General features: G+C 44.0%; 5 protein-coding genes, 1 long non-coding RNA gene and 1 other non-coding gene across 7 annotated transcripts; 6 read left to right on the top strand and 1 right to left on the bottom strand.

Moving 5' to 3' along the window:
* Positions 1 to 7423: 7423 nt before the first annotated feature.
* Positions 7424 to 8674, top strand: LOC123057161 (uncharacterized). The gene is made up of 2 exons (XM_044480273.1): positions 7424 to 7533; positions 7609 to 8674. Exons 1-2 carry the CDS (start codon positions 7424 to 7426, stop codon positions 8672 to 8674), a joined length of 1176 nt encoding a protein of 391 aa, XP_044336208.1.
* A 3600-nt stretch (positions 8675 to 12274) lies between these two features.
* On the bottom strand, positions 12275 to 12347 carry TRNAF-GAA (transfer RNA phenylalanine (anticodon GAA)). The gene has a single exon. It is a non-coding gene; the product is annotated as a tRNA-Phe (tRNA).
* A 1566-nt stretch (positions 12348 to 13913) lies between these two features.
* Positions 13914 to 15268, top strand: LOC123059161 (F-box protein At5g07610-like). The gene has a single exon (XM_044481797.1). The coding sequence runs from the start codon at positions 13964 to 13966 to the stop codon at positions 14696 to 14698; it is 735 nt and encodes a 244-aa protein (XP_044337732.1). The 5' UTR covers positions 13914 to 13963; the 3' UTR covers positions 14699 to 15268.
* A 1897-nt stretch (positions 15269 to 17165) lies between these two features.
* Positions 17166 to 18395, top strand: LOC123059160 (F-box protein At5g07610-like). The gene has a single exon (XM_044481796.1). It carries the CDS (start codon positions 17231 to 17233, stop codon positions 18383 to 18385), a length of 1155 nt encoding a protein of 384 aa, XP_044337731.1. The 5' UTR covers positions 17166 to 17230; the 3' UTR covers positions 18386 to 18395.
* A 16219-nt stretch (positions 18396 to 34614) lies between these two features.
* On the top strand, positions 34615 to 36407 carry LOC123057160 (putative disease resistance protein RGA3; the record flags this gene model as incomplete). The annotated part of the gene is made up of 2 exons (XM_044480272.1): positions 34615 to 34693; positions 34774 to 36407. Coding segments are annotated over exons 1-2 (1713 nt in total), but the record flags the coding sequence as incomplete, so codon positions are not given.
* A 3-nt stretch (positions 36408 to 36410) lies between these two features.
* LOC123059159 (uncharacterized) lies at positions 36411 to 38627 on the top strand. Its single transcript, XR_006427375.1, has 2 exons — positions 36411 to 36813; positions 36923 to 38627. It is a non-coding gene; the product is annotated as an uncharacterized lncRNA (long non-coding RNA).
* Positions 38628 to 50808: 12181 nt separating this feature from the next.
* On the top strand, positions 50809 to 51714 carry LOC123059158 (uncharacterized). Its single transcript, XM_044481795.1, has 3 exons — positions 50809 to 50962; positions 51061 to 51174; positions 51281 to 51714. The coding sequence occupies exons 1-3, from the start codon at positions 50827 to 50829 to the stop codon at positions 51394 to 51396; spliced, it is 366 nt and encodes a 121-aa protein (XP_044337730.1). The 5' UTR covers positions 50809 to 50826; the 3' UTR covers positions 51397 to 51714.
* Positions 51715 to 71707: the final 19993 nt, after the last annotated feature.

The following is a 71707-nucleotide window of genomic DNA, read 5'->3' as shown; positions in this document are numbered from 1 at the left end:
GAAAGATTAAGTTGAAAGATATTGTAAGCAACGATGCGGACTAGGTCCGTAGTCCGAGGAGTATCCTCACTGCTACATAGAAGGCTTACGTCTTTGATGCACCGCTCGATGTGCAAACCCCTACAACGTCGTCTGTGGATGTTGTGAACACCTGACAGACACATCCTGATGACTACTTGATAGTTTAGTGCACCATACTTTACGGCTTAGAATCGGGATTCCAATGACGTTTTGAACGCCAGAGAACATATGAGATGTTCCAAGAGCTGAAATTGGGATTTCAGGCTCATGCCCGTGTTGGGAGGTGTGAGACCTCTGACAAGTTCTTTTGCCAACAAGATGGAGGAGAATAGCTCAGCTAATGAGCATGTGCTCAGAATGTCTGGGTGCTACAATCACTTAAATCAAGTGGGAGTTAAACTTCTAGATAAGATAGTGATTGATAGAGTTCTCTAGCCACTATCACTAAGCTACTAGATCTTCGTGATGAACTATGACATGCAAGGGATGGAGTTGATCCCGGAACTGTTCGCGGTGCTTAAGACCGCAAAAGGTAGAAATCAAGAAGGAGCATCAAGTGTTGATGGTTTAACAAGACCACTGGTTTCAAGAAGGGCAAGGGCTAGAAGGGAAACTTCATGGATGGCAAACCAGTTGCCGCTCCAGTGAAGGAACCCAAGGTTGAACCCAAACTCGAGACTAAGTCCTTCTATTGTAAGGGGAACGGTCACTGGTAGCGGGATTACCCCAAATGCATGGTAGATAAGAAGGCTGGTAACTTCAACAAAATTTATACGTGTCATTAATGTGTACCTCGCTAGTACTCCCAGTGGCACCTGGGTATTGGATAACGGTTCAGTTACTATTATTGGTGACTTGAAGCAAAAGCTACGGACTAAACGGAGACTGGCTGAGGGCGAGGTGACGATGTGTGTTGGAAGTATTTCCAAAGTTGATGAGATCACCATCGCACGCTCCATATGCCTTCGGGATTAGTATTGAACCTAGATAAGTGTTATCAGGTGTCTATGTTGAGCATGAATATGATTAGATCATGTTCATTGCAATACGGTCATTCATTTAAGTTAGAGAATAATGGTTATTCTGTTTACATGAATGATACCTTTCATGGTCATGCACCCTATGTGAATGGTTCATTGAATCTCGGTCGTGGTGATACACATGTTCACGCCAAAAGATGTAGAGTTAATAATGATAGTACCACTTTCTTGTGGCACTGCCGCTTAGGTCATATTGGCGTAAGATGCATGAAGAAACTCCATATCGATGGATGTTTGGAGTCACTTGATTTTTAATCGCTTGACACATGCGAGCCATGCCTCATGGGCAGGATGACTAAGACCCCGTTTTCAAGTACAATGAAACGGGCAAGTGACTTGTTGGAAATCATACATGCTGATGCATGTGATCCAATGAGAATTGAAGCGTGCGGTGGATATCGCTATTTTCTCATCTTCACTGACGATTTGAGTAGATATAGGTATATTCACTTAATGAAGCACAAGTCTGAAACGTTTGAAAAGTTCAAGCGATTTCAGAGTGAAGTTAAGAATCATCATAACAATAAGATCATGTTCCTACGATCTGATCAAAAGGGGATTTTCTGAGTTATGAGTTTGGCAATCACTTAAGACATTGTGGAATTGTTTCACAGTTGAAGCCACCTGGAACACCACAAGGTAATGGTGTGTCCGGACGTCATAATCGAACCCTATGAGATATGGTGCGATCTATGATGTCTCTTATCAATCTACTGTTTTCATTTTGAGGTTATGCGTTAGAGACAGCTGCATTCACTTTAGATAGAACACCATCTAAGTCCGTTGAGACGGCGTCGTATGAACATTGGTTTGGCAAGAAACCAAAGTTGTCGTTTCTTAATGTTTGGGGCTGCGATGCTTAAGGCTTTAGCCGGAGAAGCTCGAACCCAAAGCGGACAAACACATCTTCATAGGATACCCAAAGGTGACAGTAGGGTATACCTTCTATCTCAGATCCAAGGGCAAATTGTTTGTCGCTAAGAACGGGTCCTTTCTCGAGAAGGAATTTCTCTCGAAAGAATTGAGTGGGAGGAAGATAGAACTTGATGAGGTTGTCGAACCTATACTTCAACCAGAGAGTGATGCAACACAGAAAGATGTTTTCTGTGGTGCCTACGTCTATTGAAGAGGAAGTTAATGATAGTAATCATGAAGCTTCGGATCAAGTTGCTATCGAACCTCATAGGTCGACAAGGATATGTACTACTCCTGAGTGGCACGGTAATCCTGTCTTGGTTATCATGTTGTTAGACAACAATGAACCTACGAGCTATGGAGAAGCGATGGTGGGCCCGTATTCCGACAAATGGTTAGAAGCCATGAAATCCGAGATAGGATCCATATATCAGAACAAGGTATGGACTTTGGTGGACTTGCCCGTTGATCGGCAAGCCATTGAGATAAATGGATCTTTAAGAAGAAGACGAATGTGGGCGGTAATGTTACCGTCTATGAAGCTCGACTTGTGGGAAGGAGTCTTTTCACAAGTTCAAGGAGTTAACTACGATGAGAATTTCTCACCCGTAGCGATGCTTAAGTCCGTCGGAATCATGTTAGCATTAGCTGTATTTTTCGATTATGAAATCTAACAGATGGATGTCAAAGCAAGTTTTCTTACCAGTTCTCGTAAGAAAAAGTTGTATGTGATGCAATAAAAGGTTTTGTCGATCCTAAGGATGCTAAAAGGTATGCTGGCTCCAGCGATCCTTCTATGGACTAGAGCAAGCATCTCGGAATCGGAATATATGCTTTGATGGAGTGATCAAAGCTTTTAGGTTTATACAATGTTTGCTAGAAACTTGTATTTACAAGAAAGTGAGTGGGAGCACTACAACATTTCTGATAAGTATATGTGGATGACATATTGTTGATCCGAAATAATGTAGAATTTCTGGAAAGCATAAATGGTTGTTTGAAGAGTATTTTTCAAAGGAAGACCTGGATAAAGCTGCTTACATACTGGGCATCAAGATCTATAGAGATAGATCAAGATGCCTGATGATACTTTCAAAGAACGCACACCTTGACATGTTTTTGAAGGAGTTCAAAATAGATCAGTCAAAGAAGGGGTTCTTACCTGAGTTGTAAGGTGTGAAGTTGAGTAAGACTCAAAGCTTGACCACGGCAGAAGAAAGAGGAAGGACGAAGGTCGTCCCCTATGCTCTTGTCATAGTCTCTATACGGTATGTCATGCTGAGTACCGCACCTGATGTGTGCCTTGCCACATGTCTGGCAAGAAGGTACAAAGGTGATCTAGGACTAGACCACCAGATAGCGGTCAAAATTATCCTTAGAGAAATAAGGAAATGTTTCTCGGTTATGGAGGTGATAAAGAGTTCGACGTAAAGAGTTATGTGAATGCAAGCTTAACACCTATCCGGATAGCTCTGAGTAGAGATACCGGATACATATAATGGAGCAATAATTTGGAATAGCTCCAAGTGGAACGTGGTAGCAGCATCTACGATATAAAGTTTTGCGAAATACATAGGGATCTGAATATTGCAAGACCCGTTGACTACAACCTCTCTCACAAGCATAACATGATCCCAGAACTCTTTGAGTGTTTATCACATAGTGATGTGAACTAGATCATTGAGTCTAGTAGACTCTTGGATGTTGGTCACATGGCGATGTGACCTGTGAGTGTTAATCACATGGCGATGTGAACTAGATTATTGACTCTAGTGCAAGTGGGAGACTGTTGGAAATATGCCCTAGAGGCAATAATAAATTAGTTATTATTATTATATTTCCTTGTTCATGATAATCATTTATTATCCATGCTAGAATTGTATTCATAGGAAACTCAGATACATGTGTGGATACATAGACAACACCATGTCCCTAGTAAGCCTCTAGTTGACTAGCTCGTTGATCAATAGATGGTTACGGTTTCCTAACCATGGACATTGGATGTCGTTGATAACGGGATCACATCATTAGGAGAATGATGTGATGGACAAGACCCAATCCTAAGCCTAGCACAAGATCGTGTAGTTCGTTTGCTAAAGCTTTTCTAATGTCAAGTATCATTTCCTTAGACCATGAGATTGTGCAACTCCCGGATACCGTAGGAGTGCTTTGGGTGTGCCAAACGTCACAACGTAACTGGGTGGCTATAAAGGTACACTACAGGTATCTCCGAAAGTGTCTGTTGAGTTGGCACGAATCGAGACTGGGATTTGTCACTCCGTGTAAACGGAGAGGTATCTCTGGGCCCACTCGGTAGGACATCATCATAATGTGCACAGTGTGACCAAGGAGTTGATCGCGGGATGATGTGTTACGGAACGAGTAAAGAGACTTGCCGGTAATGAGATTGAACAAGGTATCGGGATACCGACGATCGAATCTCGGGCAAGTACAATACCGCTAGACAAAGGGAATTGCATACGGGATTAATTGAATCCTCGACATCGTGGTTCATCTGATGAGATCATCGTGGAACATGTGGGAACCAACATGGGTATCTAGATCCCGCTGTTGGTTATTGACCGGAGAACGTCTCGGTCATGTCTACATGGTTCCCGAGCCCGTAGGGTCTACACACTTAAGGTTCGATGACGCTAGGGTTACAGGGAATAGATTTACGTGGTTACCGAATGTTGTTCGGAGTCCCGGATGAGATCCTGGACGTCACGAGGAGTTCCGGAATGGTCCGGAGGTAAAGATTTATATATGGGAAGTCATCATACTGTCACCGGAATAATTCGGGGTTTACCGGTATTGTATCGGGACCACCGGAGGGGTTCCGGGGGTCCACCGGGAGGGTCCACCTGCCCCGGAGGGCCCTATGGGCTGTATGTGGAGAGGGACCAGCCCCTTAGTGGGCTGGGCGCCTCCCCCCTAGGGCCCATGCGCTTAGGGTTTGGGGGAACCCTAAAGGGGGGGCGCCCCCCCCCCCTTGCCTTGGGGGGCAAGGCAACCCTCCTTGGCCGCCGCCCCCTCCTCAGATTGGATCTGAGGGGGCCGGCCCCCCTCTCCCTTGCCCCTATATATATGTCGGGGGTGGGAGGGCAGCCGCACCCAAGTCTTGGCGCAGCCCTCCCCCTCTCCCAAGTCCTCCTCTTCTCCCGCGGTGCTTGGCGAAGCCTTGCATGATTGCCATGCTCCTCCTTCACCACCATGCCGTCGTGCTGCTGCTGGATGGAGTCTTCCCCAACCTCTCCTTCACCCCTTGCTGGATCCAGGCGTAGGAGACGTCACCGGGCTGTACGTGTGTTGAACGCGGAGGTGCCGTCCGTTTGGCACTAGGATCATCAGTGATTTCGATCACGACGAGTACGACTCCATCAACCCCGTTCACTTGAACGCTTCCGCTTAGCGATCTACAAGGGTATGTAGATGCACTCTCATTCCCTCATTGCTAGATTACTCCATAGATTGATCTTGGTGATGCGTAGAAAATTTTGAATTTCTGCTACGTTCCCCGACACCCCCAAAGAACCAACATTGTCACTTGCGAGATTGAGCTAGGATTGGGGAAATTTTATTTTACTCCCCATCCACTATCAGCTATAACATCAAGACATACACACGTTGGGCACAAAATCCGATACATGAAGCCCGAACCCGAAAAACTCGAGCATCACATTGGGTAGAAGTTTTGGAAAACCAAATTCTATTAGGAAATTTGTGTTATAAGTCACAGTACTCGAATTAACCGAATATTAAGAAATAAATATTGCGGACCGATAAAAAAATCCCACTGAGAGGAGACAACCTAAGTCCAGCCAAAAATCACCCCGTAAAACATATGTTTCTTGCGCGAAGCCTGGGCCTCCATCCTCAATGCACCATTCCTCGACACCAACTACCAGTCGCCAAACTCCGCATCCATAGTGCCCACTACCTAAGCCTCCATTTGCAGCATATCAGTCCGCCAACTGTTATCCTTCGACGCCTTCTCTTTCGGTCGCCGGCGAGCCTACAACCCGTGCCGCCCTCCTCTCTCCTCTTTCCAATTGCCGACTCGCTCTCCTTACCGCGTCGGTGCCCCAATTAGTCTCCTTTGATGAGATGTGCATCACCAAGCCGTGTGGCACCTGACCACCGCCACGCTCCACTCTCCTCTTTCCCCTTGCCGACTCGATGTCCTTACCGTGTTGGTGCCCCAACTAGGCTCCTCTGACGACATGTGCAAATTTTTTGGTGGCAAATTTTTTGGAAAAAATTCAGTTGGCAAAATTTAGGATTACTTGAACCCAAAATTTCAGGTGGCAACTTTTTTGGACAATTTTTGGGTGTTAAATTTTTGGGTAAACCCGAACGCCCAGCATGGCTAAGCTATCTACACAAGTGGAACAAAGAACCGAGGGTAGGAAAAGAGATAAGGAAGCGCCTTCCTTTTTCACATTGAGGAAGAGGAGAGATGGAAGTGAAACTAATTATTTTTGTTTGCCGTAGTAAGCAATGCAGATTGCAAACTATGACAAAAGAGTAATGTCATTAGATTTGAGTTTGGGGGGAATTTTTATCTGCCCATTTGAACAAGTGCCACACAGACTAATTCGCATGAGTAATGCGAACCAATTTGTGGTTGGATGGTTAATAGGACATTGGCATCCCCAGCCCATCAGGGTTCAAGTTGTGGTGCTCGCATTATACTAGATTTATTTCAGGATTTCCGGCGATGCCCATTTAGTGGAAGGAACGTTCCCGTGGACTACGAGGCGCTTGTGTTGACTTCGTCAATCTGAAGATGATATGCTGGCCCAATCTCTCGGAGGTGCTCATAGAGGTAGGGTTTGCGTGTGTGTGTGTGCGTTCGGATGAATATCTAGAGCTACGGGAGCATCTCACATTAGGTGCTCCCAGATTTTAAAATGCAGATTTAAATGTTTCAAAAAAATCGAAAAAATGCGGATATTAGCATCACATGAATGTACAATCCCTTAAAATTTCAAATCAATATTAAACTACACATTGAGATACAAAAAAGACAAATCCAGCATGAATGTTTTGCAGAAAATCCCCCAAACATTCCTGAAATGACACTTTGGTCCACATCCCGTGATGTTGTCCATTGGATCTCAGATCGACAACCAAGGTTCCGCGGGAGCACCTAATGTGAGGTGCTCAGGTAGCACTAGATATTTTCCCCTATGCGCTTATAAGGATGAGTGTATGCATATATGTATGAGCGTCCTACATATGTACTGTGTTCTAGAAAAATTCGCATGAGTAATGAAACTAGGAGGCCCGATCAATGCTACTACAATCTGCTGCAGTAATTGTGCAAAATCCAAAGACGTGCAATGTACTACTAGTATACACTTCGGATATTATTACTTTTTGAACATTTTATACACCTCGGAGGTGACGTGTATCCAGTCCCGCTGCTCTACGACTCATACGGTATGGCCCAAATAAAGCCCATATATATAAATACGCACCGCCTCGTGTTTCCTCTTCCACCTCTTTCGCCGCCGCCCCAAACCCTCGCTGGCCAACTGTCGCTTCACACGCGGTAGTTCCTCTGTCCCCTCACGCTGTCCATCACCATGGATGGATCCTCTAATCTTTCTCCTCTGCCGATCTCCAGGTTGACTGGTGATGGCTCGCGGCACCAAGAAGAGGAGGGGCACCGAGAGGAGCCGGACGACCTCCTCGTCGAGATCATCTCGCGCGTGACATACAAGTCCACCCGCTGCTGCAAGTGCGTCTGCACGCGATGGCGCGACCTCGTTTCTCACGCCGACCACCGCAAGAATCTGCCCCAGTCGACCCTCGCCGGCATCTTCTACCAAACCTACAATATGAACCGCTACCCATCTTTGTTTCCTGGTTACAGAAGCGTGTCAGGGAACTGGTGCTCGAGCATCCACCTGGCCCTCTCGTTCCTACCTAAATGCAAGAGACATGATATGAGCTTGTTAGACTGTTGCAATGGCCTCCTCCTCTTCCTCTGCTGGAAGCAGCCTTATGGTGTCAAGAGACTCAAGACATTGGATTACGTGGTGTGCAATCCTGTCAGCGAGAAATTGGTGGTCGTGCCTGCCACCAGCTGGTCCAGCAAGGTGCGGATCATTCGCTTAGGGTCCGATACCGCCATCTCCTCCCACTTCTACGTGCTCGAGTTTGCACCTGCTGGTGATGTGGATGCGAATGCAGATGGTGATGATCTACACACCAAACCAGTGGCTATCTACTCATCCAAATTTGGAGCTTGGACGCATAGAGTTGTTTGGGATAGTCAAACTTCGATATTCTGCAATTCAAAAAGCTTATTTTACAGTGGGATGTTGCATTTGTGTGCGGATGATGATTTTGTGCTAGTTCTTGGCGTGGAGCGAAACCGTAGGCTTATTCATGTCCCTATGCCACATTCTGCTGGTGATGTTCATAATGTTTATCTATCGCAAGGACAATTGTATTTGACAAAGAAAGGTGCTTCTGAACTATCAATTTGGGCTCTTGTAGATTATAGTAGTGAAAAGTGGATCTTGAAGCGCAATGTTAGCCACTTCAATTACGAAGTCATCTCAATCCACCCAGAATACAATTTGTTATTTATTGTACGTAAGAAGAGTCGTCGATTAGTGGATCTAATGTCATATGAAATAGATTCTAGGGAGCTGCACTTTTTATCTAATTTTACATGGGGTTGAGGAACTCCTTATCTTCCATATGTCCCCTTGTTCTCAGATTCATTAGCTGATGGGCACTAGAAGTCTCCTACCCCCCCCCCCCCCCCCTCCTGGTTTATTGGTCCTTTTTGTAATTTGTGTCAAATTTTGACCATAAATTTAACTAACAAAATGTTCATGCATCACCAAAATTAATATCATTGAAAACTTAGATCAAAATTTGGCACAAAATATAATGGAGACTAATAAATCAGGATGGAGGTAGTAGTTATGTAGCGCGGCTTCACACTGTATCTCTTTCTTTCTGGCACGGAACAATTGTCTATCTTTTTTCTGAACTTGGAGCTAGGTCTTGAACACTTACATCAGTGACTTGGATAGACCTATATGAAGTTGTGAACGTTTTTGTTGATGATTTAACGCACTCATGTACCTAAGTTTAAGTGGCCAGATGTTGCAGTTAACAGGATACTAAATTTGATTGTGTTGTGCAGATGTTTGTATTAGCAATCCACGTAGCTGTAACACCCTAGTACTGAACCATGACTACTTTAATCATTTGTTGAAACCCCTATTTGTGTCTTAAATCACTAGTGCAGAATGGTGCTGTTACCTATCACACACCCTTGGATCGATGTGTGTGCATTGATGCATCCCACATGGTGGAAAATAAAATTGAGTGCCAAAATGTGAAATGTGTATGAGGAATTATCCTTCGGCCACGATTTTAAAAGAGGGGCGATGTGTGATAGCGGGCGCACAATTGTTAAAAACTGATTGTGCACAATGAAGGGACACATCACACACGTTAGCAAATAGGATCACCATGCCCAAAGCTCTGCACACTGTTGGGAAAAGCCTAACCGTTTGTGATGTTGGCATGCATCTCACACGTTTAAAAAATACACGATGTGTGAGATAAGGTACACACAGTAGTAGCAAAATTCTGTGCAATATCTTGTGTATTTATTGTTCGATGAGATTTTGTACTATAAATAGTACAAAAATATTTTGTACCAATATTTTATGTGGAGCAAGGAGTGCCCACGGATATTGCATGCGTGTCATACACGTGCACGCATATACATTGAAAACTGTTGGCTAAAAGAAAATTTAATAGGCGAATGGCCGGTTAATTCATTAACTGTATATTAAGCTAGCTCAATGTGTACGTGGGTGCAACTGCATTGCATGACCATGCAAGTTTGAGAAGGGGGTACGTACGTGGAGCAGTTCAAGTGGCCATCGATTGTACACGAGCGCACCGGTTGATCGGGTGATTACCCTAGCATTACATGCATGAAAAGACCCACGCACTGGCCAGGGTCGCACGTAATGCTAATACGAATGTGTCCCATTGTATGTACGTACATATATGGCCCTCGTCGGTACGTACATATATCTCGAGTAGCGGAATACCGGACAGCTCGTGTTTATACGTACTCAAATACCAGAAAGATCATACATCGAGCGGAAGCACTCTAGGCCCGCGTGCAGCCACGCAGCTAGGTACGTATCAAGTAATTGTTCCTTTATCTGCAGGCTTGTGCATCAAGGACACCGAAGAAGACAAACGCACGGTGATCATTATCAAGTCCAAGAAAATCGGAACGGCAACGGCCCAGCGCCCAACCATCTCCATCCGCCTATAAATATCTGGGCACGCACGGCCAAAGGGGGAGGCATGCAGGAAGCACACGCAGGAGCAGCCAGGAGATCCATCCATCGCAACACGCCTCAGGCTGGTCACAGTGGGGAGTAACTTATACTAGTGTTATACATATGACACTAGTCTAAATTACTATTTTCATAGTGCAAAGTAACATAGTAGTAGTGTCATAGAAGACTTCATTAATTAGCTTGTAGACTCATCTTGTCTTGAAAAGCGCTATGTTACAGTAACATATTATGTTATCACCTCTCATTAACTACATATGCCACATAAGCAAAAAAAATTTGAAGTGCGCTATGTTACTTGCTAAGTTACTCCCACTATGACTAGCCTCAACCATCAAAAGAACAGCATCACGCACTAGACTGGAGGGAGGTAGCCTAGCCGGCTAGGGAAGTGGATCATTTAACATTAAGAAGAAAAGTCACCTAAGCTATAGTGCAATCTAGTGCAAAACAAAGAAGGAAAGTCAAAGGCACTGTAGCAAATAATATAATTATCTATTGTAGCAGGTTATGTGCGTGGTTACTGTTCATGTAAATAAATTTAATTTTAATTTTTATTGCATCATAATTTTGTTTGCATGTATTTTTTGTAAATGTATACAATAAATTTGTAATTTGCAAATGAATTCAATTCATTTTAGGCTTAATCATATGAATGTAAAGGAGAAAAGTTAAAAAATTTTAGCTTAGTGACTTTTCTTCGTAGATGTTAAAGGATCCACTTCCGCCGGCTAGCCGGCGCCATAGGTGAGGAGCGCGTGCATCAGCGACGAGGAACCATGCCGATCCTTTTCTTGCAAGTCGCAAGGTGAGGATCGGAACTAGTCTTCCCCTCCCGTCCAATCCCTTCCCTGTCTTTGCATCCCTCTCGATGGTGGTGACCGCCAGACCGGAGCTGCGGCCGGACGGCCGGAGTCGAGGCTGGCCGCCGGCTCCATCTCATCTGGTTGAAGACGATGACGCCGCCCCGGGGCTGCCGCCTATGCTTGACTCCGACGCACTCTCCACCGCGACGATGAGCCGATACTGTCATGTGTGTGTGCGGTTTTCGGCGTGCCCGCCGCTCACGACGACGACGTGCCGTGGCTGTGCGCCCTCGCTGCACCCTCCACCGGCGACGATGATCCGGGACTGCCATGTGTGTGTGGCCTCCGGCGTGCCCGCCACTCACGACGACGACGTGCCCGGGATGTGCGCTCTCGGTGCACTCTTCATTGACAACGATGAGCCGGGACCGCCGTGTGTCCGTGGTCTCCGGCATGCCCGCCACTCACGACGACCAAGTGCCAGGGCTGTGCGCCCTCGGTGCACTCTCCACCGGCGACGACGAACCGGGACCGCCATGTGTGCGCAGCCTCGGGCGTGCCTGCCGCTCGCAATGACGAAGTACCGGGGCCGTCAACCGTGCGCGGTCCCTCTCGCACCCTCCGTTGTCAGGTCCGTCGGCAACCTCATTGTGCCAGGACTCTGTGGCACGCGTCGTTCGACTCGACGCACCCCCTTCTACTTACACTATCGGCGGCACCAAGGCGAGGCACCGCCGCATCGCGAGGTCGTACTCGCCCCGTCTCACCGGTCCATGGAGGCGCCATGGGCTCGTCAGGGACTCGTCGACACGCATCGTTCGACTCGGTGCCATCTAGTGCGTCACCCGTTCTACCTACACCATTGGCGGCGCCTGGGCGAGGCTCCGCCGCATGGAGAGGTCTCCTTCGCCGCTGCCTCGACTTGGCTAGCCGGCGCACGAGTCTCTAGTCTTCCATCGTCCGTCCCGATCTGCAAACTAGCCGCCAATGGCGCCGCGCGGCTGCAAGAAGAGAAGAGGGGCACGAAGAGGAGCCGATTTATCCACTTAGATGAATAAATATTATTAATGAATATGTATCACAATCCATCTCGAGGTATTTGAATCAATACCTATTCGGTGGATCTTTTTTTTTTCTCTGCCAGGAACCAGATTTGAACTGGCGACGCGAGGATTTTCAGTCCTCTGCTCTACCAACCGAGCTATCCTGACCTTTTCTTGTGCATCATCTTAATAGAGTATTTGTATCTATGTCAATTAAAAAGACTAAAAATTAATTAAAGTATTTCAAATTTCCCGTGTCCGACCTCTCGGACGACCTCCTCGTCGAGATCATCTTGCACGTGCCCTACCAGTCCACCTGCTGTTGCAAGGGCGTCTCCAGGCGGTGGCGCGACCTACTCTCCCACCCTGACCACCGCAAGAAGCTGCCCCGGTCGACCCTCGCCGGCCCCTCCATTTGATGAAACGAACGTGTGGACGATCGGGTGAATACCCACACACCAGCCCAGTCCTATGTGACACCACAAACATGCCAAGATTCGTGCACTCACAAATGAACGCGGATCCACATGTGTGGGTGAGATGCGGGAAGCGGATTTTTCCTAACTCATTGAGCGCGCAATGTATATCTGAGCCACCCATCCATCCTAGATGTCAAACCAACATGCAGCTGGTCCCATACATGCATGTCAACAGCAATAAGCCCTATACTAAAATCCTGACACAAGGTACATAAGCCATCGGTGGGCTACTTCACCATATTTGCTAGCAAAATTAATATGTCACCATAACTTCTAAATAAACTGTGCAAATATGAATTTGTTTATGTATTTGAGTTTCTCACGGCTAGCTCTACGAAACAAGTCTAATATTGATATATTTCCAAAAAAGTTTCATAAACTTTTCATCAAAGTTCAGACAAGTTGTTTATAAAGTTCTTCGGTCCCACATACATTTTCTAGGAAAGTTCTTTAATATTTCTAACAAAGTGCAGAAAACCTATTTATAAAGTTCTCCAGCTCTTGGTCCTGTTTATTTATCACTTGCAAATGAAAAATGAAAATTTCTTCACTATGCCCAGCAAAGTTCCTCACTGAAAACACTGATAATCTTCTAAAAAACCATAGTTCAATTCCAGATACAAAATGTGTTAGAAAATTATCCAAACATGATCTTGTTCTGAAGATCTTGGCGTCAGGAGTTCAAATATATATAAAGTTTTAAAAACAGATTTTGATTAAACTGTTAAAAGACAACTAAAAGTAACAAAGTTTTTGAAGAGAGGAAAGACAACCTAGTCATGCATGTGTACTGTAGCCATGCATGTGTCAGTGAGTCAGTCCATGGGAAAGAAAAGAATGGCAGAGAGGCATGCACAACCAGTTAGAGAACAGCGGCTGTGATTCGCGTTGCGCGCACAACCAGTTAGAGAACGCCTTATTCGCGAGATGTGGAGCCCACACGTATGGGTGTTAGTGTTTCCGAAATATAAGAACATTGCTGTGCAAACCGGCTCGAGATAATTACAGTTCGAACTCCCCGTAAAATAACTCGAGATACACATATACTCGCAGTCTCGTACGCTTGTAGGAAAATTACCTGTAACTTCTCATTTTTCAGGGGAACGAGAGTATTTTGACTCGTACGACCCGGATACACCTCTTGGGCTTTCCTGCTCCACCTCAACGTCCGCGCCGCCGCGCACGCAAACCCTCGCTGCCCGTTCCTGCTCCACCTATATTCAGCCTGATCACGACCAAGCTGGATAGCCGGCGCACGAGTCTCTAGTCTTCCGTCGTCCGTCCCGATCTGCACACTGGCCGCGGATGGCGACGCGCGGCTGCAGGAAGAAGACGAGGGGCATGAAGAGGAGCCCCGTGTCCGACCTCTCGGACGATCTCCTCGTCGAGATCATCTCGCGCGTGCCGTACCAGTCCACCTGCTGCTGCAAGTGCGTCTCCAGGCGGTGGCGCGACCTACTCTCCCACCCCGACCACCACAAGAAGCTGCCCCGGTCGACCCTCGCCGGCATCTTGTACCAAACCTTCGGAGGCAGTGGGCGCCTTCCCCCAGCTAGGTTTTGTGGCTACCGGAGCGTATCAGGGAACTTCTGCTCTAGCATGGACCCCTCCCTCTCGTTCCTGCCCAAACGCAGGAGAGTTCAGTTTTACCTCTTGGACTGCTGCAATGGCCTCCTCCTCTCCCGCAACTGGGATCAGCCTTATGGTGTCAAGAAATTTGATTATGCGGTGTGTAATCCCGCCACAGAAAAATGGGTTGTCGTGCCTGCCAACAGATGGTCCTGCGAGGTGCGGATCACTCGACTAGGGTTCGATCCGACTGTCTCCTCTCACTTCCATGTGTTCGAGCTTGCATCTGCTGGTGCCAATATGCTAGGCCAGGGTACACACATCCAAGCAGTGGGAATCTACTCATCCAAAGCTGGAGTTTGGACTTTGGACACATCAAGTTGTTTGGGACAGCCCAATTTCGATAACCGTCTATTCGAAAAGCGTATTTTTCAACAGGATGCTGCATTTATCTTCTGGATCATGTCATAATTCGGTTGTAGCAGTTGATGTGGATGGAACTCGTGGGTTTATTCGTGTGCCTACTCCATGCGGTAGTAATGATCTTTATTTATCTCAAGGACAATTGTGTTTGGCACATAAGGATGCTTCTGAACTGTCAGTTTGGGCTCTTGAAGATTATAGTAGTGAAAACTGGACCTTGAAGTACAAGGTTAGCCACTTACAACTGCTCGGATTAATGTGTTCAAAGTTTCCGGGCTATGTTTTTCCAAAATTTCGAGAAGGGGATTACCCCGGGCTCTACATCCCAGGATGCACACAGCCAATGTTTCCGGGTTATTACAGAGTTATCTCGATCCACCCAGAACATAGTTTGATATTTTTTGTGTGTGAGAAATTGCACAAGCAGGGCGAACGATCACTGACGAAACTAATGTCGTATGACATGGATTACAGGGAGCTGCATTTTATATGTGAACTTGGACGGGGCTGCAGGACTCCTTATCTTTCATATGTTCCTTTGTTCTCAGAGTCATTGGCAGATGGGCACTAGAAGTCTCAATTACATAGTGCAGCTTCACAATTGTGTATCTCTTTCGAAACTGGCCAATTGTAAACTTTTTAATGATATTGCAGTTAACTTTTCAGCATAAGCAACTGTAACTTGGGTGGACCATCAAAAAGTTGTGATAGTTTTGTTGGTGCGAGACTGCATTCATGTACGTATCTGAATTTATGCGGCTAGGAATTACAGTTAACATCTACAAGCATAATTGTCGCCCTGTTGTGTTCGACTGTGGTTCACCTGACAAGAGGAAACTAATGAAATTGACATTCATACTCTTGTGAAGATAAATGATGGCAACTAAACTTCCAGACGCTCTGAAAAAGGGATGTCTTTTCTGTAGTGTAAAAATCTCAAGTGAGGCTTAGGCGCTCTTGTATGCCAATGCATACTTAACTAGTTGCTTACCTGCATTCATGTGAGAGCATTGCTGTTATCCATGGAGAAGTGTTTGATTGTTTCACATTATAGCTACTTGCTTTTGCTTACTGCCGAACTTTTTATTTACTGCTGCATATGAACTTTGCGGACGCGGTGATGCATAATTCAACTCTTTATTATTCCACATTCAGAAGTAAACCTTCGTTTCAACTCCAGATAGGGAATTTACCAAACTATATTAGCTCTCTCCATGTACTTAAGGCTAAGCTTTCTTGCGTGAGACACACAACAAAAGTACCCTATCCGCCGCAGCCCATCCGCCCCTCCTCCCCTAGCTGCCCTTCCCCGCCACCGTGGAGCGGCGTCGTCGAGGGAAGCCCGGCCGGTGTAGGGGGCGGCGGGGCCGTCTCTTTCCTCTCCGCTTGATTCCTGGGATGGGGCGGGCCATCTTACGAGCTGAGACGCTGACTAACACAGGTCCCACCACCTTGTATCGGTCAGCCGCGATACTCAGGTGATCCAATTGTTCAAGGATCGGCTTTGTAAGAGGGCTACCTCACCACCTTGTATCGGTCGGCTGTGTACTTTCTTTGCTTGTTGCTTTATATATAAAGCGGGGGGAAAGCCTGTTTCTAGAATTCTAGCCGGCTGAATGCCATTTTGCTACGTCGTGCTTGAATATCCAAATTCCTTTTTTTTGCAAAAATATCTCCCGGAAATGTTTCTTTATCTTCTATCAATAATAAAATGATCTATATGCATGGCAGTTTTTAATCAGGTAACTTGTCAAGTTTTGCAGGTTCAAAACTGTAAAACATGTGGCATGGGGGTTGGCCCCTGACCCCTGGAGCTGGGCTTCGAGCTCATGGTCTCCAATTTGTTATCGATGCGTCACCACCTGTTTCGATGACAGTGTGGCTTTGATTTGTTGGGTATTCGAGGATGAGAATTCATGGAAAATCAGTTATTGGTTACGGTCCTAGCTCGATTATCTATCACAACAATCAGTGGCTTCAACCTTCAAAATCCACATGCTCTGCTGTGATTTGTAACACAAGAGTTAGTTGTCCTTGTAGCTAGCGCGGTCATGGTGTACTCCTGCTCACAATTTTCGATGCATCCTGTCCTTGCTGAGTAAGTATGACAATTTGCAGATTTATCATCATAGACGTGTTAACATTTCCATCACCTCAGCCTTTACACTGTATATGCCTATCTAGACCTCCGGAGAAAGTTTTGTACCCAAAAAATTCATAAGAAGGTGAAGATCAATGGTGGCTTGGGGCTTTGAATGCACACAATCAGTTCTAGACACAGTAAAAACACCAGGATGACAACAGTTACCAGGGTACCTTTTACGCATTGAAGATTTGATTAATTCACGAGTAAGAATATTCTGGTGTTTTTTGCGAGGATTTGTTTATGGGACGACTCATGCGGCCGGCCCAGATAACTAGTACAGCCCAGATACCTGCACCGGCTCGTCTCTCCGGCCTCTCCCACATAGCCGCCGCGCACGCACACAAACCCTCGATCCACAAGTCTCTAATCTTCTGTCCTCCGTCCCGATCTGCAGACTGGCCGGCGACGGCACTGCAGGGCAGGGCTCCAAGAAGATGAGGGACACGGAGAGGAGCCCGGTGTCACAGTTGTCCGACGACCTCCTGGTCGAGGTCATCTCGCGCGTGCCCTACAAATCCACCCGCTGCTGCAAGTGTGTCTCCCGGCGGTGGCGCGACCTCGTCTCCCACCCCGACCACCGCAAGAAGCTGCCCCGGTCGACCCTCGCCGGCATCTTCTACCAAACCTTCAGAGGGGAACGCTTCCCAGCTACGCTTTGCGGTTACCAAAGCGTTTCAGGGAACTGGTGCACTGGCATGGACTGCTCCCTCTCGTTCCTGCCCAAGTGCAAGAGAGTTAACATGTACCTGCTGGACAGCTGTAATGGCCTCCTGCTCTGCCTTTGCTGGAACCAACCTTCTGATGTCAATGGATTTGGTTACGTGGTGTGCAATCCCGCTACTGAGAAATGGGTGGCCCTACCTGCCACCACCTGGTCCAGCAAGGTGCGGACTGCCCGCCTAGGGTTCGACCCCTCTGTCTCCTCCCACTTCCATGTGTTCGAGTTTGTTTCTACTACTGGTGTTGTGGATGTGAATATGCAGGGTCTTGATACAGGCAAGAAAACAGTGGGGGTCTACTATTCCAAAACTGGAGTTTGGACACATGGAGTTGTCTGGGACACTCCGCTTTTGATATCCCGTTTCCCAAGAAGCATATTTTTCAACAGGATGCTGCATTTTTCTTCAGATAATAATTTGGTTGTAGCAATTGATGTGGAGGGAAATCGCAGGTCCATTCGTGGCCCCATGCCAGATTCTGCTCGTGGTGTTCCTAATGTTTATCTATCACGAGGACAATTGCATTTGGCAAATGAGAGTGTTTCTGAACTCTCAATCTGGGCTCTTGAAGATTTTAGTAGTGAAAACTGGACCCTGAAGCACAGTGTTAGCCACTTACAACTGCTGGGAACAGAGTATGCAATGTTCGCGGGGAACTACAGAGTAATCTCAATCCACCCAGAACACAATGTGGTGTTTATTGTATGCGAGCAGTTGTACATGCTGAGTGGCCCATCATTGACGAAACTAATGGCATATGATATGGATTCCAGGGAGCTGCGTTTTATACGTGATCTTGAATGGGGTTGCAGGACTCCTTATCTTCCTTATGTTCCCTTGCTCTCGGAGCCATTGGCAGATGGGCAATAGAAGTCTTCAATTAATTGTGTGGTGTCAAGTTTTGTACCTCTTTTTGTTTCGAAACGGAACATGTTTATCCTTTTTTTGATCTTGCGTAGACCTTTATGAAGTCGTGATAGTTTTGATTGGTGATTGAGTGCACTCATGTAACTCTGCTTGTGTTTGTGCGCGTATATTAGCATCTCATGCAACTATAACACCATAGTAGCTCAGTCTTTTTTGCTTGTGTTTGTGCATGTATATTAGCAGCCCATGCAACTGTAACACCATAGTACTGAAACATAGCTAGATACTTTTAACATTTTATTTCATATGTCTTAGATATCTAAATTATGGTTTCTTTTTCTGACTAATTTATCTCTATTGTAACGTCTAGATTCAATATTTGTGCTTTGACCTTATATTTTTCACATTTAGATAATATTTGTCCTCGTATCACTACTGGAATTTTTGAGTTTTCCGAGTACTAGAAAAACTCGGGGAAAGCCGTTTCCCACTCGGCAGAGACTTCACCGAATGCAATTCCCGGCTAAGGGTAGTCGGCCCGAACGCTTCAGGCAAAGCCCACTTTGCCGAGGGCATAGCCCCAAAACCATGGGAAGAAGATCACACGACAACTAGATGGATATATATTGAGCTAAGATTCGAAGATAGTGCATCTCTAATATTTATGAAATGATATCGGAGGTTGGTGCGGTGAATGAACATTAAATACTTACAAAGCCCAGATCAAGACCATAAATATGTGGTATTAAAAAATAGCGAGCACATATTAAAGGGTCCCCTATTTTCAGAATTAAAGGTGAAAGAACATGCGGTGCCCCCATGTTTGGTTTTGGTAATTGATGACAATCTCTATGGACTAATAGTTTCCTTGAGTTATATTTGAAGGTTTTGTCCATAGGCTTTTCTTGGAGTACATGTGTTGGTTTCAAGGAGAGTTTGTGTCGACCAAGGTGCTATTCAAGGAATTATCCAAAGATTGGTCATTTGAGAGTTGAGCTTATTGCAAGCATGTCTTGAAGAAGAAGATTGTGTGATCATTCATGTTTACCTTCAAGACATCATCCAAACGAAGAGAGTTGGAAAGATTCAAGGTTGATCAAGACTAAGTCAAGAGTGAATCAAGTTGATCAACTCACAAAGAGTAGAAGATGTACCGAGAGGGATCAAGTGATCCCATGGTATGGTACGTGTCCATGGGCTTGCGTCAAGAGGATGATATCATACAACCCATGGGAAGGATGACATCAAGTGGTGATCGTCATCAAGATTGCCGTGTGCAATTTCAAGCGGAGAATCACGAAGAGATTAAGTGCTTGAAGCATGCCATACATTGTGGTGTCAATGGACTTGTGAAGATGTGCCGAAGAGTGGCTCACCCATAGTGGAGTATGGGGGAGCAATCATCTAGTCTTCATCGACCCAACGCAATCAAGAAAGGTGGTCCATCTTGAGGAGGACAAGATCGTCATCATCTAACTCAAGTGGATCATGTGCAAGGCAAAGGTTTGCCCTTGATAGGTTTTCTATTTTACCGGTCTCATGGTGGTAGTTGGGATAACGGGTTATAGGATCGATAGTTGTACTATCAAGGGGGGCTCTCAAGTGAGTAGCTTGATCGTATCGTTCGTCGAGAGATCAAACCATTGCATCCTTGCATCATGTTTCTTGGTTCTTGTTTGGTTCTCTTTGTGAGTCTTAGAGCTTATGGTCATCTTGATGACAAGCTTGGTTTCATCGAAAACGGAGTTTGCATGCGTCTTCTATGATGTTTTCGGTGTTGGAGGTTTTACCGGTCTTTTCCGAGGAAGGGTTCTCACCATTTTCTTATGGGTCTTTTCTAATTTGCTTCTTATTGATATTTCTTTGAAGATTGTGTTAGCCCTTGTCGCTAGCTTTCCAACAAACTTGGTTTCATCGAATTCGGAGTCCGTTTGCAAAAGTTGTGGCAGTTTTGGTGTTCTGAAAAGGCTGCAGCGGTACTACCGCGAATTGGAGCGGATGTAATTTTTCACTACCGCTCCAGAGCAGTACTACCGCGGCTCCTACAGCGGTAGTACTGCTCCGGACCAAAAACTCGTCCCAAGTCTTGCGGTGGTAGGCCCGGATGTATGTATTTTTTTAGTACCGCTCACAAGCAGTAGTACCGCTACCATTTGCGGTAGTACCGTGAGGACGAGCGGTAGTACCGCTCCGGCAGTTCTTCTGGCCTTTTGCCTCCTCGCTGTTGTTTTTCAAAGGGGTACTTCCGCCCTAGCGGTAGTACCGCTCCTTGGAGCGGTAGTACCGCTCTGTGCGGGCTGTGAGCATAACGGTTGGATTTTTTCCCACCTATAAAAGGGGGTCTTCTTCCCCAATGAACCTTATCCTTTTAGCTCGTGTTCTTCCCCCATTGTTGACCTTCTTTGAGCTTGCTAACTCTCAATCCCTCCATGGATTCTTGCTAGTTTTTGAGGGAAAAGAGAGAGAAGATCTAGATCCACATTTCCACCAATCACTTTCTCCTCTATGTGAGGGGAACCCCTTGGATCTAGATCTTGGAGTTCTTGGTGTTCTCCTTCTTGTTCTTCCTCTCATTTTCCTCCCTAGCATTAGTTGCTCCGGTGGGATTTGAGAGACAAGGACTTGGGCACTCCGTGTGCCCTTTCCATTGCATTTGGTGCATCGGTTTGAGTTCTCCACGGTGATACGTGGAAGTGAAGTTTGAGAAGCTTATTACTCTTGGGTGTTTGGGCACCCTAGAGATTGTTCCTCTTGGGTGCCTTGGTGCCCTAGACGGTTGGTGTTGTTCGGAGCTCAATCATTGTGGTGTAAAGCTCCGGGCAAGCGTCGGGGTCTCCAATTAGGTTGTGGAGATCGCCCCGAGCAATTTGACGGGTACCGGTGACCGCCCCCAAGGGTTGCCAAAGTGTACGGGTTCGGTGACCGCCCCCAAGGGTTGCCATTTGTACGGGTTCGGTGACCGCCCTCAAGGGTCCCTTAGTGGAATCACGGCATCTTGCATTGTGCGAGGGCGTGAGGAGATTACGGTGGCCCTAGTGGCTTCTTGGGGAGCATTGTGCCTCAACACCGCTCTAAACGGAGATTAGCATCCGCAAGGGTGTGAACTTCGGGATACATCGTCGTCTCCGCGTGCCTCGGTTATCTCTTACCCGAGCTCTTTACTTATGCACTTTACTTTGTGATAGCCATATTGTTTCTTGTCATATATCTTGCTATCACCTAGTAGTTATCTTGCTTAGCATAAGTTGTTGGTGCACATAGGTGAGCCTAGTTGTTGTAGGTTTTGTGCTTGCAAATTAACCGCTAGGTTTATTCCGCATTTGTTCAAGCCTAAACCATAATTATTTTAAAACGCCTATTCACCCCCCCTCTAGGCGACATCCACGATCTTTCAATTGGTATCAGAGCCTCGTCTCTCTTTGTTAGGCTTAACCGCCTAGAGAGTAAAGATGTCGACTAGGGGATTAGGATTCTCTGACACTCTTAGTTTCGATGGCACAAATTTTGATGTTTGGGTAATTCGCATGCTTAATCTCTTTAGGGTCATGGACCCAAATTTAGAGCGAATTGTAGATATGGGTTTTTCTCCTCCAAAGGATCCCCAAAGATTATCTTTAGAGGATGAGAAAAACTCTTATCTCAATGCTCAAGCTTCTAATGTGCTTTTCGATGCTTTGAGCAATGTAGTTATATTTCAACTCATGCCGTTCCGGGATGCTCATGAGTTGTGGACAAAGCTTCAAGATAAATATGGCATGTCCAAGTTTTGTGCGGATGATTGTTCCCCCTCCACATCCGGCCGTATAGTCTTCTCAACTTCTTCTACTTCACCTACATGTGGCTTGCCACAAGGTAATGATATGGTGAGTAGTGTTGGTCATTGCAATGTTGATAGTATGTTTATTGTGGATGATCCTTCATCACTATCTTATTGCAATGCTCCTTCTTTGGGCTTTAACACTTCGAGCACTCCAAATGTTTCACATGCTTGTGTTGATAGTCTTTGCATATCATGTAGAAATTGCTTGACTAAATCCCATGATGATATGTTTACTATGTCTTGTTGCCATGATAAAAATGCATATATGTCCTCGAATTGTTGTGCTAACAATGTAGCGGAAACACAACACCCCATGGAACAAGATGTGGTCTTGAATGGTGCTTCAACGGATCCTTCATCATCATCTATTGCATTTTGCCTTATGGCCAATGCTTCAAAGGTATCTCCCACTTTGAATCCCAATATATCTTGTGATGATGGCAAGAGTGAGGATGATGTTGATTATGATGAAGAGAATGATAATGTTGCCTCCTTAAAAATTAAGGGGGAAATAGTTTTTAAAGCTCTTCATAAAAATAAAATTGCTCGTTCCAACTTCATGGAAATCTTGTCCATTGCCATTGAGGGCAAGAAGTATATTGATGAGTTGGAATCTCGTCTTGAGGAGCATGAGGTCACCATTGATAAAATGGAAGGTTATGAGTGTGATTACGCAAATGAAATTGCGGACCTCTCTCAAGCTCTTGAACTTGAACAAACCACCAAGGAATCTCTTGAGGAGACTTTTGCTCTAGAATTATCTAGAGTGAGGGAATCTCGTGATAGAGCTCTTGAGGTGGCCAATGATTTTGAAACTAAAAATGAGGAGCTTGAAGTTGCGCATGCTAAACTCCTTGAGGACTTTGAGCACCTCAAAAATGGCTCAAGGGTCATTAAGAGTGAGCTCATCAAACTCACTGAGTCTCATGCTCAACTTAAAGCTTCATATTCTAAAGAGCTTGCCAAGTTGTCTTCTCCTCTTGTTGCTAATGATGATGCTTGTGCTACTAACTCTATCTCTTGTGAAGCATCCATATTGAAGGAGAATGTTGAGCTAAGGGCTCAACTTGAGTTGCTATCTAGCAATTATGGGATGTTGGAAAAAAATCATGTAAAGCTCACAAGCTCTCATGATGATCTTCTAGTATCCCATAATGTGCTAAAGATAGCTCATGAGGCCATGCTTGCTAAGGTAACATCTAGTGAGCCTCATGTGGATACTAGCACTACTTCTAGTCAAAATGCTATATTGCCATGTGCTAGTCCTTGTAATTCATCTACTCACAATGTTGGTACATCTTGTGATGAATTGCTTTCCTTGCCTTGTTGCTCTAACGATGAAGCTTATACTTCCTCTAGTACTTGTGTTGAGACTAACCATGTAGAGGAAATCAAAGAGCTCAAGGCCCAAGTCACTTCTTTGAAGAAAGACTTGGAAAAGAGTCATGAAGGGAAATTCACACTCAACAATATCTTGAGTGTGCAAAAATCCCCCAATGACAAAGGTGGACTTGGATTCAACTCCAACAAGAAGAAGAAGTCCAAGATGAACAAAAGAAGGGCCAAGAACAAGTCAAGAATTCGGCCAAGATTGTTTGCTTCAAGTGCAAAGTAGAAGGGCATCATGTTAGATCTTGCCCATTGAAGAAGAAGGCCATTAGTGACAAGCAACAAGGGAAGCGGCCACAAGTTCATCTCATGCTCAACCTCAAGTTGAAGAAAGTCCTCTTCCCAAGAAACTCAAGCTAATGCTTCTCAAGTTGAGAAATCAAGTGAGAAGAAAGTGAAGAGTAGACGTTGCTACCTATGTCGTGAGAAAGGTCACCTCGCCTCTTCATGCACTAGTGGTAACTTATCCAACCCAATTATTATTGATGATATCTATTCTCTTGGGAAGGATAAGGTTGGCAATGTGTTTGCCAAAGTTTGTTGGTACTCAAAGTGGTGTCAAGAAAGAACCATTTGGGTAGCCAAGCCTATTGTGACTAACCTCTTAGGACCCAACTTGGTTGGGGACCAACAAGCTCAAACTTGATCAATAGGTGTTGTTGGAGGGCATTGGAGACTTGGCTACTTTATGAAGAATTAAGGGGACTTCATCATTCTAATTGTCTCAAGCCAAGTTATTCGAATTATCAAGTTTCTATCTTATATCCAATGTTTCTCCATGCGGTGAATCGTGCTTAAAGTGTTTACATTGATAGTTACTTACCCCTTTGCATGTTTGGTTTTGTTCCTTGCATGTGTTTGTATATGTTGTGCTTCCAACTTGATTATCTTGAGCAATCAAGTATGTGTGTGTTGGTTTGCACATCATGTACGTGTGTGTCATGCATTGAGCCTTTTGCATCTTGTTATTTTCTTAGTTGGCCCTTGTGAGAAATTAATGGAATATCCCATTATGGGGGAGTGATGTGCTTTGTGCACCTCACAATCCTATATATGTGTGTACATGAGTAATACCATATGGTATTGATATTTCTAGATTATCTAGTCGCTATGTGGTATGTCTTCTCATGAGAAATTCAAATTCTATATTGTCCATTAATTATCTCGTGTTGGATCGTTTTTTTTTGCCTCTTGTTTATCTTTAATTGGTATCACATTATGGGGGAGTAATATGCTATGTGTATATTACTATCCTAGAAAATGTGTACATTTGAGATATTGTCACATAGAATTGATATTGTAAATTATCTTATTCCTAGGTGGCATGTTAGCTCTACAAGTTGCAATTTGCTTTTTGTTTCGTGTGAAGATGATGTCGGATATCCTTGTTATCTACCACCGGAAATTATTTCCAAATACTTCTTGTCTTTTGACAATTGGTATTCACTTATGTGTGGTAGAAATTATTGATCATCTTTACATTGGCCTTTGCTTTTATTTGCTTTATCTCTTGCCTAGGATTGTGTCAACTCCCATTGTATTCCATACCACTTGTGGATCTTGTTAATTTCTTGACCTTGTCTAGTGTTTTCTAGATATAGTGAAAGTGGTGATCCCACCTCGTGCATTTTGTATTCAAATGCAAATTCTCTATAATGCACTACTCTTGGGGGAGCTATCCTATTCTCTATAAAACACTCATCTTGTGATCCTTATCAAGTGTGTGTTTGTGGAAGGCAAGCCGTTTCTTTTTGGTGCTTTGTGCCATTATGAAACTTTGTAGAGAGCTTGGTTTGTTTGGAACCATCCTCTCTCTTGAGAGTTTGATGTCTCTTCTTTGTGTATATCAATGGATATCTTATTCCTTGTTGTATCCATTATGGATACCCTCCAAGTGATGATTTATTCATTTGGTATCTTTTCTTTCCTTGGTATTTCTTTGTCTTTCGGTATCGGTTCTTGAAAGTCTTGAGCATGCATATTAACTTTGTGTAGTATCTTTGGCAAGCTTTCTTTCTTTGACCCAATATATAGGGGAAACTCCACCAAGTCTCAAATTGGATGAGATGTGCATGAAATTCATTTTCGTATCTATGTGCACATATTTATCTGGAGTTTGTCCTATGTATTGTTTGTTCTCTAACTCTTTGGTCCCAATGAGTTTGGGTACCATTTTGTTTGTGTTGTTGTTCTAGGAACAAGTGGGGATGCATTGGATGCTCGGCTCACTCACAAGGAAGGTGTTGTCACCATGTGCTTATTGGAGTCAAGCTAGGATGATCAATGAACTACTTTGTACCTTCAATTGGTATCTAGTACATCCTTCCAATGTTATCTCGGTAACAAGTATCTTCATATACTTCATGCACACATTTCTTGCATCAACCTTGTGTAGGTTGCATCTTAGCATGATTTTCATTCCATCTTGTGATACTTGTTTCCTTTCTCAAAGCATCTCAACGATGATCTCATGTTGCTAGTTGTGATGTCTTTGATAGTTGTGTAGTAGGAATTCATTTGTATACAATAAGACTATATCTAGCCATGTGCTATGCTTTCAAGCAAATATCTTATTGGTATATTTATGATTTCCTTGTGGATATCCTGTTCCTCGTGTTGCAACTATTTCGGGTGTACATCCTTCTTTGTAGATATATATCATCATGATTTCATCTACCTAGAATCTTATACACTTGAGAAAAGTTGCATATCTAGTTGATATCCTTTCTTTCACGCCCACCTTGCCTTTCTTATGTTATTTCTTTGGTGGCTCCATGAAAGCTTTTGCCTTGAGTGCGTATCGTATCTCGTTGCATCTTGATGCACTCTTGTGTGGTGAAGATTATTTTCCTCATGCTTATCTCTACGAGGCCTTTTCCATCTTAATTGGTATCCGTCGTCTTGATGAGGCTTTCATCTTCTATCTTCGCCACGGGTTGTCACAAGCATAGGTTCTTTATATGCTTATTAGTTAGCTTGTGAACCCATTTGCTAGTTGTATGTGGGAATGATAGGCCTTGCATTGTGTTGCCTCATTTTTTCAAGACTTTATTGATGCTTAATGCTCATCCGTACACTAGTCTTCTCAAGTGCATTGCCTTGACTCACACACATCATTTTGGTTGAGCCCATTCTTAAGTTGCCTTTTTCACTTATTGCTCAACCACGTGTTTGTTACATGTACTAGGCTTAGTTTCCTATATGCTCACTTGCACTTGTTGTAAGTTTCCACTGATTTTGGGGGAGCTATGATCCTATTTTGTGCACTTTGTATCCAAATACAAAAATTCTTATGTGTGCACAAATCATGGGGAGCTTCTCTAGTTTCTTTAGAACACTCCTTTGCTCTTATCATAATATCATTTATTCATGTAGCTCGTAGGATCTTTGGCCTAGTTGGTTCAATTGGTATCTTTTGATAGCTTGCTTCAATTGGTATCTTTTGATTGCTTGATTGCTTGTTTCTCTCTTTGTTATGTCCTTGTGGCATATCATTCCTTTAGCAATCTTGGTGCCTCAATATAGTTGGTCTTCCTCCAAGTATTACCGTTGGATATGTGTATTGCATTCCACTCTCTTGTTGAGAAATACACAATTTATGGAGGAACACAATTTATATTGGCCTTCTATGCTTTTCGCCCATTTTGGCAATCGATGCCAATGGGGGAGAAGTTTCAGAGAGTTTTGTGGAGAAGTCTTCAGAGTTTTCTCCTTGCTTTGGTTTTGTTCCTAAGCATTTGCATCTCATACACATGCATTATTGGTTGTTGCATTGCTTGGTGATGCATAATTCCTTGTATAAACTCTCGTGAAAGTGTTTGTCATCAATTACCAAAATGGGGGAGATTGAAAGAACATGCGGTGCCCCCATGTTTGGTTTTGGTAATTGATGACAATCTCTATGGACTAATGGTTTCCTTGAGTTATATTTGAAGGTTTTGTCCATAGGCTTTTATTGGAGTACATGTGTTGGTTTCAAGGAGAGTTTGTGTCGACCAAGGTGCTATTCAAGGAATTATCCAAAGATTGGTCATTTGAGAGTTGAGCTTATTGCAAGCATGTCTTGAAGAAGAAGATTGTGTGATCATTCATGTTTACCTTCAAGACATCATCCAAACGAAAAGAGTTGGAAAGATTCAAGGTTGATCAAGACTAAGTCAAGAGCGAATCAAGTTGATCAACTCACAAAGAGTAGAAGATGTACCGAGAGGGATCAAGTGATCCCATGGTATGATACATGTCCATGGGCTTGCGTCAAGAGGATGATATCATACAACCCATGGGAAGGATGACATCAAGTGGTGATCGTCATCAAGATTGCCGTGTGCAATTTCAAGTGGAGAATCACGAAGAGATCAAGTGCTTGAAGCTTGCCATCCATTGTGGTGTCAATGGACTTGTGAAGATGTGCCAAAGAGTGGCTCACCCATAGTGAAGTATGGGGGAGCAATCATCTAGTCTTCATCGACCCAACGCAATCAAGAAAGGTGGTCCATCTTGAGGAGGACAAGATCTTCATCATCTAACTCAAGTGGATCATGTGCAAGGCAAAGGTTTGCCCTTGATAGGTTTTCTATTTTACCGGTCTCATGGTGGTAGTTGGGAGACCGGGTTATAGGATCGATAGTCGTACTATCAAGGGGGGCTCTCAAGTGAGTAGCTTGATCGTATCGTTCGTCGAGAGCTCAAACCATTGCATCCTTACATCATGTTTCTTGGTTCTTGTTTGGTTCTCTTTGTGAGTCTTAGAGCTTATGGTCATCTTGATGACAAGCTTGGTTTCATCGAAAACGGAGTTCGCATGCATCTTCTATGATGTTTTCGGTGTTGGAGGTTTTACCGGTCTTTTCCGAGGAAGGGTTCTCACCATTTTCTTATGGGTCTTTTCTAATTTGCTTCTTATTGATATTTCTTTGAAGATTGTGTTAGCCCTTGTCGCTAGCTTTCCAACAAACTTGGTTTCATCGAATTCGAAGTCCGTTTGCAAAAGTTGTGGCAGTTTTGGTGTTCTGAAAAGGCTGCAGCGGTACTACCGCGAATTGGAGCGGATGTAATTTTTCACTACCGCTCCAGAGCAGTCCTACTACGGCTCCTAAGCGGTAGTACCGCTCCGGACCAAAAACTCGTCCCAAGTCTTGCGGTGGTAGGCCCAGATGTATTTTTTTAGTACCGCTCGCAAGCAGTAGTACCGCTACCATTTGCGGTAGTACCGTGAGGTCGAGCGGTAGTACCGTGAGGACGAGCGGTAGTACCGCTCCGGCAGTTCTTCTGACCTTTTGCCTCCTCGCTGTTGTTTTTCAAAGGGGTACTTCCGCCCTAGCGGTAGTACCGCTCCTTGGAGCGGTAGTACCGCTCTGTGCGGGTTGTGAGCATAACGGTTGGATTTTTCGCCACCTATAAAAAGGGGTCTTCTTCCCCAATGAACCTTATCCTTTTAGCTCGTGTTCTTCCCCCATTGTTGACCTTATTTGAGCTTGCTAACTCTCAATCCCTCCATGGATTCTTGCTAGTTTTTGAGGGAAAAGAGAGAGAAGATCTAGATCCATATTTCCACCAATCACTTTCTCCTCTATGTGAGGGGAACCCCTTGGATCTAGATCTTGGAGTTCTTGGTGTTCTCCTTCTTGTTCTTCCTCTCATTTTCCTCCCTAGCATTAGTTGCTCCGATGGGATTTGAGAGAGAAGGACTTGGGCACTCCGTGTGCCCTTTCCATTGCATTTGGTGCATCGGTTTGAGTTCTCCACAGTGATACGTGGAAGTGAAGTTTGAGAAGCTTATTACTCTTGGGTGTTTGGGCATCCTAGAGCTTGTTCCTCTTGGGTGCCTTGGCGCCCTAGACGGTTGGTGTTGTTCGGAGCTCAATCATTGTGGTGTAAAGCTCCGGGCAAGCGTCGGGGTCTCCAATTAGGTTGTGGAGATCGCCCCGAGCAATTTGACGGGTACCGGTGACCGCCCCCAAGGGTTGCCAAAGTGTACGGGTTCGGTGACCGCCCCCAAGGGTTGCCATTTGTACGGGTTCGGTGACCGCCCTCAAGGGTCCCTTAGTGGAATCACGGCATCTTGCATTGTGCGAGCGCGTGAGGAGATTACGGTGGCCCTAGTGGCTTCTTGGGGAGCATTGTGCCTCCACACCGCTCCAAACGGAGATTAGCATCCGCAAGGGTGTGAACTTCGGGATACATCGTCGTCTCCGCTTGCCTCGGTTATCTCTTACCCGAACTCTTTACTTATGCACTTTACTTTGTGATAGCCATATTGTTTCTTATCATATATCTTGCTATCACCTAGTAGTCTATCTTGCTTAGCATAAGTTGTTGGTGCACATAGGTGAGCCTAGTTGTTGTAGGTTTTGTGCTTGACAAATTAACCGCTAGGTTTATTCCGCATTTGTTCAAGCCTAAACCGTAATTATTTTAAAACGCCTATTCACCCCCCCCCCTCTAGGCGACATCCACGATCTTTCAAAAGGGTCCCATATTTTTTTTCTTGACAGTGCTACGCAGGCTTACGCCGGCCTAAACCACTTTCATATCATAGACAAGACTAAGATACAACACAATGTTGCAACAAGTAGCACCCGACACACACAAGAAGAAACAAGGAACAACACAGGAGAAGTAAAAATGAGCTATGACATGCAGGCAACACCAAGAACTTAGAATCCATCACCATTAGGCACACCGAGAAAGAGCGGGAACTAGCATCGTTGGATCACTCGAAAGGAGATTGATCAACATCGAGAACACGTAGAGAAGAAGATGCCTGCTACCCTGCGATCAGTTTGCTCCTTGAAGATCTAGGATAGTCGCAACCACCATTGAAGGGCTTCCCGCTGCCTAGCCACGACGCGTGAGTGAGAGAGCCACATATTGTGCCGAAGTGCAATGTTCCATCAAGACAACCCTGCACCTCCTTTGGACCACATCACGACCACCATCACAAATAGAGAGAACCAGAAAACTATGTGAGACAACCAAACCTCACGCGTCGTCGAAGGGAGCCGAACTCCAAGAGCTCACCGCTGCCACGAGCCCCAAAAGAGAGGTCGACCAACATCACCAGGATGACTAAGGCAAAGAACGCCGCCACAATCCACTTCCACTGCCACCACTAAACACTTCATCGACCCAACCAACATTACTGCATCGCTGCTGCACACTGACCGACCCAAAACCTCATCACTGACCAATTTTTGGCCGGTCAGTGCCTTAGGGTCTGTCATGGCTGCCCTCATCACAAACCAACCAAAAACTGGTTAGTGATGACTCACGTACTGTTGATGGCTGGACTGTTAGTAATGTAATTTAATTGACACAAAGAAACAAATCTTTGCTGACCAATACTTCACAATTGGTCGGTTACTGATATGTTTAGGAAAGCACAAAAAGTAGCATAATCTCGGTTCACATACAGATAGTTGAGCCACATATATACACACTTGTAATCAAACATACACATAGGAAGGCTACATGAAGCACAATAAGAACATCACTAACATCAGCTTGAACTATTCACAGCATTCCGTCCTTGAAGGTCAGCGTTGGGTCAAATCAAAAGAACCCCTAAGATTGCATGGATGACATATTCCGGGATCGATGCCTACTATTCCGAGCATTAGCATGCTACATGTGTCTTACTTCCATATCCTTCAAGGAAGCTTGCTCCTCCTCCTCCTCCTCTAAAGTCTCAACATTTGAGAGATGGTGTGTCTGCGGGGGCCCACGGGAAGAAGACCACACGACAACTAGTTGGACGTATATTGAGCTAAGATTTGAAGGTAGGGCGTCTCTAATATTTATGAATGATATCGGATGTTGGTGCGGTGGGTGCACATTAAATACTTAGAAAGCCCAAATCAAGACCATAGTATCTTCCAGTACATTGAAAATTTGTTAATCAATGCTTCAATTTGTTGGTTGTTGTATACTATCATAGTAAAGAGACTAAGCTAGTGTAAAGTCAATTCAATCTGATGGTCATTGCGTCCGGCATAAGGAGAATCACATGAAAATGGTGAATGACATCTATGTATTGATCCTAAAACAGTTAAATTTTCTTTTCAAAAATCATGCACTACAACAGGAACCCCCCTATAGCAACGCATCAATGTGTTGCCAAATGTCCACATAAGCGTTGCTGAGGTCTACACCAACGGATTTGTATCCGTTGTTGTTGGTGGCGTTGCAAGGGTCTACAACAACACATATACATGTGTTGGTATCTGATGTGTATAAGCGTTGTAAGATAGCAACGTATAAGCTAAAGCCCAACAACACTTCATATGCGTTGGTGGTGACCCCGCACAAATGGATTTTGGAATGGAGAAACAAATTTGCAGCTTTTGAAGTACTCCCTCCGTCCCATAATATATGAACATTAGTCTCAAAAACGTTTGTATATTATGGAACGGAGGGAGTAGTTGCTACATATGTTATGAGGCCAATGTAGGTAGTACATGAGATGCAATATAGTAAAAAAAGATCTCATATATTTAATCAATAATGTTGCTTTACAAAGAGCACCATCCAAGGAATACATGATACTGTATATAGATATGCTTTGTTCCAAGTATTGCACATTAGAATGGCATTGCTGATCTTCAGCTTGTACACATGTGTTTAACGAGAACATGTGCTTTGTACATAAAACATATCAAAGCTTCGTTGCATGAGCATCTAGATTGACATGTTCAATCTTCATTAACTCGAACCAAACTGATCGGTATCTCTTGGCATCCATAACTCCATATCCTGAAGATAGTTCCTGCCAGTTGTCGCCATAATAAAGTGCATACTCTTCATCTTCTCCTAGCAATGAAGAAAATACAAACAGTTAAACTATACTACTTTGAATAATAAACAAGTTCTTGACGAGCATGTTGTAAGAAAATGTTAGAACTCTGAACCTGTGTCTGTTTTGTACCTGAAAACAAGCAAATGAAACTGGAATCTTAATTACTTGATTTAATACTGAGCAGTTTGTGCTCAGAGAAACTATAGCTGCCGGTAGTAAGTGGTTGCTTGATATACATAGACCATTGGAATCTAGTCAAGTGCTTCGACTAATGATCTCAACTGAATGGGTACGCATGTCACACCATCAGGCAAGAAGTGCTGTCTTCTCGGGCGATTTTAGAAAGAATAATTCAGATGTAAGAACTTCTACTAACGCTTGCAAATATCAAACAAAAACTTCAGATTCTAAGTTGTGGCACATGATCGCTAATATAAGTTCCTAGCACATTGTTCTTCGCTTATCCCTAGACTTCATTAATCATCTGTGAAGTCTTGTTTAACTATATATGATGGTCATGAGAAAAACGAAGCTAGGTTGTTTATCTAGTGCAATGTCCCAGATGGTAGTGGTACTACATGAAGAGTAATACTGATAACCTGGATATTCTGAATTTTTGAAGGAATAGTGCATGCACATCTACTGCATTTATTTACTACAAGCTATTATTCTGTACAAAGAAATTATGACTTAGGTTTCAGAATATGAAGATGATATATCACTTTGGTCTGAATGTCTACATATTTTGAATGTGTCTGCATGAGCTTGTATGTCCGGATGAGCTAGCTAATTGTCTACATAAGTGTGTATGATTACAAACTAGAAATCTGAATGTGGATAGTGACATCTGAATGTGTATACTGTATAGCAGTAAGTTTGCAAACTGGCGTACTGTACTTAGCACTAGACAAAACTCAAAAGTAGCTAAACTGAGATGCGGACCACCGCATGTGCCCGCTGGGCGTAGCTGGCAATGAAAACCTGTGTATACTGCTAATCCTGCTATTTTGGTAGCGGACGTTGGGGAAGTGCCGCGGAAGCGTCCGCCTGCATCCTGAATCTAAATGAGCAATCAACATGTCATATAAAGATGAATTCATGTACACACGACGCGCGCGCGCGTGCACACACACACACACACACACACAAAGAAACAAGGGATTGATGAACACCACACCTACGTGATGTCATTGAGGTGCTCCCATCATTGCTGGCCGTTTATCTTCCCAGCACTCATGAAATTCAGGTAGCTTTGTATCTCTAATATTATAGGAAACCTGCAAGACCATAGTTCACTAAGCAACAACTTAAAATTCACATGCTAGTGAGAATAAAAGATGCAGTGTGGCATCCTGCGAAGCGTTTTTGTTGTGATGCATCCTTCTGGTCCAAAAATGATTGCAATTCATCATAGCATGCAAATAAATACAAACATTAAAGTATTGAAAAGTATCTGAAGCTAAAGAAAATAGTTCGGATGAATCAAATTTTTACCTACATACCTTCGCATGCTGGCAAGTGTGAGATGTCTCGACTATGATTCATATACCTTTGTAGTGCTGTTATGTATTACTCATGCTTAATATTACTGAATAAGGAGAGGTTATGCACTTGTAATATTGATTTCTCCATGAAATCAGAAGCTTTTCTAAGAGTGAATAAATAATGCGCAATCACCCCTGTTTCAACCAAAAACTAGATTCTCTCCACATAAGCCACGAAAGATGCAGGCATTGATATCAAAACAAGACTGGTGAATAGTCATCCAAGGTAAAATTATTATTTTTCTGCAGTTTAATGTGGCACTCTAGAGTATGATAGCCATGTAGAGAAATACATACAGATAGTATAGGTGCATCACACAATTATTATGGTCTGCACAACTAAAGCAGAGGATCACCAGCAAAAACATGTATAGCAAAATTAGAGGATCAGGTTTCCTCCAACGTAAAAGAGGATCGCTAGCCATAACTTAAATACATTAGTACCAATATATATTCATTGACCAATTTAATTGGAAGGGTACAGAGATGTGTTCCAATCTCGTTCTAATTGGTCCATCCATGGCACAAGTGGAAATTTAGAGAAGCTAGGCACCAAATGCCAATGGAATTATAGAAGCCACCATGTTGTTAAATTAGGGGGGAATGGATTATTGGGGATAATGGGAAAACCACGTTCTTGAGGGAGATAAATCCAGGTGAGCGGTGGGGTAGGCCATAGGCGACCATGGCAACCTCCCTAGGAAGAGCGGTCGCGGTTCTTGCTATATCCAGCCTTAATCTACGACGCCAGACGACAAACCTAGGTATGCTACACAGGACAAGAGAGGATAAGAGCAGAGGGGAGGAGTGTCTCACTGAACCGTTGCCGTGGGAGTCGAGGTAGCCGAGGCAGAGCAGCACCGTTGTGCAAGTTCAAATCAACATGTAGAACATCCACACCGTAGAACATCAAGTCTTGTTCAGGGAAAAGTTTATGGGAGGGATTATGAGAAGGCAGAAATCATACGGCTGGTAAAAGGACACAAATTATCTAGCAGTGTAACTGTTCTGACTGTTTTAGGCATTGGTGGGGTTGGGAAGACAACCCTTGCTCAACTGGTATACAACGATCCATCCGTGGAAAGTCAATTTGACCATAGGATATGGATTTCAGTGTCCAACAAATTTGATGAAACGAGAATCTCAAGAGAGATGTTGGATTTTGTCTCCCAAGGAACACATGAAGGGCTGTACAGCTTTGCCAGGCTTCAGGAGGTCTTGAGAGGTTATATTAAATCAAAGAGGGTTCTACTTGTTTTAGATGATGTCTGGGATGACATGAATGATTTCCAATGGAACCAACTATTAGCCCCTTTCAATTCTGACAATGAAAAAGGCAATATCATACTTGTGACAACTAGAAAACCATCTGTTGCAAAAAGGAGAGGTACGGTTGAACCAATTAAGTTAACTGGTTTGCAAGAAGATGATTTTTGGATATTGTTTAAAGCGTGTGTGTTTGGTGATGAGAACTATGAAGTGAAAGGTAGTCTTAGGACTTTGGCATGGCAGATAATAGAAAAGTTGAAAGGAAACCCGCTAGCTGCAGAAACTGCAGGGGCATTATTAAGACAGCATCTTACCAGTGAACATTGGAGTAACATTCTGAAGAACGAAGATTGGAAATCCCTGCAACTCACAAGAGGCATTATGCCTACTTTGAAGCTTTGTTATGATCAACTGCCCTACCATTTACAACAATGCTTCTCATATTGTGCTATATTCCCTTGCAATTATCGGTTTCTCGCTGAGGAGATAGTTCGTATTTGGATTTCACAGGGATTTGTTAAGTGTAGTCATTCAGGTATGAGATTGGATGAGATAGGACGACTCTATCTAACTAATTTAGTGAACCTGGGCTTCTTTCAGCAGATTGAAGTAGGCTACTCTTCAAACAATCAAACTACTTATGTTATGTGTGCTCTTATGCATGATTTCGCAAGGGTAATTTCAAGAGCTGAGTGTGCAACTTTGGATGCTCTACAGTGCAATGAAATTTCATCAACTGTGCTACATTTGTCAATAGTAACTGGTCGTGTGTATTGGTATGATGAGAAGTTTCAAGAGATATTGCGAAATACAATGAAAAAGGTTAAAAATTTGAGATCATTGGTCTTAATTGGACAGTACGACTCCCAATTGTTCCAACAAGTATTTGAGAAGGCACACAATTTGCGTCTATTACAAGTATCTGCAACTGCCGGGTCTCATTCCTTCCTATGCGGTTTGGTAAATCCTACACATCTTCGGTATCTAAACCTACAGGATGCTCATGTTTGGCCGGGAGATTTACCTCAAGTTTTGAGCAAGTTTCTCCACCTTCAAGTATTAGAAGTTGGCTTATGCCGTGATACTTCGTTTACCCTTGAGCGGATGGTTAATCTAGAGGATTGTGGTGAAAGGCTTATATTTCCATCTCTAGAAAGACTTCCGTTTCTTACAACAATCAAGTTGAGCAACCTGCGGAAAATTAGAGAAGTATTAGTTCCATCATTGCAGGAGCTGATTTTAGTTGAAATGCCAGAGTTGGAGAGATGTACCTGCACTTCCCTAGGGGATTTGAACTCTAGTTTAAGGGTACTGGAGATTCGGAGCTGCCCTGCACTCAAGGTGTTCGATCTGTTTGAGAAAGGTCATAACTTTGCTGAGCAGCCGTCATTGTTTGAAGGTCATAACTACGGAACTGGGTGGAAGCTATGGTTGCCTGGTCTTAGAGTACTCATAGTAATCAATTGTCCTCATTTACTGATGCCGTGTCTCCTACCACATTCAACTAATGTTTCTAGACTGCACATCGACGGAGTTCCAACACTTCTGAAGATGGAGGGATCGTCCACAGAAAAACTAGAAATTTCTCCAAATAGTCGATCTGGTGAGAATTCCGGTGAGACATTGAGATTGGATGGAAAAATATTGGCATTCCATAATTGGGGGGACCTAAAATCCTTGAGCATATCATTTTGTGGAAACCTAACATCTATTTCATTTCGAAGTCTTAATCAGCTCTTCTCTTTAAGGGATCTCCGTATAGTAGGGTGCAGAAAACTTTTCTCTTCAGATGTTCGGCCAGAGCTTACTGATGAATATGCGATAGGTGCATATCGGTTTGGCCTCCGGTGTCTCAGAAGTCTCTATATTAGTTCATCAGGAATAACAGGGAAGTGGTTATCTTTGATGTTGCAACATGCGCAAATCCTGAAGGAACTGTGCTTAAATGACTGCCCTCAGTTCACACAATTACAGATTGAAGAGGAAGAGAACAGTCAACCAAATTTTATCTCAGCCCCAGAGACTTCATCAAGCTGGGGTCCAGATGGACTTTTGTGCATTCCATTAAATCTCACCTCCTCTCTAGAAAAGATAGCTATTTCTCGAAGCCCTTATTTGAGATTTTACGGGAAGAAGGAAGACTTTGCTGGATTTACCTCCCTGCAGGAGCTAATAATTCGATGCTGTCCTGGGCTGCTCTCATCCTTGGTGCATAATGACGGAAATGATGTCCAGGCAAACAGAACATGGCTTCTTCCGCAGCCACTTGGACAAGTTGTGATCAGTCATTATGATCACAAAACACTATCACTCTGCTTCATGGGTAATCTCACCTGTCTCAAAAAATTGGAAGTATTGGAAAGCCCAGGCTTGGAATCTCTACAGCTGCATTCCTGCACGTCGCTTGAAGATTTGAGAATTCGTGAATGCAAACAGCTTGCCACAGTAAAGGGAATGCAATCCCTTGTGAACCTCATGAATTTGGAAGTACAAGAAAACCCTAGTTTGGTATCTCTACAGTTGCATTCCTGCAGGTCGCTGGAAGATCTGAGAATTGAAAAATGTGAATCACTCATCGCACTAGAGGGCTTGCAATCCCTTGTGAACCTCAGGAATTTGGCCCTACTCAACTCCCCTGGCTTGCCTCCATATTTGGAACGTTTGTCGGGGCACTATGAGCTGGGCCCTCGACTCGAAAGTCTTCACATTGATGACTTGTCTCTCCTTACCATGTCACTGTGCAATGGCCTCACTTGCCTCCAATGCCTACGACTTGAGAAGCTGGAACAGGGAGGGACAAGACTAACAGATGAGCAAGAGAGAGCGCTACTGCTCCTCAGGTCCCTGCAAAACCTTGAATTTGATGATTGTTTCAACCTCGTACATCTTCCTGTGAGACTGCACAGCCTTCCTTCCCTCAAGACATTGAGTATCGTTTGTTGTGATGACATCCCAAGGCTGCCTAAGAAGGGCCTCCCATCTTCGCTGGAAAGGCTAGTGATATACGATTGCAGTACTGAGCTAAGAGAACAGTGTGAATCGCTAACAAGAGGCAAGCTAAGGGTTGTGATGAATGACTGAATTTTGCGCAGGGCGATGCAGAAACATCTTCTTTCAAGATTCAAGACGCGTGTCCTTGTTTGGGGATATGTGCTACAGCTCACCGCTAGGTTTACAACTGTTCTACCATTGATCATGTTATCTTGAGAATTGACATAACTCAGCGTCGTGCTAAAATGAGCGGTCTCTCTGCAAGCATTTGAAGATGTTGAACATATTGTTGATGCAGTAACCATCTTTAGGATCATGACATATACCGTATAATTATAAGGTATTGGAGAGAGTGCTCAGGCCATCCCTGTTTCTCCTGGGCGACCTGTTATATAACCTATGTTTGAAGAAATAAATTATGCTAGACATATTTATCTACTCTTATGAGTATCAAATAGTACTTGTCTTATTCTGCAGAGTTTTGATTTCACACCAGAATCTCATCCTCAAGCACTCATATTAATGACTGGTGTCTCATAATCTAATCTCTGCTATTAACACGTTCGGATTTCTGGAAGAAAACTGGTAATTTTTGCTCTATTATTGTTGCCATGCTAACTGAAAGCAGTCAACGGTTTTTGGCCCAGTAGGTCAGTCTGTAATTCTAAACTAGATGGTGTGGTTTCATCAAATGGAATCGGGGTGAGAGCCCTTTTGATCTAAATATGTGGATCTGCTTTTGTTTTGTAATGCTTGAATGCCTAACAATCTGACTTGGGAGCTTTTGTTTATCTCCACTAAATGATGAAATTGTATGTATGTAAGGCAACTTTCTCATAATGAGATAATGCTGTGTTAAGGATGTACAGCTTGGAAATTCAAACTGGACTTATGTCATCTTGTAGACTGAAAAATTTCTGAATTCAGATATTCCAATTTGTATTGAATCATTCCTTCCACCTGAAGTAGAAGACTTTTTTTTTTGGTGTTAGTTGCTTCTAAATATAGTAAGCTAGCTCTTAGAACACTGTAGAACATGTTGAGCCAATATTAAACTATAGAAGGATCAGTATTCCTTTTGTTACATCAATCAGCAGCTATGTCACTGGATTGCCCTATTATAATGTTAATTTTAATTCCTACCTTAACTTTGCTTCGCTGAAAATGACACTTAAGTACTTTATAAATACTCCCTTCATCTCAAAATAAGTGTCTCAATTTTAGTATAACTTTGTACTAAAGTTATACTGAAGTTAGGACACTTATTTTGCGACAAAGGAAGTATTTGGCTTCCGGTTTGAGTAAAATGTAGCAGTGAAGTCTTTGTCATGATAATCGGTGTATCTACGTCGTGTTGTAACTCTCAAGTTTCTTGTCACCTGTTCTTAATATCGAGCCTGGAATTCAAGACCTTGCTGTTCCGGCCAAAGTCCGTTGCATTGCATGCAAATGACTAGAAATCGCTGCCTTGCCGGCATGAAATAAATCGGCCTGATTCCATGCAATGTGCCTATGAGTCAGTGGTACTTTGTGCTATCGGCTATGGAGCAAGGAGTGCAGATTCATGGTTCTGAAACAGGGTGTTTTACTCTGGGCAATGTCAACAAGGACTACTATTAGGAGCCAGCCCTGAGCGATAATAATACGAGAGAGAACCCATACAGGCATCTTGAGTCAATTTCCATTTGACCGCCTTCTTGTTGGAAAAAGAATTCAGCCACGTGGTAAACTTTTCTTCTCCTTTTCGGTTTCAAAAATAGTATCAGCCGTGCATTTCGACTTGAAATACCCTCCGGTGGAATAAACTTAATATTGGCCAAGGTACTTATTCTCCTAGCTCAGGCGATAGCGATCTTGCAGGTAGCTTGAAACAAAAACAGAGATCCAACTTTTACTGCCAGGTAGTATGTTGGAGAAATGATGGTCATCTATTCCGCTTGGATACACCCCTCCTCACAAAACGTATAAAGGGCAATAGAATCATTTCACAAATTATACCCACTTTCGTATGTATCTGGAGCGTATATGCTGTATACGCGCTGACAGGGATTCGAACTTGCGACCAGAGCGCTGTGTAATAATGCTGCTAGCCACTCGACGAGCCACCCAACAGATTAGTGAACAAGCGCAAGCATTTTATAAACATTAAGAAGCGGCACATTTAATTTTCGAACGCTTCACTGAAAATTGTGATTTTTTTAATAATGAATACATTTTAATTTCTGTGATTTTTTATGAAAACATAAACATTTTCGAAATTCCAAAACAAAATTGAAAACACGTACAGTTTTTGAAATCCATGAACTTTTTTTAATGCACGAATTTTTTTCTAAATCTGTAAAAAATAATTGAAAATGAGAACATTCTTTTGAAAATTTGGAGCACATTTAGAAATTACGAACAAATTAAAAAATGAGAACAAAAATCAAAATTCTGATTTGTTTTAAATGTTCACATCAGCAAGTTCCAAAGGAAACATAAAATCAGAAAAGAAACAAAAATGCGAAAATAGAAACAAAACTATAGCTGAAAAAATACGACAAATCGGTTTAGGAACCTTTTAGATAGTTCCCCAAAAATGCCAAGAATCTTCCAGAAGATTCACAATACTGTCGCTCAAACGCTAAGATGGGCCGGCCAATTCAACGATTATGTGTGTGATTGCCTGGTTTCTTGCCACAACATGTGGCAAATAGGAAATTCCGTGTGTTCGGGGAGTAACGTCAAATAGATGGCACCATGCACAGAAGACCGCCTGACTGAGCCACCTCATTGTCGCACGTGGAAATAGGAAAAAACTCACTGAAAAAAGAATGGCAGTGCATGGGATCGAACAATGTAACTCCCACTGCTGACCACTTGTCGCTAGCCACACGAGCTGAAGGCTTCCGTATCTAACTAGGTAACGCGGACTATAGCACCCATCCATCAGCGATCGGTTTACTGTAGAGAACCAGTCTTTTTCCCACTGTTTCTTTTTATTTTTATTTTTTCTATTTGCTATTTGTTTCTTTTTCATTTTTTGTTTTCATTTTATTTTTTCTTTTCCAAAAACTGCTCATGCTTTCAAAATTTTGTTGACATTTTAAAATTTTGTTCATAAAATAAAAATATTAGCATTTTAAAAAAATGTTCGTACCTTTCAAAATTTCTCAGAATGCCAAAATAAAAATGTTTTCTAAAAAGAGCGGACAAAAATTTGAAAGCATGTTAAAAGCCCAAAAGGCCCCATTTGGAAGCACGTTCTTTTCGATAAAGTTTGCATTTTGTTTCTTGGTAAAAAAAAGGCCAATAAATGGCCAGACATGTCGAAAATTGTTCAAACATGGATGGATGCCTACCAAGGCGTGCCAACCTGCTCCTAAAAGTTGGGGTCGTTTCAAGAATGTTAAAAAATAGACCAGGTTCAATGTAGGGTGTCTAGGTAGGACATAATGCTCCGTCTGAGAGCATCTTCAATAGAGGGTATTCGAGTTTGCCAGAAGGTTTCGTCAGAGAGCGTGTTGTTTCTCGACATCCTTGAAATGGACTCAATTTTTTTGACGGTCTTGTATGACCAATTCAAGTCACCATGCCAAGTTATTTAGGTTTTCGATAAATTTTGCATTTTTTGGAGTTTCCTCGGTTAAAAAAGACTGATAAATGGTTGGTGTCGCAACTTGCATACGGTGTCAAAAATCGTTCAAACATGACATGGATATCTACCATGGGCATGCCCACCAGACTGCAAAAGTTGGGGTCATTTCAAGGATGTCCAATAATAGACAATGTTGAACGAAGTGTGTTCGGGTAGACGAGATGGCTCCATTTGAGAGCATGTTGTTTCTCGACATCCTTGAAATAGAACCAATACTTCTACATGGCCTAAGTTGTTTTTATTTTTGATTTTTTTTGCATTTTCTAAAGTTTTCTCGGTAAAAAAGGAACGATAAATGGTCGGACGTATCGCAACTTTCATAAAGTGTCCGAAATCATTCAAACTTGACATGATGGTTAGCATGAGCATGCCCACCTACTTGCAGAAGTTGTGGTCATTTCATAGGTGTCCAAAAATAGACCATGTTCAACTGAGGGTGTCCGTGTAGGGCAGAAGTCTCCGCCTCATTGCATGTTCTTTCTAGACATCCTTGTGATGGCCTCAATTTTTCCATGCCTTTTTATGACCAATTCAAGGCACTATGCCATTTATTTTTTTGAATTTTTGACAAGTCTTACATTTTCTGGAGTTTTCTTGGTGAAAAAAAGTCAATAAATGGCCGAATGTATCGCAACTTACATACGGTGTCAGAAATCGTTCAAACTTGACATGAATGCCTAAGATGGGCATTGCCCACCATCTTGCAAAAGTTGGGGTCATTACAAGCATGTCAAAAAATATACCATGTTCAACAAAGGTTGTTCGAGTAGAGACCGGAAGGGTCTGTTTGAAAGCATGTTGTCTTTGAACATCCGTCAAATGACCCCTTTTTCCCACCAATTTCTATGACCAATTCAAGGCATCATGACAAGTTATTTGGATTTTGGTAAGTTTTGCATTTTTTTGGAGTTTTCTCGGTCAAAAAGGACAAATAAGTGGCTGGATGTGTCGCAATGTGCAAACTTTATTTGAAGTCGTTCCAGCCTGAAGTCTATGTCAGGCTGCTGCAAGAAGTTGGGGGGCATTTATTCATATATCAAAATAAACCACCAGTTGGGGTGCATCCATGAGCATGTAGTTTTTCCTAATTTGAATGTTAATTGCAATTTGTGTCATTATCAATCAACATGAACAAATTATGTGTGAAACTTTTACATGGTTGAACAATTTTTCCAAAATTGTTAACAAATTCTGAATAATTGATGAAAATTTTGTACACAAATAGAAAACTACGTACATTTCAAAATCTATGAACTTTTATTAAAATGCAAACATTTCTTAAATTTGCGAACAAAAACTATAAAAAGCGTGATCAGTTTTGAAATTCTAGAACACTTTTTAAAATTGCAAATAATATTTGAAAACAAGAAAAAAAAATTCAACTTTTTGAACATATTTCAAAAAGAGTAATAAAGTTTTAAAAGGAGAAAAATAAATTACCAAGAAAAAGAAAAACGAAAAAATAGAAAAAATATTGCTTAAGCCCTGGTCCAACTAGGCAACGTCATCGTTCCTGTCGAGCGCCTGCTGGGAGAAAACCTTATTTGACAGTTATTGCTTCAAACAGTCGTTGTTTCTCACAAACCCTACTGATACGAGTGAACATCGGCCAAGCCATTTTAATTTTTTGTTGCCTCTGCACATGCTGGGTTTGGGAACCTTCTAGATGGTTCAAGGTTGGTTTTTACCGGTTTGGATACCTTCTAGAAGGTTCATGAATCCGTTTTTTGGTCTTTTTCTTATTTTTTCTTTTTCAAAATCGTAAAGTTCAAACAAAGTTCAATGTATTTATTTGTTCATATTTTCCAAAAATGTTGAAATATTTCAAATAATGGTCGCGTTTTCAAAGACATTAAGAGTTTCAAAATTGTTTGCGTTTTGAAAAATTGTTCGGAATTTCATTTTTCTCTCAATTTTCAGAATTGCTTTGATTTTCAAATTTTGTTCCACTTTTCAAGAAAATTGTTTGCATTTGTTTAATGTTTTAAAAAAGTCACATTCAAAATTCCAAATAGAGTTCAAATCTGTTACGTTCAAAATTGTTTTGCAATTAAAAAAGTCACATTCAAAATTCCTAAAAACCTTTAAATATGTCGATGTTCATACTACCTCCGTCTGGGATTTGAAGGCCAGATAGCCGAAGCAGCAGTACTCCCTGCGGTCCTTTTTACTCTGCATATAAGAATTGTCTGAAGTCAAACTTTATAAAGTTTGACCATATTTATATGAAAATATGTTAACATATACAATGCTAAATTTATACGATATGAAAACTAAAGTCATGACGCATCTTATGTCACTGATTTCACATTCTGAATGTTGATATTTTTTCCTATAAACTTGGTCAAAGTTTATGAGGTTTGATTTCAGACAAATCTTATATCTGTATATACTACCTAAAAGAAATGTAGTGTTCCGTTTGCCATCTTACATCGTATGCTTCGTCGAATCCCGCACCCCATCTCGCGTCGGGTTTTTTCCACCGATTTCCTCAATCCCACATCGCATTTTCTCGCCCATCTTTGATTGAGAAAACTGGGACACAATTATCGGGATAGAATTAGAGCGTTGCCTCCCGATCTTTCTAAAAAATCGACACACAATCATCGGAAAGCAATTGTACTCCAGATATAGATTGATGCCCCCCGTGTCACGCACTAGACGTCGCCTGCCCAGCCCTCACGCCGGAACGCCGCCGCCACCAATTCCCCATCAATCCGCGCATGGAGGCTGCCTGCTCGGGATCGGGCTTGCCTGCTCGCGCACGCACGCTGCCGCCGATGGATGCCGCCTACGTACTCGCGCATGCAAGTCGCCACCGCCTTGAGCACGATCCTAAAACCCCAATCTCAGCACTCACCCTCTTGCGGCGATGGCCGTGTGATCTCTGCAGCGGCAGCAACGATGCAGGTGACAGTGCGCTCTATAGGTCAGCTCCTCTCATATCTCTCCCTGGGGATAACTTGGTCTCTCATCTCTCTTTGTGTGCGACGGGATTTTATTAATTGATTTCTTTGAGTTTAGGATCCAGGGACGAACCTGTAAGTGATGTTGGAGTTGCCGAAGCATTAGGTGATCCGGTTGTGTGTGTTTGCTGGATTTGTTTGATGAGGGAAAGATGACCATGAAGGATACACAGTGGAGTACGAGTGGTAATGGCAGCAAGGTTACCAGTAGGTATGCATGCGAGAAGTGATTGTGTTCCTCACATGCTTCATCCTCTCTATGGTTTTGACGTCTGTACTGTGATGCTACAGGCAGTTGAAATAAATCTGCTTTTCATTTGGGTTGTGAGTTGTGACAACTTGTTGTGCTGCGGTGTTCAGCTCAAAATTGCTTTTGGGAATGATTCCTATGCTTGACATTGTATTTTCATTATTTCTATTAGTAACTCAGTTTTTGGATATGGTACTTGACAATAGTTATGGTATAGCGGAGTTAAAATGTTCAGATTCTTACCAATGACACTTACTGATGTTCAGGCAGCTCCTCTCATCTCTCTTCCTTGCTCACCAAATGACTCTTACTCATACGGATTTGCCGAACTAGAGTTAGTAATGCAAGCTTCAGGCGGAGATAAAGCAGTATAGTGGAATTATGCGTGTATTGCAGACTTTTTTGCAAAGTCTTATTCCATAAATTTTGGTTAGGTGGTTTAGGATATATGGATTTTAAAATTGGCAGTCAGATTTGTGTGTTGTTCTGGCCAGTTTTCAGTTTTGGTCCATCTTAGAGGCCAATAATGCACATGTGTGATATTATCTACATGATTCAGTTTATATGGATTCCCTTATTCCAATTGTTGTATTTTTCTAAATGTCTTCTACTTCCTAGAATAGGTCACAAATAGAAGTGCAGTCAGAAGGTAAGAAGGATCATATGCTATGTCTCTATTCACATGGTGTGCAAGAATAATGGTAATTGTATTACTAAACTGTTAGTGATGCTTTATGTTCTTTTTAGAAAAAAGGCTGTCGTCCGGCTTTAAATTAATGAAGCCCTTACAACCAACAACAAAACAACACAACAACACAAACAAAAGCAAAAAAAGAGGAAAAAGAGAGAGTATAGTTTGAAGGAAAAAACGGTATGTTATCGAGGGTGTGCAAGAATAGTGGGATTTATATTACTGAAGATATTGTAAACAATTTGGCCTCTTGCGCACTTGCTCTTCGTATTTTTTTTCTTCAAAGGTGATTCTTGGTGACAATTATTGGTAGTAATTCTTTTAGTAGGCAGTGTTACTCAAACATATTTGTGTTTTTTTGTTCTTCCATTGAATGGTCAGATTGATCTTGAGTAGAAATTATTATTATTTTCTTGAATGCTCACTCCATCATAGCCTACGAAAAATGGTGGGGACGTCAGTGATGGTGTGGTTCTCCTCGAGAGACAGGGTGCTAGCGGGTCTGTGGGTGACATGGAGAACAGTGGTCGAAGGAGAAGGGAGAAGAAGTGGGATGTGGCGGCGTCCCTAGACCCACAAAAAGTTACGTGAGGTTTTTACGTAACGACTAATTTGGACGTAGTTAATTGGCTTAGGATTAGTGGCTGGGACCCACCCTGGTAAACAATGGGGGGGGGGGATGTGGTGTGTGGGGATGACGGTGTGGTTTAAGTATGTGCTTCCATAGGCGACTCACCTTCATTTTTTGAGGGATTCTTCATTTGTTTATTGAGAGGATGGGATTAACTAAAAAAATGTCATTTTGGATACCTTTTGCTTCAGAATCAGAAGAAACATAAGGCGCCTTTTGGTCTTAGGAAAACATTGCTTCAGATTCAAAAGATACATACAAAGCAATGGTCCTTGCAGCTCATGGACATCACGAACGTCGTGCAGTTACCCCAGGAGGAGAAGGACCCTGAGGTGCAGGAGGCCGCAAAGTGGATGGTGCAGGTGTGCGGGGACCTCAGAAATGACCGATAGGTGCGGGAGATGTTCCACCAAATCATGCGCACCAGGGAAGAAATCCTCGACTACTTGAGTAGGCCAGACACCAACAAGTGATCCTGGTGTTGTGTCATATACTCAAATACTGCGCTCCACCTAATGTTGATTGAAATAAGGTAGCTTTCCTTTACATAAGTTAGCGCCTACATCTAGATGTTCTTCATGAATCTATGACCTTCTAATAGATCAAGCCAGTTAGTTGTATTTGGTTAATTCTTTTTTTGTTAAGTCGAGTTTTGGCAATAGACTGGTACATATGGTTGCTTTGTTCAATTTGGTGATTATTATCTTGAGAATTTGCAAAGTGTCATTTAGATTGGGGGATAATATGGGATCTATAGTTTCCAAAAACTATAATAATTCAACACGGGAGAGAAGAGGGGAGTGGGGAACAAATGCAAGGAAAAGAGTGAATTTATTGTAATAGGGGGAGATAAAGATATGTATGTTACTTTTGATATGTAGTTTCAAAAAACTACAATACATTTAACACATGAGAGAAGAGAGGAGAGTGAGGGAAAGAGTTTGATTGTAATGGGGGACAGAGAGGGGGGAAGGGGGAGGGTTTGAAATTCAACGTGTATGGGGTGGGTTAGAAGGAGAGATTGTGAGTCAAATGTGCAATTGACAATGATGATGAGCTTGCATTGTGGAGGCAGACATAGTGCGTGAATGCACAATTGGCAGAGATGACGAGCCTGCATTCAAGAGGCGGAGTTAGTGGGTGGAAGAAGAGTGATTCAATTGTAAACAACCGTCTATTGTACTACAGATTTGTATACATGAGGATCATAAAGTATGTGTTAGACGATAAGTGTTGAACCACCTAAACATATATTGCCCCTTGCAACGCACGGGCAATTAACTAGTGCGAACTAAAAAGGACAGGAGGAAGTACCAAGGAATCCATAATGATTAATCTATAGCGTTGGGTAGAGCTGTAATCTTGGGAGGCAGTTAATGCCGATGGCTCAAGACACGATTGCCTTGCATGCATTGGCTCATCTTTTTTTAGTGGATGCATTGGCTGGCTCTCTAATATAGGACATCGCTTCTGCACGCGAAAATAATATTTCAAAGTGTGAAATATTTTGAAACAAAAATTTGGCGCATACATCTCGACATTATATGTGTGCACGTCAAGTTTCGGAGAAAACCGACATTTTTATGCCTTGTGTAAAAAATACAAAATGATGTCTTGTGAAAATCATTTTTTAATACCGGATTTTATCTTTTTCACACATGACACACAAGCTATCGGTTTTTCACAAAACGACTTTGTGAATATATACAATTTCGAGATGTACGCCTCCGTGGGTGGCCATCAAATGACTGCTGCCCTCTCTGCATGACAAAGCAAGAGTGTTGTACACACCTGTTCGTACATTGTCGATACACACAACATTTGTGGCGATGCTTCAAACGGTTCACAGGAGATAACTTTATCATGCCGGATGCAAGTCACAGTAGCATGGAAGACTGGTGGTTGAAGGCTAGGAGCAGGGTGCCCAAGCTGGTTCGCAGAAAATTTGACACGGTCATCATTCTCATCCACTGGAGGCTGTGGAAGGAAAAAAATGCTAGGATCTTTGACCACACCGCCAGTAGCGTCGATAGAGTGTTGGACCAGATTAGAGAAGATCTTCAAGTCTGGAGGGCAGGGGGGTGTATTGTTGATCTTGCTATGTAAAAGCCTCTAGTAGTTGGGGCGTTCTATCCTGGGTGTAGCGTCCTTGGGAGGTCTTTCAGTGCTAGACCGCCTAGCCTGTCTGACCTTGTTGTACTCTTCACTTCTTTCTAATAAAATTCGGCCAATGGCCCTTCGAGAAATGTACGCCTCCGGTTTTTGTTTGGATTTTTTTTGACATTTCAAAGTATGTTTAAAACACATTTTTTAAACCAGAAACGCGCGCTCCCATGTGCCAAAACCCACTCTCGTCGCTTATATTATACTTAATTAATTAATTCAGCCATCGCTCCTGCATGCCGGCTCGTTGCAACGCCTCAGAGAGAAAGTCTCGTGTTTCTGGAGCAGTCTTCAAATAACGTACGTGCACTCATGCCGGTCTGCCCTTGAAATCCTGGACGGTGGTAATAGGTCTTTAAGCTGCGCTGCAAATTAGCCAACAGAGAGCTTGCTTGATTAAGTTGTTGGGCTGTTTTGGTGAGAGCAGAAGGTCTTGTGTTCGAATCCCACTACATGCTAAATATTTTTGGATTTTCCACTATTACTGTTTCATTACTGCTGAGAGAGAATGTTCGCTGCTGGGCCGGCCCAGTTGACCTCCCAGGTACGCGGCTGTGTACAGAATTGTATTTTGCAAAAAGACTATCCTTTCTAAAAAAATGAATTTGTAAAAGGACCATTCTACCCTTTATTATGAAGAGTTATGGAGAGATCTCATTCGTTGATATATTTATTAGGGGGTTGTACCGAAGCCAAAGTGCATCTAGAAAACTTGTAACTGTGGTCATGGTCGAGGGTGAGCAGAGCTAGCTAGGTGTCCGGACGGCTCCACCACTACCTTGTTTTCCATCGTGAACTTATGCTAGGTCTCGTAGAGAGATCCAAGAGGTTAGTCGAGAAGATGATGTAGGGAATCGGTCGAGAAGAAAATGCTGCTATGGGTACGGGCTGCACTTATAGGAGGTTTTTTTTTCCAGGGTTATATATAGGAGGTTGTTTTCTTGAGAAGAAAAGCTCTCAGCTTGGAGCCGGGGACATGAACGATGCATCTCTATTTTCTTAGTTTGTTTTTAAAATGGCCACTGGGGAAAACCTCTTCACCTGGATATATTTCAACTTTTGAAAAGTTTTTACAAGGGTCACATGTTCCTTTAGCCCTTCCAATTTCAAGCGATGCGACCCTGTGGATGTCGTGTCCAAGTCTATGGAGCAGAAGACGTTGGAGTTTCTAGCGTCCTAAATTTTCCAAAAAAGAATCACCCGGATGAAGCTGTTGATGGCAGATGGAATTTCAGAGGGCATAGCCGAGGACAGGAAACTTCTGTAATTGAACTTGGAAGACGATAACTGCCACACGTGTGGCGTGGAGGGCAACCCGCCCGCACGCATCATGTGGCATGGACGGGAACCGCCCCGCACGACCCCGTCCGCACGCACAAAAGCGCGCCCGCACGTCCGGTGCGTGGCAACCCCGCCCGCACTGCCTCGTCCGGGCCAGACGAGCCGCTGCCCGCACGACCCAGCCGTTTCCGGCCTCCGATCCGTCCCCTCTCTCGTCTGCGCCCTCGCCCCCCGCCTGTCGAACCCCGACCTCCGTCGCCGGCCATCTCTGGTTGCCATGGCAACCAGGGAGGATCTGTAGGGCGCTCCCACCGCAAACCACACCCCTTATCTCCCCCCACCCCATCCCACCCCCCAACCCCCACTCCAACAACGCCCTCCAGAGACGACCAGCTAAAAGCGGGTGAATCTCCCGATCTCCCTACTGTTTCTCATCCTCCTTCTGGGCAGAAAATTGCAAAATTACCGACGAAGTTGGCAACTAGATCCATCCTACAGGGTTAAAACACTACATACGTTGTGTGACTTCGCAGTTGCCAAGCAGAATACACTAGATCTGCCATGTAGTACGCTAGAGATAACCGTGAGTTCTCAGTAGGTTGATGCTCCTAGTTGGTGAATGAATGGATGTGCAGGAATCCATAAAAAGGGAGAGAGAATTGATAAATTTGGAATAATGGGGGGTGTGAAAATTAATTGCCATTGGTGTATAACGTCAGTTGCCACCTGTCATTGTCGTCAACTGCCACCATGTCAACTTATTGCTTGCCATCCTATTGTAGAGCCTGATGCCATCGAATCAAACGGATAGCTAGCACCAGATTTTAGAAAAGGATAGTGGATGTGCATGTCCTACTAGCCATGATATGTTGGTTGCCAACGCATGAAAATGTGATAGCACTGACGTGTTAACTTCTACATGCAAGCAGCACAATGATAAAAAAATTGGATTGTTGATGCCTTCTTGTTCATCCAGTGATTGAGAGCACATCAGAACAGAAGCGAGACACGGAAAAGAATGAATCACGAAGATGGTGCAGATGATTGGGGTTCTCAAAGGCCAGAAACGCCGCCACCTTTCGATGCATCAGAGTACAGTCAGCTCATCTCTGCAGGGCCGTTGCTGCCGCTGCTAGAACAGTATGCAGGCGTAGGTACGATGCGTGCTAAAAAATGAAGAGAAACATTTGCCATCTTCGCGACGATGGACATGACATTCTACTTATGTCGTGCACTGTCATTTGTCTTGCAGGTTCTTATGACCAGAACACTCTTAGGGGGGCCCCGTGGCAAGTGCAGTCACAAGGCGCTAACGCTGACAAATGTACGGGCAGCCAACTCCAACTAGCTAGTATGGCTAATCAAGGTAATGCAAAAACGAAAAAAGAGCATATAATGCTGTGGACATGAAAAATGAACATGAAAAAAAGATGGCAAAAGGACTCACGAGTTATCACGGGTGTAAAATGCAGAGCCTTCGTGCAGCACGTGGAATCGGGCAGCACCCATGTACCTGCCATCGACGTCGTACACAGGTGAGTCCATAAACATAGTGAAGATGCGGATGCTCAGTCAGCACAAGGCATAGTTGACAACTACAAAAATTGTCATGACTGGTCTTCTACGGTTGCCATGTATTAAAAATAACATTTGTCATCTCTGCACACCTGCAGTTGCCATGTAGGAAAAGCTGCAGTTGCCATTTCATGACAACTGCAATTGCCATCTAATAACAAACTGCGATTGCCCTACCGATGCAACTTCAGTTGCCATGCAAGCAAAAATGCATTTGCCACATAAGGGCAACTGCAGTTGCCGTGCTAGCACGAAATGCATTTGCCGCGATTTGACCAACCACTACTATGATTGCAGGTTATTACGCTGGTGGTGATCCGGCAAACGTCTCCTGGCAAGCTTCGCAAATTCCTGGTGGATCACGTCATTATGGTGTAACAGACCACACACGATGGTCAAATACAGCACAACAAGGTAGAGGGAAAATATCTGAACCACAAAAAACAGCGCTACATTTGCTATTTGTAGTTATTTGTAGGCAAAACAATGGTTGCCATGTTTGTTGAACAGTAGCTGCCATGTCTGCACACCTACAGCTGCCATAAAAATGTCCACCCACAGACTGACGGCTTGCTGTCTGTAAATGATGTCATGGAAAATCACTCAAAGATGGTGTGATCCGTTGCGATGCACATGTTATCCAACACAAAAATCTTAATCTCGTACCTATGTTTTCCTGTTACAGAACCTACAACTACAATGCACAGCGGCGCAGACACATCTACTGCGGGGAGCTCTGAGCCCACGGAAGACGCATTCCACCAGCCAGCAGACAAACATGCCGCAAACAATTTCGAGTCAGAGTCAGGAATGGCAATCATTCCAGCAATGCCGGCAAGCACCCCTTTGAACACAAGCACTGGCAACTCTCAGGTAGATGGGACTGCCGCCCATACTGAAGTGAACGATGAAACTGACGACGACGCGCAAGGGGATGAAGATGGTGGGCAATCAGAGATCGTGGTGCCTCAGCCACCGTACATTGGGCATAGATTTGAGTCATTCGAAGCAGCAAAGGAATACTACCAGACATATGCAAAGTTCCATGGATTTGCGGTCAACACCGAGTACCGTAGGAAAATTAAGAAAACTAACGAGTACAGCAGAGGTGAGATGAGGTGCCACAAGGCACGCAGGAACAAGAATGGGAAAGGCGATGCGCCTGTCGTTCCGGAACGAAAGAGAGGTATCATTCAGAAGACTGAGTGCCCTGTCCGGTGTAAGCTAAACGTAGATGGAGCACAGTGGGTGGTCAATGAGTATTTTGACGAGCACAACCACCAACTGATAAAGAAGTTCGACCTGGTGAAATTTCTGACCGCCCACAGAGGGTTCACCCCCGTCGAAAGGCAATTCGTAAAGCTGCTACATGATTGTAACGTCGGTCCATCGAGAATGGTGCAGATACTATCTCTCATCCACAGCAAAAAGGGGACTCTGAGTAGCATGCCGTACATACCAGCTGACGTCACAAACCTACGGGCAAGGTACCGTAGAGAGAGCAAGTTGGCAGACATAGAGGCCACAATTGCCTACTTCGATGAGAAAGCCAAAGAAGATGCAGATTTCTTCTACAGGATAAGGTTGGACGATGAGGACCGTGTCAGGAACATGTATTGGGTGGATGGTGCTGCAAGGAGAGCCTACAAACATTTCCGAGATTGCATTTCATTCGACGCGACGTACCTCACCAACATGTACAAGATGCCGTGCGCTCCGTTCATAGGGATAAATAACCACAATCAGTCGTTGCAGTTCGGCTGCGGGCTCGTCCGGAACGAAGACACGGATGGGTACGTTTGGCTGTTCAAGACCTTCTTGGAGTGCATGGATGGACTTGCTCCGATGAACATAATAACGGACCAGGATTTCAGCATGCGTGCAGGCATAGAGGAGGTCTTTCCGTTGGCAGTGCACAGGCACTGTAGGTGGCACATTATAAAGAAGGCTGAGGAGACGCTAGGACCGTTCTTTGCTGACCGTCCAGAGCTGCACAAGGCATTCGAACTGTGCGTGGACCACAGCTTGACGGTGGAGGAGTTTGAAAGGAGCTGGATGGCCATGACTGAAACACATCAAGTCCAAGACAACGAGACTCTTGTAAGCCTGTGGGAGAAGCGAATGTACTGGGTGCCGGCCTACTTCATGCAGTGCTTCTTCCCCTTTCTGCAGACTACGCAGCGCAGCGAGGGATTCAATGCTGTTTTGAAGCGGTACGTCAGTCCTGGCAACTCATTGCTACAGTTTGCCAAGCAGTACACAGCTTTGCAACAAAAAATTCTGGGATCTGAGCTGCAGCAAGAAGCGAACACCGCGCTAAAGCAGCCAAAATTGCTAACGTACTTACCGATGGAGAGGCAAATGAGCAAGATATACACCAACAAGATCTTTAACAAGTAAGTCAGTTGCGTTACAGTCTTATTTGCAGAAAAAGCACCAAGTCAGTATGTGCCTTATAGAGTGCGATGCAGTTGCCATGATTTTGCGGTTGCCATGTTTAATAAAGTACTGTTTGCCATGCTTACTCAGATGCAGTTGTCATATTCAATAGAAATTCTGTTTGTCATGCTTACCCGGATGCAGTTTCAATGTTCAATGAAATGCAGTTGCCATGTTTAATGCAATGTACTTCCACTGGACATGTTGGTGTGCAAATGCTAGTGTCAAATGGAAAATGTTATGTTGTTGCCATGTCTATTGAAATGCAATTGCCATGTTTACTAAAATGCAACTGCCATGTTTGCTGAAATGCAATTGCCATGTTTAATAAACTCTAGTTGCCATGTTTAACAAAATGCAGTTGCCATGTTTAAATAAGATGCATCTGCCATGTTTGTTGAAAATGCAGTTGCCATGTCTATTGTACTGCATTTGCCATGTATAGCGTACTGCATTTGCCATGTTCAACATACTATATTTGCCATGTTCAATGAATTACGTTTGCCATGTTCAAACAAAATGTATATCTATTTTCCATGACAACATAAGGTGCTGCAAGAAAAAAGCCCACAATAGTTTAACAGAAAACACACAAAAAATGTAGATTCCAGGAAGAAATAAAGCGTGTCAGCATGTTCATGGCTTTCCAGGTGGACGAACGTACGTTCAAGGTGTGTTCTATTTTGGGCATGTCAGATTCAGAACCTGAAGACCCGGACAAAGGAAGGAACTACTTCGTCACAGCCTCGATAGGCGAAGACGAGTTCTACTGCCAATGCTGCAAGTTCGAATGGGACGGCATTGTGTGCTGTCACATACTAAAAGTAATGGACGTGAACACTGTGACACGGATGCCCCGACATTTCATAAGGCGGCGATGGACTTGGGACGCTGACGATGAGTTGGCGCCGCAAACAACACACGCAGTTCTGGCTGTGCATGACGAGAGACCAGAGTCAACCATGGAAGCCGTGAGGCACGTTGTGCTGACAAAGAACTATGCTGAGCTAATTGATGAAGCGTGCAAGAGTGATGACACAGCGAGAGTCGCAGAAAAACACAGGAAAGCACTCAAAAGAGAGCTTGATGAGATTAAGAAGAGGAAAGCCGAGGAAGCCTTACACCGGTTCCCCCGCACATCAAGCGTGCCTTCATCCACGGGGCCGTCGTCTGAAAACTCGGAGATAGGATCTGGAACAGCAAGCACACAGACCCAGGTCAGGAACCCACCCCGTTCCATCACAAAGGGTCGTCCAAGAGAGATAAGGTACAAGTCGGGATTGGAGATCCAAGCAAAACACAAGAAAACGAAGAAAGGGGCGGCCAATCCATGAGCAAAAATTGTGGCGTTGTGGACATTTTGTTTTGTACCCTAGATGTTGAGAATTCTTTTTTAAAACAATTGGGGGAATAACTCTTCAGGGGCATCAGAAGTGCAAGGGAAAATTCATTGAATGGTTAAATGCAGTTGCCATGTTATGGGTACTTAATCTGCCATGATGTATGCATTTAATTTGCCATGTTATGTGTAGTTAGTCTGCCATGATTTTTGATACTAAACATGCCATGCTAATTTATGCTAAATATGCCATGCTGTTTTGTACTGAATATGCCATGCTAGTTGTAGTGGATCTGCCATGTTAATTGTACTGGATCTGCCATCTTAGTTGTGCTGTAGTTGCCATGTTAATTATGCTGGAGCTGCCATGTTGTTTGTACTGTATCTGCCATGTTAGATGTACTGGACATATGCCATGGTATTCCTGATGACTCTGCATGGCATGTATTCACATGACAAAAACGACGCGGTTTACGGGCACGTAGTGTGTTGTGTGCAAGTGTATGGGAAACAAGTTGGAAAACAGCGTAACGTGCATAAACCCCAGCAAAAACGTTGTGGCTGCATGATCAACCTACCCCCGTGCAGTTACCGATGAAAATGAAGAAGCAAAACAGCCAAAAATGTAAAACGACAATGACTTCCACTACCCATGTCTGATGAACTACATTTGCCATCGTTTTTAAAACATCGTAGACGCGTTCAAAGCATCAAACCGGTGCTAGAAACGACGAAACCATTGTAATAATTACGCCTAAAAGTAGGTTCACGTCCACACATATATTACATGAAACTATTCAAATGTCACTCGCACACCACCACTACATAGTAGCCTACGCGGGGTTGTAGCCACAACATAGCACACAAACATAGTTTTCAACGATAAACAACGAGATAATACCTTACATTCCTCGGCAACAGAATGTAAGGTGTGCGTCCGGTCTGTAACGCCACGTGATCACTTGTACTTCTTGGTGACTTTCTTGACAGCTTCCTGCACAAACTCGCGTGCTCCCGACCGCTTGTTGAAATCTTCATTCGTCAACCAGTTCCATGTGTGGACTTTCCGAAGCTCAACGACCGTTGCAGCTGTGATAGCGGGGACAATTCTGCCTTCCCACTTCGCAAGGTACTCCAGCGCGTGAAAGCCATAGTCCGTCCTACACGAGGAAAAGAGTAACGTGACCACGCAAAGAGCTCAGACGTAACAAAAGACAGACTTCAATTTCAGATCTGACAAACAAAACAGGAATTGGATTGATGTAAAATGGCAGACGAAAAGGGAGGAAGGAATTACGTGTTCCCTTGCTTTGTAGTCGCCGCATACTCAGTCGGGAAATGACTGATCTGGACCTTTGAGTGTTCATAGTGATGGTGCCATGTCTCTTTGAGGTTCTTAATGAAGAATTCAGCATGCATGGTGAGGTCTGCATCATCTTCCGAACGGATTGAATCAAGCACCTCAACATGTTGGTTCTTCAGGTCAAGACAGATCACGTAGTGGTGACCACACTTGTCGTGTGGGTCATGTGGTGAAAGCTCCTGGAACATGGGGAACATGACCTGCATTTAAAAAAGTGAGGAAAATGAGAATCAGCGTTCGCATAAAGAACAGCAGAGGGACAAAGGAATTAGAATCACGTAGAAAAACTCTGGTTATGGGTGGGGGTAGTTGAAATAAAGTTGCTGTCCATGTTTGAACAAAAGTATGCCATGTATTTTACTGTCAAGTTGCCACATAGTTTGCGCGGCATGCAAAAATCAAATAAGTCAGTGTGCACGATAGCTGTTGCCACATGAAAACAGCTGCCACGTAAAACACAACTGCAGATGATGGCAACAAAAAGCACACCTTGTAAAAAAAAAGTGCAGACATTGAAGGAGTACTCACATATTTCTTCATTGTGAGCTTGAAATCACCGTGTTGGGCAAAGTTCTTCCTCAGGATTTTGTGGTGGAAGTCACCGTCCCATATTTTGCAGGTCACACTGTAATGCATGATTGTCTTGTCGGCGCACACATCGGTGTGGTTGTTGATGTAGTCAATCCCGCATGCAACTACGTTCGTCGACATTTTGCCGTTTGGCCTCACGGACTCAGCAAGATCACCAAGGTCGACGTACGTCGCTCCGCATTGAATGACTTTGGTTCTGTCCAAACATGAGCTGTATGAAAACAATATAACATGGAAGGATCATGCCTACTAAGTAAAAAAAATTATGAAAGAACTAAAACAATATAACATAGAAAGTACGAAGGATGTGAATGGTAAAAAAGGAGCAAAGCAAAATGAGATGTTATGGGGTGTGGTCGTTTACGCTTTCAGCTCCTTCATGTGCTTGCCGCTGGACCTCGCATTTCCAAACCGCTTGACGATATCGTACAGCTGGGTCTGTTCTTTAGTGGCCCTGAATTCGGGCTCGTAGTCTTCCGCGGGAGGTGGGTGCACTACCCTCTGCTGCCTCACAGAACCAGGAGTGGCACTCCTAATGGTATCCTCAGATACCGTGTCTGCAGGCACGTTGGAACTTGATTGCCCTTGCCCTCGTGAGGACTTCCTCTGCAATGCTGCCTCCTCAAGCATGCGGTAAGTTTCTTCAAGAGACGGTGAAATCTCCTCGGGTGTGGCTGCAGTGATAAAAAAAAGTGGGTTAGGATACCTAGGAAATCAAAAGCAGATGGATTGTGAGAAAAGATGGGGTGCATGATGTGAGTTGTAGGTAGGAAAAAGTGGGGCAGTTGCCATGTGTGGTCCAGCTGTAGTGACCATGTCATAGCAACTACAGTTGCCATGTAGTTGGAATGTAGTTGCCATCTAGTTGGAATGTAGTTGCCATGTCACAGCAACTACAGTTGCCATGTTGTGTCAACTGCACTTGCCATGTGATTGCTTTATGAAAAAATGCAGCATGGAAACAAAAAAAATGCAGGTGACATGGTGTTGAATCAATTCCAGTTGCCATGTGTGATGCACTGTGTTTGCCATGTTACGGAGACTACGGTTGCCATATTGAATCAACTTCAGTTGCCACATGGTTGCCCAAATGTAAAATGCAGCATGGCAGAAAAAAAAGTAGGTGACACGGTGCATCAAATCCAGTTGCCATGTCATCGCATGTCAGTTGCCATCACAAGTGAGAACCCCCCAAAACAAAAAATATGATTGGGACAACAGTGAAACTACACAGACGTGTGCAAGAAAAATCATATGGACATGGCAAGTGTACCTGCCACAATCGGCTCTGCGAACTTGACAGCCTTCCTGCCCTCGACCATTGGCTGCGCCATCATTGCAGGCATGCCTCCTGGAATGCAAAGGCAACTGGCATAGGATCTTGCACAACCGGTTGATCTTGACTGATGCCAAGGTTGAAACTCGGTGGGGTAAAGGCCATTGGGTGCCTCTCATTCCTGCTGGCCGGACCACGAACGACTTGCGGGGCAGAATCCAAGGGTGAAAGATCAACAAACATATCTGAATCGGCCGCTGCAGAATGATCGTCCTTATTTGCAGGGCGGGGCGTGTTGTCAGTGGTATCAACCGTAGCTTTCATGACAATCTTCTTGTTTGGGCTGTAGGGGACACCGACGTTGACTGGGAGCCTGGAAGTGCGCAGATTTATGCTGGGGATTTCCACTGCAGGAAAAGGCGCAGTCTGCTCCGGGTGTTCACCTGCGTCGCTCGTGCCCGGCTTGACACCTGCATCAGTTGTGCTCCGGTCTTCAGGTTTCTCCGTCACATTGCTTTTGGCAGGTGGCGGGAACAGTGTGGACGCAGGAACAAAACCAGACTCGTCTCTCCTGCTCCTGGCTACTGTCGGTGCGTTCGGTATGTCTGTTGGTTGCTTGCGGGGGCTACGACGCCTAGGTGGTAGACCAACACGCGAAACAGTCGCCTTAGCAGTATCTGCACCGCCAGGAGCTGGAGCTGTTGTGCCAGGACTCTCACCTGTAGATGGCATGTCCTTGTGAACTGCCGCCTCGACCGCTTCTGTCGTGGACACAGGAGTGCCACCGCGCACGCGCTTGGAATCAGTGTCAGATGAGCGGGAATCTTCCTTGCCTAGGTTCGTCTCGGGAGCGTCCACTTCAACGCTTGCTGATGGGGTGGCATGACTCACAGCAGCATCCTTCATTGCCAGAAGGGTTGGCAGTATTTCAGCTGTCCTGGCAGATACCGACTCGTCACTCCCCGATGTACGGATGCCTGTTGTTGTAGGCTGCACATCTGCAGCCGGCGGAGATGGTCTGCCACTTGCATCAGAGTTGGTGGGAGCGGTCAACGGTGCAGCAGCAGTATTGTCGACTGGTGCCTCCTGTACATCTGAGTTGCCCCCTGTTGACAACTTTGAATGCATGCGTTCGAGCGGGTCCTTACTGATATGCTTGGACCCACGCGTAGTAGTCTTCTTCACCCTGCAAAAAAAATGAAGCGCATGAAAAAGGTATTTAAAAATGAAACAAAATTATGTTTGCCTTGGTAGAAATCTTAAGAAAATGGAAAAACAGGTGGAAAAGCTGGCAGTTGCCATGTAAGGGGAACGTCAGTTGCCATGTGTCATAACTAGCAGTTGCCATCCAGCAGCAGTTGCCATGTTAGCAACCTTGAAAGAATGATAAAAATGTCTGATCTGCCATGAATGCAATTTCAAACCTAGGCGTGGGATGAGCTCACAAGACAACGGTAAAAAGATGGCAGTTGCCATAAGGTACATTAAAGTTACCATTTGGCCTACATTCCACTTGCCATGTGAAAAACAAAAATAGAAGTTGCCACACGTTTAGAAAGTAAATAAAATATCATTTGGTAAAACAGCGGTTGCCACGTGGGGGGGGGGGGGCGATGACAGAAGACAATGTGACAAGCTAAACGAATGCATTGGAAAATCAAAAAATATAGCGCTATGTCAATGAAAGCGGATGAAGAAACCTACTTCCTGACTGCCTTCCTCAGGTCTGGCAACACGACAGGATCCCCGGTGTTGGTTGTCGTCGTGCGAGGAGATGTCCTGGTGGAAGTGGTATCACCGGCAATGGGGGCACCTTTGTTCAACCGAGCAGAAACACGGGTTGGCGTTGGCGCCTGTTTCTTCGTAATTGCTCGTCCACCAGCTGTCGGCTCGCTGCACGTATGAGATGGAGGTCAAAAAAAAGAGGTGGCAATTGTCAGTCAGCAATCTCGTTGCCGCGTTTGACAGAACACAAGTGCAAAAAAGAGGATGAGTCTGTTCGAAGAAAATAGACAAAGCAAAAAGCTAAGATGAAAGTCGAACCTCTTCCTGGCAGCTACAGGGTCGGTCCTAGACCTCTTGCCAGCAGAAACTTGCCCAGCACCCTCTGGAGCCATCCCCCTCTTTGATGGCAAAACCCCTTCGCCTCTCACAGCCGTGTGTTGTTTGACTTTATCCGGTTGGGGGACATCTGTTGCATCCTTGCCCTTGTTACCACCTGCGCGAACTTCAGCGTGTTCATCATCATCGGTGTCCTCTTGCACATTATCCATGACATCATCGTCATCCTTGCTGAGACCAGCGTCTCCACCTTGTTCATCTTGTGTGTCAGCCGGCTCCTGGGAACTGTTGTAGTCATACCGGCCACGGCAACCGGTTGGCCGGTGTGTACGTTCTGGGACGAATGAAGTGAATTGCCTCGCAACCGCGTCGCCGTCGGAGCCACTGAGGGACATCCACCCCTCAACCAACTTCCCGAGCAAGCCGGTCATTCCAGATGCAAACCGCCCTATTAGCTGCTCAACAGGTGCCCTCGCCTGTACACAAAACAAAGAGGCATCAATGACAACCCCGTATTGCAATCACTTGCACGACATCGAAAAATACTCCACGGCAAACCATATATGTAGATCTTTTGATTACCTCTGAAGGACAAGACGGAGCTGAGTGCACGTCCATCCACTTTTCAAAGTTTTGAGGCCCCCCCAAACACGTTGTAGTCTATAGAATGCTTGGCCATCAGCTGGGGAGAAAGAAAAAAAAGTAGCAACGATATAAGAGAGAGAATGATGGAACACTGACTAGCAGTTCATGTGTTGCAAAAAAAAGCAGAACTAACCTGCAGTTTACCATATTTGCTATCAGTTACCCTGTCTGCAGCAAGCACAGCCTTGACAGCATCGATAGTCCACGCAGAAACAGCAAACTTGTGCGCAGGCGGCAGGCCTCCTGTCCCAGTGAAGTCCACGGTGGACAGATCAAGGCAGTCGACATACATGAGCTGATGTACAACAATTTTAAAAAGAAAGAAAAATCAGTTGCGGTCATGGTATTTTGCGACAAATAACAGGATAAAATATATGGTATTTTATGAAGAATATGCCATCTGCATGTGCTAGTTGCCATCATAGAGTGATGGCAGTTGCCATCATAGAGTGATGGCAGTTGCCATCATAGTATGATGGCAGTTGCCATGTTGTCATGTTGGCAGTTGCCATCTTGTTATGATCATGTTGACATGCATGAATAAAGATGTGTTAAAAATAGTGTTCACATAAAGGACCGGTAAAAAAATATCATTAAATGCAGTCGACAACCCTTCTGGTACACCTTGCTTGCAAATGCATCATGCAGGAAGTCGGCAATGAACTTACACCAGTTCATGTTCTTCACATCTTTCAGTTTCACCTGCACCGCATAAAATTCAGGACAAGGAGTTGCCGCGTCAGAATTCCAATGGAAAAAACAACAAAAACTGTCAGTGACTAGCTTGCACATGACATCGGAGCAAAAAAATTGAAGGAAAAATAATGTAGTAAAGATAGATCATTCACCAGGATGGGGAAGCATTTGTGGTCGGCGCGAAAACGGCTGAGATGAGGTACATGAGTAGCTTCATCTTGAAAACATCTCCGTGCGTCGTCATGGCCTCCAACGAATCTGCCACTGCAGTCGTGTTCGGCATGGATTCCAGCCCAGGAAACAAACGGGGGAACAGCGCTTCCTCGATCTCGTTGTTGACCTCGTACGGGACTTTGATATGTCCACGGGGCACACCCAACATGCAGAACACGGATTCCTCATTCAATGGTAGTCTTCCGCGTCCCGGAATCACGAATTCTCTGGAGGCGAGGTCGTAGATCTCACCAACCCAATCACATACAGGGTTGACAAGGTTCGTGCACCGGACAGCCATCATAGACTGCATACCCATCTCAGCAGCAGCCCCCTTTTGATCGTCGCTGAATTTGTCAGTCAACGCAGTCAGTCGTTCTTGGGAGGCTCTGTTGCGAATACGTTTCTTCTTCTGCAAAAAAACAAACATAAAGTGATGAATTGTTGCCATGTTTTTACAAACAAAAACATGATATCAGTTGTTGCCGCATTTTGCAACGTAATGAAATTTTAGTTCGTGCCAGACGATTGCGGGCTCAAAGGTGTCAACCATTAACATACATCAGGAAGAAGGGGGGGGGGTGTGAACATTTACCTCATCACCCTCTTTTCTCCGCCCAGTTGCCCGATTACGCTGTGGTGGATCCATGAAATCATCATCATCGTTTTGACGATCGCCACGAGCCATTCTGCTGAGATGGGAACATACCAAATTGTCATGGTGGAAAATGTAAATGCAAGGGGGTCAGCAAAAACACTTGCCGCATGCAACGCATACGTATGGCATCTGAAACATTTGATATGCAAATTCGGTTGCCACATTGTGCAGACAGTTTGCCACACTGTCTTATATGCAGAAATGACAGCAGGCAGTCTGTTCACACTCTATTTGCCACACTGTCTTATATGCAGAATGGCAACAGGCAGTGTGTTCGTACTCTATTTGCCATATGAATATACTACCTAGATGGCAACAAGCACACTTTAAGTGCGCAGTGGTTGCCATCTAGTGCACTTGGCTCTTGAATGCCCACTGACTACCGATTGTGGCAACTGTCACACCGTGGTTGCTGTCACATAACATTCAGAAAACACACTGGCCGCAATGGCACTTGGCTCTTGAAATGCCCACTGACTACCAATTGTGGCAACTGTCACACCGTGGTTGCTGTCACATAACATTCAGAAAACACACTAGCCGCAATGAAAATAGAATGGTTGTGGCACCTAACAGAGGAATTCAGGAATCTTAGTTGCCACACGGAAAAAAGAGCATGTGTTTGGTAAATATCACATTAGTTTAGCAGAATTAGTTGCCACATGGAAGAGCGTGTGTGTGGCAAGTATCGCATTACTTCAGCAAAATTAGTTGCCATGTGCGAAAGCTAACATGTGGCAACTAACACAGTCATTTTCAGTAATTTGTTGCCGCAATGGGAAACACGTTTGTGGCAACTATCAAATATGTTCAGGGAGTAAGTGGTCGCGCAATCATGATAGTTAATGTAACTATCAAGTTTGCCTCATTCTGCATTTTCAAAAACCAAACTAACTAGATCTAGGGCTCAATGGCAACTACTTCGACTCCAAATTCACCCTCGAAATTCTCCCACGAACTCACTGCAAAACACAAAATCGAACCAACGCGCATCAAAAACTACCCGGAAGACACCTGCTCAATCCATATGCAAAAACTAGTGCGTGCCTCCGAACAAGCAGAACCACGCCGACGATGCCACCGCCGCGGCTGCGACGAAACTGGCCAATGCAACCAAAAACGTCTAGCAGACGACTTCGGCGCCGGCGGAAACGCCGACGCATCGACGAATCGCCTGAATCTCTACAAATCTCGATCGAGGAATCGAACAGGGAGGGAAGGGGAGGAAATGCAGGAAGGGATTGCGAGGGGTGCATCGAGCAGTACCTTCAACCCGCAGGCGCTCCGGCGAGCCGCTCCGTTCCGGCGAGCACCACCGACGGTCCCGAGCACCGTCGATTCTTCCGCCTTCACCGTCGCCTTCTCCCCTCTCCTTCTCCTTCGATAGTTGGAAATGCGAGTGGGTTCTGCCAGTAACTGCGGTGCAAAAGAGTAAATGGGAGCGTGAGGGGGAGGGGCAGAGGCGTGCGACGTCAACCGCAGTCGAAGCGTGGCGTGCGGGCGCATTGCAGTTCCACCGCACGACTCAGATGGCAACCGCTGACCGCAGGGTGGCAACCAACGTGCGGGCGAACCTACTCGCACACCGCACACGCGCCTCATCCTACGTGGCACAAAAAACCACCTGGTTTGTTTCAAGATTCATGCACACACCTGCCAACGGTGATGCTTGCGTGTGGTCGGGGTGGTGAACGCCCACACGTGTGGGCGTTAACATTTCCGTTGAACTTTGGCCGGATGGAGGCGTCATGCTAGACACGTCTAGCAGCAGTGCAACTTGACCACTGAAGAACAAGTACAGCATGTCTTAAATTGAATCCCCGTTCACTTCAGAAACGATGAATCCTCAATGCGGCACCTTTTGTCTAGGTATGGTGCCTGCCATGATGGCTGTACTTAGGTTGGTTACACAACTTTTCATAGTGTCAGAATGAACACATTCCCCGATGCCTACTAGTCCAAGGACGCTATATGTGTCTAACTCCTCGATCCAAGCGACATCGCTTCCTCTTCCTGGTAAGTCTCAGCATTTGAAAGACGATGTAGGTGGGAGGCCATATGAAAAAGACCACACAACAACTATATATCTTCTTCACATGAGATTGAAGGTAGTACGTCCCTAATATTCACAAAATGACATTGCAGGTTGGTGTGGTGGGTGTGCATTAAACATTTATAAAGCCCAAATAACGATCAAAGTATCTTTTTCACATGAAAACCTAAATCCAGCTCATTTCCATCATGTATCTTTTATTGAAAATATTGAGGTATAAATTTGATTCAATTAAATGGTTATTGCATCCGTATAAGGTGGATCACAAGGCTATGGGCGTGAAGCGGACTCGAAGAACATCACCGGCCGTTGACTCATCAGCAATCATGATGAACATCCACGGTCGTTCGAGACTAAGGTCTCCTCGATTTTCTTCACGGGTTTGGCCACGTGTTTCTCCATGTCATCATACCGCTCCATCTTCTCTGCCATGTTCTTCACCATATTGGTGTCGGCCACCATCTCTCTCAAAAGTTGCTTGAGTAGAATTCTAGTTGTCACACTTTTCATCATCGCGTCATGGATAGGATGACAACTAGCTTTGGTACAAAGTCTTCAACAACCTAAACATTACTCCCTTTTGAGACCCGATTTCCTTTTTTTACTTCGAGAAATTAGGAGGATAACCCCCTGTCTCTGCATCGAGCGATGCATACAACCATTTTTATTAATAATCAAGTGGAGTACACACAAAAGGCAACCAAAGCCTGAACCATTACAAGATATGAAATAAACACCTATGACTAAGCCGACTTCTTTCTGCTGCAACACCTCCAAGAAGGAATAAAGACCCTTGTGCTATCATCATCACGTCCGACTAGAGATGGCCTAGACAGGGGTTTTCATCCTGATTGTCGAATTCAGTCAATGAAGACCAATACAATAGCAAGTAGATAACCCCTTCAATACGGTAATGACCCGAGTTTGTCGGCGCTGAGCCCAACCAATAAAGACCGGAACAAGGGTTTTCACTCCGGACATGAAGTGGTGTTTAATTAGCATCTTGAAGACAGGTCGTTTTGATAGTTCCCTTTACCAGCACTCCACGCTAGGGCCGAAAGGCCCTAGAAGATTTGTGAGATGCCTTCCCACCATCGTCAGCCCATCAGGTGGACGCCCATGTCTCAGCGTGAAACTGGCCGCTACCACTGAACGTGAGTCACTATTCAATATCCCCCCCCCACCCACCCCCTACCATCAGAGCCGCTGCTCCAGTGGTAGAAGCCAGCGAGGAGCCATCGGCGTGCTTGCCCATCAGCGCCAAACACTACTGCTGGTGCTTCGAGCCTCCTCGTGCGATGGCAACACAGTTGCCCTCACACAAGAAGAAAAAGAGGTAATATCATTGGTAGTCACTAAACTTGCGTCGGATGTGCACTTTGGTGCTAGATCTTTTAAAATACGGTCTTTTGGTTATCAAACTTGTCATTTGGTGTAAATACGGTCACTCCGTTCGGGCTCGTGCCTATCCGGCACTGCGTGACATGCACGGGTCCATTGTCAGCGAGCGTACAACATTTGAGGGTGACACGCATGCTGCCTTTTTTGCATGGAACCCCTGGAATTAGTTTCTTTGCGCTGACCGAACTAAGGATAACTGAACTCGCTGAACACACAAATCTTACTGAAATTGCTGAACACGGGCGTCCTCCTCTTCAACCTCACAACGATCCCACGAGAGCTTGGACGCAGTGGGCTCGATGTATGAGCATCCCACCCTCGAAGACAAGCCGGACACTCGTGTCGATGAACCTGAGCCGCGGCAGGAGGACCTTGACGTGCATGTGCCGGAACTAGATCCGGACGTGCTTGTCCTTGAGCCGCCCACACCGGTGCTTGACCTGCCCGTGCCTGTCCTTGAGCCGCCAACGCCGGATGGCGGCGCAGCCATGCCACCGTGGCAACGCCCTCCAGTGGACATCGAACTAGTGATAGAAATGGAAATACAAAAGAGGTGGATGGAGAGGAATGAGCTCATGTCCATGTAACTCAGGATAATATCACTCGCACAGAAGAAACCCCGGTGATAGATCTCAACACTTAAAAGACCATCAAAATCCCCTGCATTGTCAAACGGAAGTCAAATCAGTGAACAAAAATTTAGTTCACAAAAATTCAGTATACAAGTATAAAACATTAAGGGCACAAACTCACTTAAATTTTACTAAACATTCAGCTGACAAACGATCTAGCAAATTTAGTACAGAAATTCAGAAAACATGTTCAGTGCAGAAATTCAGTTAACATTTTCTACACACAAATTCAGTTCGTAGGTTAAGTGCCCAAACTCAGTTAAAACTGCAGCACATAACAAATCCAGTTAAGTAATCTGTTAAGTCCCAATAAAACAAAAAACTATCACTTGCCAGTACAGCACATAACATGTTTAGTCAACAATTTCAGTCACATAATGTGCAACATATTCAGTCAACTTAATTTGCAAACAAATTCAGTGTATCAATCTCACAAAAATTCAGTAAACATCTGTAGCCCAACCTTACTGAGCAAATTGATCAACCGCCGTCTTAACGAATCTGTGCCTAAAATGATGGATTAGTTGTTTTGATTTTAATTTTCAGGCATAAAAGCTGCCTGATTCTTAACCGCCAGCAAAACCCTAGCTTGAATTGCGAAACAGGGGAACTAGACCCTACAAATCTAATGCGTACGACAAAGGAGAGAAACGAGACAAAAGGGGAGAAGAGACCCTACTTCACAATGCATACGTGAATGAATCAAGAGGCCTCATGAGGCAATCGTGATCACACCACAATACAAGAGCCCTACCTCGGCTTGTCTTGCCACAGAAAAGACAGCGGGGTGTAGAGGAGAGAAACCAGACAATGGGGAGAAGAGACTGATCGTATGACAGCGCTGATTCACCCGGACATCGACGATGCAGATCGTCCATCTCCTCCTCCGACGGCAGCCATGACAAACCGCTCCTCCGCCTCCGCCTCTGAACGATCGGCAGAAAAAGCGGTGGGGAGTAGACCTGAATTGTTGTAGGAACTTTTTTGTGCAAACCGCTCCTCCGCCTCCGCCTCCGTCATTATTATCTGCTCCTTCATCGACGATGATGTTGTGCAAATCGACACCACCAGTTGCTCTATCGCACACCAAGATGCCGATTCCCACGTATCGCCGCACGTCTCCGGAGCTACATCTCTTAGATCTGCCACGTCCCGGAGCGCCCCCGGTACAATAATCTTCCATGCTAGTACACTACTCCATGCCCACCTCTCCCGAGGCTGGCCCCTCCCTCCAAAAACCATTGCGTCATCGATCGAGGGCCACCGTCGCGGTCGCAATGACAGGCTGAGGCCGCTGCCTCCTCCGTCATGACTACTCGCGGAACTGTCGCCGATGATATTGTGCATGTTGTCGACACTTGTGCATTGCTCCGTGGCCTCCTCGCCCGAGGCCGGACTATACTTTACCACTTCTTCGTTGCCTGCAGCACCGGTGGAGCCCCACGCCGGCACTAGCTTTTTTTTTGAACAACAAAAGGCGCACTAGGCGCCAAACTTTTTTATTTCAGCTCAGAAACACCGTACAACATGAATTACAAAGTCCTGAAATTGAAAAGTAGAGAGAAGAGAAACTACAGGGCAAGTCATATTCCGATGAGCTGAAGCGAAACAACATATATCAGGTTCTACCACTGATGTTAGAACCTAGTGAGCTACATTGTGTGCAATACCATTGATCTCCCTAGAGATGTGAAACACCTGGGACTGAAGATCTAAGGAGTAGCAGAAGAAATCAACCAGAATTTTCCTTATAGTCCAAGGAGTAGTAGATTCCTTAATCTTTCTGCTAGCCGCCCATGACGCCAAAGACAGATTGTCAGTGAGGAAAGTGGGCTAAGAAATGCATAGCTGTTTGGCCACTCTAGCCGCCAAAAGAAGCGCCAAAGCTTCAGCTTGTAAGGTGTATCTGTGATAACAGTAGAAGCTTGGATCTGCACATTAACCTCCAATTGGTCTTGTGGTAAAGAGAGGTAAATTCCAATTCCAGTAGCAACAGATCCTTGAGTCAAGCCTGGAATTTTTTTGCATCTAAATGTTGCATCAGAGTGTACTCTTGGTCCTGTAACTTGAAGATCAGACTTAATTGTTTTCCCCTGCATAGGAATCTGATTAGTAAGAGGTAAAACACCGACCATCTCATTGGATTTGAGCTGAGAAGAAATATGTATAGAATCATCGAGTTCATTACACAGGGCTATAGCAGCAGTGTTAATATGATAAGGAAGAGATTTTTTCCTACTAAATAAATAATCATTCCTAGCTTTCCAAAGACACCACATAAAGTTGAGAATGTTGGGTAGAGAAGCATGAGGATGATTCATATTAATCAGAGCAAGGAAAATACTGTGAATATTAGGATTACTTTGAACTAAAATATCCATTCTAATGCACCAAGGATTCAGAAACCAAGCAGCTCTAGCAAAATCACAAAGAAAAAATAAATGCATCTCATCCTCAGGCTTACCGCATCTGCTACAAAGTTGAGATATGTGCACGGAGAAGCGGCCAGCTCTCAAACCTGTGGGAAGAGCTTTTCTAAGAAGCCTCCAAGCAAAAGTTTTTACCCTGGGAATCATCATCTTTTGTTTCCAGACCTCATTTAGAAGATTCTTGACCTGCAAAGAAACCTGAGAAGGTGCAAATCTAGGATTGGCATGAATATCCTGCAAACACAGCTTATAAGTAGATTTAGAAGTACAAATACCATTAGGGGTAAGGTCCCAACACAGAATATCTGGACCGTCCTCTTGAATAATATCAGTCTGCATAATAGTAGAAGCAAGAGGTTGTTGGAAAAGAGAGTAAATAAGGGTAGAATTCCATTCTTTCCTATCAGGAACCCAAAGATCTTTAACAAGAGAAGGGTAACTATATCCTGAAGGTTGAATAATAAGATGATCATAAATAGCATTCCAACGCGAGCACCAAGGGGTGCTCCATATAGAAATATTACCTTGAGTAATCTGATAAAAAGAATGAGCTTTGAGTTTGGGCAGTATTTTGAGAATGGAGGACCAAAAAGCTGATTTTGGATTAGAAGGGCTAGCAGTCCAGATGGAAGAATCATGGAAGTATTTGGACTTAAGAACAAGATGGAGATGTGAAGAAGAATCTTTCGCTATACGCCAAGCAGCTGCAAGCATCAGGCCTTCATTAATGGCTTGTAAGTTCCTAATACCAAGGCCACCCTCTTTTTTAGAATTACAAATATCCTTCCAAGCCCCAAGACACAAGCTTTTGCTCGAATTATGCTCTCTAATACCTGTCCACCAAAAGTTCCTAATAATAGCAGTGAGTTTGGCTATGAACTTCTTAGGAAATAAAATATTAGCCATATAGTAAACAGGAATAGCAGAAAAAACTGATATAATCAATTCAAGCCTAGCTGCATGAGAGAGCAAGTTGGCCTTATAAGCAGGAAGCTTATTCATGAATTTATCCAAAACAAAATTGTAGGCCGCAGATCTATTATTAGCAGGAAGAATAAGAGGATGACCAAGATGATAAAAATTAGCATCCATGTTAGAAACAGGAAAAATCTGCTTAATATCTTGAATAACAGCCTGACTAACATGACCACTAAACATAATAGCAGACTTGGCCCAATTTGGAGTTTGACCTGACATGGAACAAAAATGATTGATAATGTTGGCCATAGCATTAGCTTCCTGAACAGTAGCTTGACCACATACCAACAAATCATCTGCAAACAAAAGAGAGTGAATCGGGGGGCAATTTGGTCCAAGCAAAATACCCTGAAGACTATGAGCAGCTAAAGCTTCGTTAAGAGCAAGAGATAATTCATTAATGGCAATAACAAACAAATAAGGGGACATAGGACAACCTTGACGAATACCCCTAGAACTTTTGAATTTATGAGAAGGCCTACCATTAATGACCACAGAAAAAGTAGGAGAAGAAATGCACTCATAAATCAAATTTATGAAATGAGCATGCAATCCTTTACGTGCAAGAGCTGAAACAATGAAGCTCCATTCTAAACGATCGAAAGCCTTAGCAAGATCAATTTTAAGCATGAAAGCAAGGTGATTCCAAGAACGAAGAGCAAAAGAGTGAGAAATCTCTTGAGCAATAATGATATTGTCACTAATTCTTCTACCTTCAATGAAAGCTTGTTGAGCAGGGTCAATATAATCTGGAAGATGAGGCTTAAGACGATTAGCTACAGATTTGGCAATGATTTTATAAATAACATTGCAAAGACTAATGGGACGATAATCCATAGGAACCTGGGGAACAAGTTTTTTGGAATGAGAGCAATGTTTGTATCACTCACGTGAGAGGGCAATATACCTGTTCTATAAAAATTGACTACCAATTGAGTGACATCGTCTCCTATCCAATTCCAAGTAGCCAAATAAAGCTAGACATTAAAACCATCTGGCCCTGGAGAAGCATTCAACTTCATGTCCTTCAAAATCTGCAAGACCTCATTTTTATCCGGAATTAAATAAGTAGGGTCCAAAGAGCCCTCCGGTAAGTGAGAAGCAAGAAAAGCTCTACCATAGTTGATATGAGAGGAAGAGAAGATATATCTGAAATAATTAACAAAGGTATTAGCAATGAGATTAGGCTTAAAATGCACAATATTATTTTCATCCTTAACCGAGTAGATAGTATTCCTTTTCCTTCTCTTAAGCACAGCTTGATGAAAAAATTTCGTATTACGATCACCATCAGCAGCCCATCCCTTCTTACATCTTTGCTTATAAAAACTATTCAATTTAGAGAGAGTTTGCTCATATCTGAGAATAAGCGAATTTTCTAAAGCATGATCTTGCTGATTGATTGGAAGCTCCTGAATCTGCTTGATACTAGATTCTAGTTCCTGAAGCTCTTGTTGAAAAGGTTTCTTCTTCCTACACCATGTTTTCAAAGCCCCTGCCAAAGAAGAGGTTTTTGCAACAAAAGAGCCTGCTCTAGCATTGTTCCAAGC

The sequence above is a fragment of the Triticum aestivum genome, chromosome 3A, assembly GCF_018294505.1.
Source record: "Triticum aestivum cultivar Chinese Spring chromosome 3A, IWGSC CS RefSeq v2.1, whole genome shotgun sequence".
NCBI lineage: Eukaryota > Viridiplantae > Streptophyta > Magnoliopsida > Poales > Poaceae > Triticum > Triticum aestivum.
This window is presented reverse-complemented; position numbering and strand designations above follow the sequence as displayed.

Excerpts from the sequence above, each read along its gene's own strand:
- LOC123057161 (XM_044480273.1), top strand. The coding sequence starts at position 7,424 with ATGGCCCAAATAAAGCCCATATATATAAATACGCACCGCCTCGTGTTT. Across the intron at positions 7,534-7,608 it reads CAACTGTCGCTTCACACGCG|GTTGACTGGTGATGGCTCGC; the intron begins GTAGTTCCTCTG and ends GCCGATCTCCAG.
- LOC123059160 (XM_044481796.1), top strand. The coding sequence starts at position 17,231 with ATGAGGGACACGGAGAGGAGCCCGGTGTCACAGTTGTCCGACGACCTC.
- LOC123059161 (XM_044481797.1), top strand. The coding sequence starts at position 13,964 with ATGGCGACGCGCGGCTGCAGGAAGAAGACGAGGGGCATGAAGAGGAGC.
- LOC123059158 (XM_044481795.1), top strand. The coding sequence starts at position 50,827 with ATGAATCACGAAGATGGTGCAGATGATTGGGGTTCTCAAAGGCCAGAA. Across the intron at positions 50,963-51,060 it reads AGAACAGTATGCAGGCGTAG|GTTCTTATGACCAGAACACT; the intron begins GTACGATGCGTG and ends TTTGTCTTGCAG. Across the intron at positions 51,175-51,280 it reads AGCTAGTATGGCTAATCAAG|AGCCTTCGTGCAGCACGTGG; the intron begins GTAATGCAAAAA and ends TGTAAAATGCAG.